At 41.0% G+C, this 72089-nt stretch overlaps 1 protein-coding gene across 1 annotated transcript; it reads right to left on the bottom strand.

Annotated features, from left to right (window-relative positions):
• Positions 1–25981: 25981 nt before the first annotated feature.
• On the bottom strand, positions 25982–65303 carry hao1 (hydroxyacid oxidase (glycolate oxidase) 1). The gene is made up of 8 exons (XM_028820691.2): positions 65066–65303; positions 51498–51649; positions 41897–42152; positions 37248–37423; positions 33979–34070; positions 32864–33022; positions 32685–32754; positions 25982–26821 (listed from the first exon to the last, which is right to left on the bottom strand). Exons 1-8 carry the CDS (start codon positions 65200–65202, stop codon positions 26751–26753), a joined length of 1113 nt encoding a protein of 370 aa, XP_028676524.2. The 5' UTR covers positions 65203–65303; the 3' UTR covers positions 25982–26750.
• Between the last annotated feature and the right edge of the window lie 6786 nt (positions 65304–72089).

The following is a 72089-nucleotide window of genomic DNA, read 5'->3' as shown; positions in this document are numbered from 1 at the left end:
TCTGGCTTTTAATCCATCCATCATTGTTGGAACATCATGGTGCTTTGGGTAGATGGTGGTGGCACAAGCCACCACCAATAGGACACCGGAAAAGGAAACAGAAGAGAGAGTAGGGGTTAGTACAGATTTTGAATGAATAGTTATTATAATGAATTAGATATACAGAGTATCAGGATTAAATTACAGTGAAGTTATGAGAAGGCCATGTTAAAGTAATGTGTTTTCAGTAGTTTTTTAAAGTGCTCCACTGTATTAGCCTGGCGAATTCCTACTGGCAGGCTATTCCAGATTTTAGGTGCATAACAGCAGAAGGCCGCCTCACCACTTCTTTTAAGTTTTGCTCTTGGAATTCTAAGGAGACACTCAGTTGAGGATCTGAGGTTGCGATTTGGAACATAAGGTGTCAGACATTCCGATATATAAGACGGGGCGAGATTATTTAAAGCTTTATAAACCATAAGCAGAATTTTAAAGTCAATTCTGAATGATATAGGTAACCAGTGTAGTGACATCAAAACTGGAGAGATGTGTTCGGATTTTCTTTTCCTGGTAAGGATTCTAGCAGCTGCATTCTGCACTAGTTGCAAATGATTGATGTCTTTTTTGGGTAGTCCTGAGAGGAGTGCGTTACAGTAATCTAGCCGACTAAAGACAAACGCATGAACTAATTTCTCTGCATCTTTCGATGATATAAGAGGTCTAACTTTTGCTATGTTCCTTAGGTGAAAAAATGCTGTCCTAGTGATCTTATTAATATGCGATTTAAAATTCAGATTACAATCAACGGTTACCCCTAAGCTTTTTACCTCCGATTTGACTTTTAATCCTAATGCATCCAGTTTATTTCTAATAGCCTCATTGTATCCATTATTGCCAATCACTAAGATTTCGGTTTTTTCTTTATTTAATTTGAGAAAGTTACTATTCATCCATTCTGAGATACAGGTTAGACATTGTGTTAGCGAATCAAGAGATTTGGGGTCATCAGGTGCTATTGATAAATACAGCTGTGTGTCATCAGCATAGCTGTGGTAGCTCACGTTATGTCCGGAGATAATCTGACCTAATGGAAGCATGTAGATTGAGAAGAGCAGCGGACCCAGGATAGAGCCTTGTGGAACACCATATAGAATATCATGTGTCTTTGAGTTATAATTACCACAACTAACAAAGAATTTTCTCCCTGCCAGGTAGGATTCAAACCAATTTAAGACACTGCCAGAGAGGCCCACCCATTGACTAAGGCGATTCTTAAGAATATTGTGATCAATGGTGTCAAATGCGGCACTCAGATCTAAGAGGATGAGAACAGATAAATGGCCTCTGTCTGCATTTATCCGCAAGTCATTTACTACTTTAACGAGTGCAGTTTCTGTGCTGTGATTTGTTCTAAAAATTTTGTTCTGTATATATATATATATATATTATATGTAAATATTTATGTGTGGAAGTGTGTGTGTCTGTCTGTCCGGCCCAAAGAGCCAACAAGGTGGCCCCAAGTTAACGAGTTGGAAGAAGAAAGAAGTGCAATGCTACAGCATGAAACTGAAAGAAAGTGACGGAGTGAAAAGTGAACGTGAAACCACCAAGGAAAGGCAAACGAGAGAGAAACTCACTTAGCCGCTGATTTGGCAAGGGTGGTGAGCATGTCCACAAAACGAAACCACTGACTCTGCATTGACGAATTTAATAGTTTCTAGGAGCCCAGGCTTTTTAGAGCACAGGCTTACATGGCTAGTTTATATATATATATATATATATATATATATATATATATATATATATATATATATATATATATATATATATATATATATATATATATATATATATATATATATATATATATACACATCCATACATATATACAGTATATAAACTAGCTGTAACCCATGGCTGTGCCCACATAGTAATAAAACAGGGCAAACTTTAAAAATCAATAGACGTTGGCACTGTATCTGATCGTGTTCAGCTCTGAAGAGTGAGCATCCCCCCATGTGTGGAGAAAAGCATGTGGCCGTGATATCTCTGGCAATCAGCAGCTACCCTCTAAAACACACGGAGCTCTGATCTCTGTCTCAAAAATGTCAAACGTTACTCCTTAACAATCTCTAGATGATAATGTCTGCCGAACAAACAGGTATCACTAGCTAAGCGGAGGCGAGGTGCACTCCAACACGTGGCGACAGGTAGACCAACTCGAACAGAGGCTGGAGAGTGAATGAGGAAGGCCCCGGCCCTCTGCTCTCGGCCCACAGCTACTCTGTTGGATTTGCATAAATACATCGGGACCGCAAGTGAACTCTGGTACTTAGCGCGATGAGAGAAGCCGCAAAATCAACTAGAAAGTTCAAGCAAATTCTAGAAAACAACCCAATCGAAATCCTTTAAGTAATTTTCTCATAAAAAGCGGACAAACATACTGACAGAACGCACTTGACCTACAAAATTTTTAAAACCGTTTCTTAGCGAGCACCTATGGGCCAAGGGTAACCTACATTGCAAATTTCAAGTCCTCATGGTTTGGGAGATTTCGTGATGAATGAGTCAGTGGTATTTGGCTGTTATATATACAGGTTTATATATATATACATATGTAATTTATATATATTATTTGTTTATTATTATTAATTATTATTACATATATATTTGTTTGTTTATTTATTTATATGTTATTTATTATTATTTATTTATATATATTTATATACAGGGGTCGGCAAAAGTAGGTTTAGAGTTGTTTGTATGGATAAAGACATGCAAGTTATGATTATTACAGTATCTTCATTAACTCATAGTTTGAAGAAGAAGAAGACATATAATACAAATAAATAATACAATCATTAATAAATAATTTAATAATGCAAGAATAAACTCTGTTTTGTGTACTCACAACTGAAAACCTACTTTTATCCACCCCTGTATATTATTATAATAGATAGATAGATAGATAGATAGATACTTTATTAATCCCCAAGGGGAAATTCACATACTCCAGCAGCAGCATACTGATAAAAACAATATTAATTAGAGTGATAAAAACGCAGATCAAGTTAAAAAGTGCAAGGTGGAGAGTGCGAGGCAGGTATACAGACAGACAATAACTTTGTATAATTTTAACGTTTACCCCCCCCGGTGGAATTGAAGAGTCGCATAGTGTGGTGGAGGAACGATCTCCTCAGTCTGTCAGTGGAGCAGGACGGTGACAGCAGTCTGTCGCTGAAGCTGCTCCTCTGTCTGGAGATGATCCTGTTCAGTGGATGCAGTGGATTCTCCATGATTGACAGGAGTCTGCTCAGCGCCCGTCGCTCTGCCACAGATGTCAAACTGTCCAGCTCCGTGCCTACAATAGAGCCTGCCTTCCTCACCAGTTTGTTCAGGCGTGAGGCGTCCCTCTTCTTTATGCTGCTTCCCCAGCACACAACCGCGTAGAAGAGGGCGCTCGCCACAACCATCTGATAGAACATCTGCAGCATCTTATTGCAGATGTTGAAGGACGCCAGCCTTCTAAGGAAGTATAACCGGCTCTGTCCTCTCTGGCACAGAGCATCAGTATTGGCAGTCCAGTCCAGTTTATCATCCAGCTGCACTCCCAGGTATTTATAGGTCGGCACCCTCTGCACACAGTCACCTCTGATGACCACAGGGTCCATGAGGGGCCTGGTCCTCCTAAAATCCACTACCAGCTCCTTGGTTTTGCTGGTGTTCAAGTGTAGGTGGTTTGAGTCACACCATTTATCAAAGTCCTTGATTAGGTTCCTATACTCCTTCTGCCCACTGCTGATACAGCCCACGATAGCAGTGTTGTCAGCAAACTTTTGCACATGGCAGTTGTATTGGAAGTCTGATGTATATAGGCTGAACAGGACCGGAGAAAGTACAGTCCCCTGCGGCGCTCCTGTGTTGCTGACCACAATGTCAGACCTGCAGTTCTCAAGACGCACATACTGAGGTCTGTCTGTAAGATAGTCCACGATCCACGCCACCAGGTATGAATCTACTCCCATCTCTGTCAGCATGTCTGTAAGGAGCAGTGGTTGGATGATTTTGAAGGCGCTAGAGAAGTCCAGAAACATATTTCTTACTGCACCACTGCCTCTGTCCAAGTGGGAGAGGGATCGGTGTAGCATATAGATGATGACATCCTCCGCTTCCACCTTCTCCTGGTATGCGAACTGCAGAGGGTCGAGGGCGTGGCGGACCTGCGGTCTCAGGTGGTGAAGCAACAGGCGCTCCATAGTCTTCATCACATGTGACGTCAGGGCGACAGGCCGGAAGTTATTCAGCTCACCAGGACGTGATACCTTTGGGACTGGGGTGATGCAAGATGTTTTCCAAAGCCTCGGGACTCTCCCCTGTTCCAGGCTCTGGTTGGAGATACGCTGTAGAGGATTCCCCAGCTCCGATGCACAGGCCTTCAGCAGTCGTGGTGATACTCCATTTGGACCTGCTGCTTTGCTGGCCTGAAGTCTCCTCAGCTCTCTGCTCACCTGCGCTGCTGTATTTGTGGGTGGAGGGAAACTCTCACCTATGCTGGTATCAGCAGAAGGATGGGTGGAGGGTGCAGCACTCCAAGTTGAGAGTGGGTTAGGGTGGTCAAACCTGTGAAAAAAGTTGTTCATCTGGTTTGCTTTCTCCATGTCTCTCTCGATGGTGGCACCCCGCTTCGAGATGCTACCAGTGATGATCTTCATCCCATCCAACACTTCCTTCCTTCAACTACTATAGTTGTAATATTGTGAAAGATATAGTATAGCTTGATTTTATTTAATAGGAAACACAAATCAGCTTACCTAATCAGCTTGTGGGTAGAATCCCCAGAATTAAAGAATAATAAGAACATAAGGGCAGGCATACATAAGCAATAAAATTGAATAACCCCCTCGGTTTCAGTTCTGTCCTTTTCCTTAAAGCAGAGTCAAACGTGTAGACTCCTCGTAGACTCGCTAACCATACAGTGAGCAGAAGAGAATGAAAAGGCCTACTTAAGTTAGAGCTGGCGTCAGCATTAGATACTTCCTTTATAGTCTTAAACAATTCTGTCACATAAACCCTTAGTCTTCATGAATTTCAGATGAAAAGGCTCCTTGGTAGTCCTACAGTCATCCTGCAGGGACCGTTAGCCGATGCTCCGACTACTCTCGATGGACGACATTCTACTGTAATTTAAAAATAATTACAATCTACCTGCTTGCTCAGTGGCACGTCGTAAAAAAGAGGCAAAGAAAATGAACCGATCTTTAAGGTTACTTTGAGGGAGCCAAAAAAACAAGAATTCCTAAGCTGCAAGTGGCCTTTAGGCCTGTAATTAAAGTGATTGCCCCGTTCTTTGTGCTTTCCAGATCAACGATTTTTCATTTTCATTAAAATGTGCAGGTGGGTGTTTATAATATATATTAATGAGTATGTGAAAGACTTTTTTTTTTTTTTTTTATACTAACGGTCTGTAAAGAAAGTCACCCCCATGAACTCTCTAATGCACAGCTGAAGGTGTCGCTCATTCAAAGGTGCCTTCTTGGCACAGATAAGATTTTAAGTACAGGAGAGCTAAAATGTATATGTTTTAGTGAATATGTATTTAAGGTAAGCATTCTCTTGCTGATTTCAAAGTGTATGAATCGGGGGTGTTGTGATCTCAAGTGTGTAGGCCCCCCCCACCTCTCCCCTACCTGTTCAATGCAAGTACGCCCATAGCTCCTGCTCGTCTAGAGGACACCCCTGAATTTTCTTGTTTAGCGGTCTGTAAATGGCCACCGACACTGTGAAAACTCCAAGGGGAACCCCCCCCCCCCCCCCCCCCCACCACACAAATGTTCTATTAGTGCATATGAGTTAATATACAAAGGAGAAACGCAAATATATTTTAAAATAACTCTGTATTCTAAAATAGTATAATGTACCCAGTTGTAATTGATGAGCTTTATAGTGTATTATTCCTATTAGATAGATAGATAGATAGATAGATAGATAGATAGATAGATAGATAGATAGATAGATAGATAGATAGATAGATAGATAGATAGATAGATAGATAGATAGATAGATAGATAGATAGATAGATACTTTAGCGTAGTAGGCAGGAACAGACAGATAATTTAATTTATAGATATAGATAGATAGATACTTTAATGTAGCGTAGTAGGTAGGATAAAACAGACAGACAGACAGAGAGTCAGACATATAGATAGATAGATAGATAGATAGATAGATAGATAGATAGATAGATAGATAGATAGATAGATAGATAGATAGATAGATAGATAGATAGATAGATAGATAGATAGATAGATAGATAGATAGATAGATAGATAGATAGATAGATAGATACTTTATTAATCCCAAGGGGACACTCATATACTCCAGCAGCAGCATACTGATAAAGAACAATCTATATATATAAAATCCCTATGTGCGTCCAGGTGTCCGTGTGTGGGTGTCTTCTGATGGAGTGCACATGCGCGGGGCACGGTGCGATGCGCGATATTACTGTCAGAGAAAGTCAGAGGCGTTTTACGGAAATACAAACCAGTATTACTGCGAGACGAAATTAAAGGTACACAATACAGTGACGCATATTACAGCCACATACAAGCCAGTATTACTGTCAGAGGAGATTAAAGGCATATTACCGACGGGACTCTGCTCTGTTGGGCCCTTGAGCAAGGCCCTTAACCTGCCATTGCTGAGCGCTTTAAGTAGTGAGAAAAGCACTATATAAATGCAAAGAATTATTATTATTATTATTATTATTATTATTATTATTATTATTATTATTACCGTCAGAGAAAATTAAAGGTATATTACGGACGTACAAGCCAGCGGACGTACAAGACGGTATCCTTCAATAAGGGCGCGCACAAAAAGGCGAGCCTCAAAAAGGCGACCTCAATTGGGCACAGCGAATAAAGGCGCGCGTAAATAAAGACCTGCACCTTTGTTGCTCTTCACATATTGCAGAGCCATTTGAACTAAATTATCTACGAACACCTTTATTCGCCGCGCTCAATTGAGGTCGCCCTTTTGAAGCTTTCCTTTTTGTGTGCACCCTTATTGAATAGAGCCGTACAAGACAGTATTACTGTCACAGAAAATTAAAGACACACAATACACGGCGGCAGCCCACGAAGAACGGTCAGCTCAGCAAGTAAACATCAACAAAAGAAAGGCTGAAAGAAAGAAAAATACGACCAACAAAAAGAATGAGGTCAAAGTCCATTTCCATTTAATATAGACTGTTCCTACTAATGTTTATGCACTACTGTTCTAGCTCCCGTTATTGTAACGGGCTTAATGACTAGTATTAAATTAAAGAGTAATAAAAATGCAGGTATAACAGACAATAACTTTGAATAATGTTAACGTTTACTCCCCCGGGTGGAATTGAATAGTCACATAGTGTGGCGGAGGAACGATCTCCTCAGTCTGTCAGTGGAGCAGGACAGTGACAGCAGTCTGTCGCTGAAGCTGCTCCTCTGTCTGGAGATGATCCTGTTCAGTGGATGCAGTGGATTCTCCATGATTGACAGGAGTCTGCTCAGCGCCCATCGCTCTGCCACGGATGTCAGACTGTCCAACTCTGTGCCTACAATAGAGCCTGCCATCCTCACCAGTTTGTCCAGGCGTGAGGTGTGCTTCTTCTTAATGCTGCCTCCCCAGCACACCACCACACAGAAGAGGGCGCTCGCCACAACCATGTGATAGAACATCTGCAGCATCTTATTGATAGATAGATAGATATTATTAAAATATATTTAAAAGTATATTTTTCTGTTTTGGAAAATATATGGTAATATACAAAAAAAGGCAATAATTTACATATTTTACGATTCAGTGTACTGCAAGATATTGCAGTAAATAATTATCCTGGAAGTATATCGTAACTTCTTCTTCTTCTTCTGCTCTTCCCATTTTTTATTTTTAAGTAGACTTCTCCATACTCTGTATTCAAGTTGGTAGCAATATATTTAAAAATATTGGTTTGAATTGTATTTCATTTTTTGTGTTTTCAATAATGCTTCAGAGTGTACAGCAACACAGCCTTTATACAGACAGAATCCCCAACAGTTAGGACACCTGCAGGAATTGACGGCTTCAACTTTCACAGCTTCATTAACTGCCATTGCTGCAGAAAACCCATCACTTGTTCCGTGAAAGAGAATTTTTGAAATAACTCAGAAAATGACATTATTTTTCAGTTTTGGTGGTCCAAACTTTTTTTTTAACCTCTGGTAGTTTACCCCTTACTGCTGTTCAGGTAAATCACTAGGCTTGAACTGCCTACATTACAATAAAATCTGGAAAAATTAGGGTATTGTAAAACATTCAACCGGTAGTGTATATATTTATCCATCCTTTATCCAACCTGCTATATCGTAACTACAGGGTCACGGGGGTCTGCTGGAGGCAATCCCAGCCAACACAGGGCGCAAGGCAGGAAACAAACCCTGGGCAGGGTGCCAGCCCACCGCAGGGCACACACACCAAGCACAATTTAGGATCGCACAATATAGGACCTAACCTACATGTCTTTGGACTGTGGGAGGAAATCCACGCAGACATGAGGAGAACATGCAAACTCCATGCAAGGAGGACCCGGGAACTGAACCCGGGTCTCCTAACTGCAAGGCAGCAGCGCTACCCACTGTGCCACTGTGCCACCGTGCCACCCGTATATATTTACACGCATATAAAATAATTGTAGCTTATGTTTGAAATATGAGACACTCTGTGAGCTGTGAAGCAGAGTCCTTTGAAGTGTCAATGTCCACAGACAAAGTGGAAACGAGACAGAACTGAAGTGCCTTTCATACACCCTTAATTCAGGGATCTGATAATCCAAGGACAAATTCTTCTTCTTCTTGTTCTGCATGGCATACCTTTTATTAACTGTATTTGATAAATGATTATTAGTTTTTTATTTATTATTATTTACAATGGATTTAAAGAGTATTCAGACCCTGTCACTTTCGGCACATTTTGTTTTGTAAATTTATTTTGAAATGGATAAATTTCTCATTTTTGCTCATCAATCTATAACACCATCATGACAAAGTGAAAATGTGTTTTTAGAAATGAAACTAAAATCATTATTATTATTATTATTATTAGTAATACTGCCAGTGCCACCCATGTAAGACAGATTGAAATCTAAGTAATAAACATTGACCTCAATGTTAATGTTTGGAATGTATTTTATAATGTATCTAGTAATAAAATGCATTGCACTTGTCATTCCAATAGACAGAGCATCAAAAATATTTGTAGAAACAAAATGTACAACGTTTTCCATTCCAACAGAAGGCACACCACAAACACTTTATGGCTCCCATAGAAGATATAAGAGAGACAAAGCAACTGGAAGGACACACAGATACACAGACACTTGTCCTTTTATTAAGGTGGATTGTTGTTATAATTTGTGAATTACAATAATTACTGTATTATTGTGAATGCATGCATGAATTATTTTAATTTGATATATTTGTAGTAGTTGTTGTAGTACTTGCTATTTCACTTACAGGTGTATTATAATAATATTTTGGCGCATGGATAGATTACTGTATTCTTCTCTTTCTTCCTTGTGAGATACTCTTTATTAAATGATAACAGATGAATTGTTATTACTATCATTGTTATTTAGATACATAGTGTATCACTATAACTACCAAGGTAGAAGTTTTATTTCTTCTTAATATTCTTTTTTAATCTATCTATCTATCTATCTATCTATCTATCTATCTATCTATCTATCTATCTATCTATCTATCTATCTATCTATCTATCTATCTATCTATCTATCTATCTATCTAATCCTGCCAACTACGCTATCTATCTATCTATCTATCTATCTATCTATCTATCTATCTATCTATCTATCTATCTATCTATCTATCTATCTATCTATCTATCTATCTATCTATCTATCTATCTATCTATCTATCTAATCCTGCCAACTATACTATTTATCTAATCCTGCCAACTATGCTATCTATCTACAGTATATATTTTACAGCGCCTTTCTTGTCTATCTATTGCAATAAAAAACAAAGGACAGTTTAAAAGTGTTGGGGCACCGTGAAGACAAACCCCATATATTTGATGGCAAAATTCAAGGAACTGACGCAAAAGGTTCAAAGGTCTTTTCAGACTGGAGTCAGATTGTTGACTGAGGGAAAGATGGCAGCGCTGCCCCTAAAGAGGGAGTCATACCAGATGGGGCAGGACCAGGAGACGCCAACCCAGAAGCGGCGTCACAGGGACTGGCGGTCGTCTGATCTGTAGGAACAAAAGGCGGAGCGGCATTAGGTAAGAGTGTCAGCCATTGGCTCAGGGTGGAATTGCAAGTGGATGAGCCCCTCGAGTGACACGATCTATCCGGATGTATTCATAGTAGTAGCCATTGTAGTAGTAAACAGTATTCCTATGGTACTGGATTAAGCAGCCATCCTAATAGATGGGTTGTTATTATAATGATTCATGAATTTCAAGTGGATCAAGCAAGTTTGATGATGAATGTTTCTATGTATTCTTATTATTTCTTTGCAGATACATTTATGTGAGGCATTTTACAAAAATCATGAAACATATTTTGGATTAAAAATATACCGGATACAATATCCGAGAATGCATGACAAGACAATCTAAAGTTAACCATCATGAAAATGAGCTCTGCTCTGCCTCTTCGCTCTCTCAGCACAGATTATAGGCACTAAGTAACTACATGTGTTTAAAAACATATGGATAGGGAGATTTGATCAGAAGGTTTTTGAATGGATGGGCAACCCATTGCAGCCTATAAATCAACATACAGTAGTAATGAAGCCGAGACGCCACAAAGATGTCTGAGCAGTGGATGGAAGTCGACTCACTGAAGTGAATTTTTGTATCACTTCGCCCTTTTCTTACATTTAAAGTTTGTGCCACCCCTGCAGGGACCCGGCCAGGCTTTCCCTCAAATCCAAATCATTTTGGCCGAGACGTACGGATTGTGAAACTGCAGCCATGGGCTGACAACTGAAAAAGTGAAAAAAGCTTTCCCGTTTGCCAGAGATTCAAAGTACACGGGCTACCTGTGATCTAGAGCCTGCCAGTTTGGCCGGCAATTGCTTTATTTTTCTTAAAGCTCTTCAAACACTTGCCTGCTTTTCCTTTGCTTACTCTAGCCTTTTATTGCACCATGGAGATTTTAATTTGGTACTGAGCAATTTGCAATGGAAAACCCCTGTGGCGGCTCTATATACTGTATGTTTGATTTCGGAAAAGGGTTTCCCTGTCAGGCCTCCGTGAAAGGACAAGGTTCAAGCAAAGTACTAGGTGCTAATGAACAGAGTCCTGACAAAGTTTGCTTTCCTGCTCCGAGTCCCTGCACATAATGAATTCATTCAGCAGCCCCTGCTCAGCCGTGGAAAGTGTTGGTAAAGAAATCCCACAGAGTTCAGGTGACCTTTCCGAACCTTCTCTTCTTTTCCTGTTTGCTTTTTGGGTCCTGCCAGGCATAATATAAAAATATTCATCAGCTGATGTTTGCAGTTGCTACCAATGCTTGACTGACGCCTCCTCCTCGACTAGAAAAACACGGCCGCCGTTAAAGGCCTACTCAGTGCGCACTCTTAAAGACCCATCAGCCTCGCCGCTCCTTCGTCTGTCCAACCCGTCACTGCTTATCCCGAAATTGACGTGATAACCGAAATTATTAGTCGGTCTAATGTGGTTATTGCTCACCTTGTGGGTTGCTACCTAAACGTGGGTCGCCCTCGATGGGTTGACGGTTCCAGATATAAAATAAATAAATAAATCAGCCATCAATTTTATGTTTTGGGGGCTACTGAGACCCTGGAGAGGTGAAGATATGCTCTAGATAGGCGGGGAATGAAGGTCAGTAGGACCACCAAGACAGAATACATGTGTGTGAATGAGAGGGAGGTCAGAAGAATGGTGAGGATGCAGGGAGTAGAGTTGGCGAAGGTGGATGAGTTTAAATACTTGGGATCAACAGTACAGAGTAATGGGGATTGTGGAAGAGAAGTGAAGAAGAGAGTGCCAGGTGGGTGGAGTGGGTGGGGAAGAGTGTCAGGAGTGATTTGTGACAGACGGGTATCAGCAAGAGTGACAGGGAAGATCTACAGGATGGTATTGAGACCAGCTATGTTATACGGGCTGGAGACGGTGGCACAGGAGACAGAGCTGGAAGTGGCAGAGTGCTAAGATTTGCATTGGGTGTGACGAGGATGGACAGGATTAAAAATGAGGACATTAGAGGGTCAGCTCAGGTTGGACGGTTGGGAGACAAAGTCAGAGAGGCGAGATTGCGTTGGTTTGGACATGTGCAGAGGAGAGATGCTGGGTATATTGGAAGAAGGGTGCTAAGGATAGAGGAGTGCCAGGAAAGAGGAGAAGAGGAAGGACTAAGAGAAGGTTTATGGATGTGATGAGAAAGGACAAGCAGGTGATGGGTGTGACAGAGCAAGATGATGAGGACAGGAAGACATGGAAGAAGATGATCCTCTGTGGTGACCGCTAACGGGAGCAGCCGAAAGAAGAAGAAGAACTGATTGCAAATTTCAATTCTTCACCCAATCATCGGGGCATTTTTTGCTCCTGCATTCTGAGAAGCTGAATGGACTGTTCATTCGCTCCAAGATCCATTACAGTTTGCAGTTTATCACTCCAACAGATACAAAGGGGATGCCGTCACCATCTCAGTAGTGGCTCACTGAGACAACAAGAGAAGGAACTATGGGCGAGTGTTATATTGAGACTACAGTTCTGCATTTAACACAATACGCCCTCTAAGCTTATCACAAAGCTGTGTCTGAACACCTCACAGTGCAGCTTGATAGGCAGACCCCAGGCGGTTTGATTGGGTGGCCGCACTTCGTCATCCCTCATACTCAAGACAGGCTGTATGCTGAGCCCTCTGCTGTGTGTCCTCCACATATATACGCTGCACGTGACTCTAACATCATTGTCGAGTTTGCTGGTGACACAGCCATGGTGGGTTTGACCTCTAACGACAATGATGAACTGGAGAGTCTGTCACACTGGTGGCGTGACAGTGGTCTACTCCCGAATTTCAGCAAGACCAAGGAGGTGATCGTGGCCATTGAGAGAAAACAGCAGCTCAGGTAGAGAGGGTGGTGATGGTAGGGGTCTGGCCCCATGCTCCCTCTTCTAGTTTTGGGAGCCTCTTGAACCCGACACCATTGATAACGTAACCGAAGGAGCTGACAGATGGGGACAAATCAACGGGCAAGCAATGGGATGGTGTAAAGAGCAAAAGTGCTTTTATTAAACAAAAATAAATAAATAAAAACAGAGTCCAAAGTGCAGTTCTCAAAGTTCATAAATAAATAATGCATAAAAACTGTGAAAAAATCCAAATGTTTCAAAGCAGGCTAAAATGAGAATAAAAACCAGCAGCAGTCATTGGGTCATACGAGCTGAGCCCAATTCTTCCAGCTCACTCATTGCTTGTTCAGCTGGAGAGACTTCAGCAGCCGCTGTCCTCTTAATCCCGACCTCCATCTTGGTTGCCTCCATCAGCTTCTTCCAGACTGCTTGGGGTCGGTTGTCCTCTTGTCATCTTTCATGCCCACGCAGTTGTCCCTCAGTTCCATACTTATACGGCTCCGTGGGCGCAGCATCTCAATCGCGCTCCACTGGAAGCCAATGAAGCAACTGAGAACGATCACACCTTCACGTGTTGGCGTGTCTCACCCCATTTACCTCATCAACTCCCCACAGTTGCGCGATCGTGCCCACAGAGACTGACACGGCCAAACGGATTATTTACAAAAAAACTGGCCATTCATTCGTAGCTGCGGACCCGCTATATCACAAGGATGGACAGTTTCAGATACCTCCGTGTCCACATCACAGAGGTCTGACCTGCTCCAAGCATATTAACACATTGGTGAAGATGGCACTACAATGTCTTTACCAACTGAGGAGCTTCAGGGATTTCAGGCTGCCATTCCAACTACTAAAAAACTTCTACACATCCATCATTGAAGGTGTCCTGACAGGATGTGTTACCATCTGGTTTGGAAACAACAACAGCAGCAGCAGGACAATAACTCTCTGCAGAGAGTGGTGGGGTCAGATGAACACAACACTAGGTGTGCCTGTCCTAATTTCTAGGACTTCTACACCAAGTGATGTTGCACCAGAGCTTAGGAAAGTATCAGTGACACCAACCATCCCAACAATGGCCTCTTCTCTGTGCTGCGGTCACATAAACCCTATGGCTGCCTGAAGTCCACTTCAGAGAAACTGAGTAGGAACTTCTGCCCACCATCCATCTTCAACTTAATCGCAGGTTCATTTTTAATTAAATTATGTGCATGAATTATATAAATCTAGGGAATGATTTAATTCAAATGTGTGCGTGAGTAACAAAGTCGAGGGAACATTTTAACTAAAACGGGTTAAAACCCAAGAAAACTTTTTTTTATAACATGCACAAGAATTACATAAATCTAGGGAAAATATTACTTAAAATATGTGCACGATTAACTAAATTGAGGGATTGTTTTAATTAAAGTGTGCGCATGCACAAATAATTAAGTTAAGAGATAAATTTAATTAAAACGTACGCTTGAATTATGCAAATCTGGGGAACATTGGAATCAAAACATGCACAACTACATAAATCAAGGGAAACAGTAAATTAAACTGTATGCACGAGTAAATAAATTGAGGGATCGTTTTAATTAAAGTGTGCACATGAACTATGTAACTCGAGGGAACATTATCATTAAAAACTTTGCACGAATAAATAAACCATGGGAATGTTTAAATTTAAATGTGCGCATGAGTAACTAAATCAAAGGTTCATTTTAATTAAATTGTGCACATGAATTATATAAATCTAGGGAATGTTTTCATTTAAATGTGCGCACGAGTAACAAAGTCGAGGGAACACTTTAATTAAAATCCGAGAAGGCTTTTTTTTATAACAGGCACAAGAATTACATAAATTTAAGGAAAATGTTAGTTAAAACATGTGCACCATTAACTAAATTGAGGGATCGTTTCAATTAAAGTGTGCGCATGCACAAATAATTAAGGTAACAGATAAATTTAATTAAAATGTACACTTGAACTATGTAAATCTGGAGAACGTTTTAATCAAAACATGCACAACAACTACATAAATCAAGGGAAACAGTAAATTAAAATGTTTGCACGAGTAAATACATTGAGGGATCGTTTCAATTAAAGTGTGCGCATGAATTACGTAAATCGAGGAAACATTTAATTAAAAAGCTTGCACGAATAACTGAACCATGGGAATGTTTTAAATAAAACGCATGCACAAAAAATTAAGTCAAGAGATAATTTCAATTAAAACGTACAATTGAATTATGTAAATCTGGAGAACGTTTTAATCAAAACGTGCACAACAACTACATAAATCAAGGGAAAACAGTAAATTAAAATGTTTGCACGAGTAAATACATTGAGGGATCGTTTCAATTAAAGTGTGCGCATGAATTACGTAAATCGAGGAAACATTTAATTAAAAAGCTTGCACGAATAACTGAACCATGGGAATGTTTTAAATAAAACGCATGCACAAAAAATTAAGTCAAGAGATAATTTCAATTAAAACGTACAATTGAATTATGTAAATCTGGAGAACGTTTTAATCAAAACGTGCACAACAACTACATAAATCAAGGGAAAACAGTAAATTAAAATGTTTGCACGAGTAAATAAATCAAGGGAACGTTTTAATTGAAATGTGCTTGTGAGTTACGTAAATCGAGAAAACATTTGAATTAAAATGTGCGCACAAATAACTAAACCAAGGAAACGTTTAATTAATTAAAATTTGTGCACGAATTGTACATTTTTGCCACATTTTGTTTTGACCAGTATCCACTCCAAGGGCTTCATACAAAACACATGTAGACAGTAACATATTCAATGATCAAAAAATTTTCGAATGGTGTGTCCCTTTAATAAGCTAAAATGTGATGAGTGACTCTTTCATGAAGAAACTAAAGCAACTGAAAATGCTCCAGCGTTGAGGTGAGCTTAACCAAGTCTCTGAATGCGCCTGAACGTTATGCCATGCGTTCATTTTCTAACTTGTTTCTACTTATTTACAGCGGCTTGTGCTGTTCTCTAAAATACAAACGGACTGATTCCTTTCATGATTTCTGGTGAACCTTAGAGAACATCCCTTTTCAATAAGAAACAAAAAATCCACCTAATTAACAAGCGCGTTCCGTACCGCCACCACAGTGTTCTCTCCATGACACAGTGTTATTAAATATGTCATACGCGGAAAACAAAGTGAACCGACCTCAATCAGTGATCCAGCTTAGTGGCTTCCACGCACTCCACTTTAGAACTCAAATTCAATATGTGCTTTGCTTTTTCATTATTTTTTTTTTTCCTTACAAACATTACATTCTCCAGACTGCCAAATGTTGAAGTCTCACAATTAGCTAAATGATCGGTTGTGTGGCTGCAGTTCTGCATGAGCCAGACTCGTGATGGGAAGCAGACTAATCGGAGCTGAATGACTGAATGAACAAAACAGATTGTAAAGGAAAAGCGAAAATCTTGATGGAATGGCTTCATGTAACATAGCAGACGTGACATGTTTTTCATCAAAATATAAAGTTTTTCTTTTTTCAAACAGGATCTCGATTATGGAAACTAAGGGGGATTGTAATTGAAATAATAATAGTAATAATAATGATCCCAAAACATTGTATTATGACAACTTCTGCTGCCGCAGACTCCCTGACAGTTGCATGTGTCATGTAAACTGTGTTGACATGCTGCTGCTGCCATTGAATGAATGTTTGACTGAGCTTTTAATTTATTTAAGAGTCAACGTGCATTGTGTAATCTTAGAGTCCGAGAAAGGCGCTTTAAGATCGTCCTGAAATAAATAACACAAGAGTACACCTTATAGCTGAGACCGACGTGCCGGTAGAATGGAAAGTTAAGTGTTCATGTAAAGGTTACCAGGTTCAGCCGTCCTTCAATTTCAATTCTTTTTCATTTTTTTTAATTTGACCAGGATATTAAAATATGTCTGCTTTTAGTCTGTCAAGTGTAAAATAATAATTTAAAAAAAAAGTTGTTATAAAATGACACGACGAAAGGAAAATTTTACATTACTGTAATGTATTTAAAAGTAATTTGTCAGCAGGTAATTATCTTACCATGCTGATGACAAGTTCAAATGTGGCACCGTTCAAGGGTGTATTTTATACACTGCATTTCTAAGATACAGCCTTTGACGTGGGGTCATTAGGTGTTTTGTGTCTTTAACCATCATACACCTACACCAGGGTGGTCAACCAAGGGTGTCCAAGAAGCTTTGTGTGCCATGGATCACCCCATCTGATCCAAAACCATCTGGAAACCTTTCCTGCCACCTCTGTGACACTCTTGGTGGTCTTCTTCATGTGCAAGCCTTTGTTGCCAAGGTAGGTGAGGGTCCGATATAAGGATTGGCCAGCAAAGCCTTTGCAGCCCACCTCAGTTGGCCAACATTGAGTGTTTCCTTCTGAGTTCACTGACCAGATCCTCATATTTTGCCATCTTTCTTTTGTTTGCCTCCTCCATTCAGTCCTCCCATGTGACAGTCAGTTCTAGCATGATCGCTGGTTTTGTCTTATAGGATCCTACAGTGGTCTTATTCTCCCCTATACCATTCTTTATTGTGTAGACTTAACCAAAATGCCTCCAATTCCATACACTTCCCACTCTGTGGTCAGATCCACCACTTCACTTCAGCACTTCCTCTCCACTCTAACCTTCTTTACCCTTTTAACCTCAGGCAATTAGACAAAGTGTAAGAACTGGCAGGAGAAAGAGTGACACTTATAACTATATATTATAGAACTCTTCCTGTTCTTCTTCTTTCGGCTGCTCCTGTTAGGGGTCACCACAGTGGATCATCTTTTTCCATATCTTTCTGTCCTCGTCATCTTGCTCCATCACCTCCCTCCCCTGCATGTCCTTTCTCTCCACATCCATAAACCTCCTCTTACTCCTTCCTCTTCTCATCTTAACTCGCAGCTCTATCCTTAGCACCCTTCTCACAATATAACCAGCATCTCTCCTCTGCACATGTCCAAACCAACGCAATCTCGCCTCTCTGACTTTGTCTCCCAACCGTCCAACCTGAGCTGACCCTCTAATGTCCTCATTTCTAATCGTGTCCATCCTCGTCACACCCAATGCAAATCTTAACCTCCAGCTCTGTCTCCTGTGCCACCGTCTCCAACCTATATAACATAGCTGGTTTCATGACCATCCTGTAGACCTTCCCTTTCACTCTTGCTGATAGCCATCTGTCACAAATCACTCCTGACAATCTTCTCCACCCACTCCACCCTGCCTGCGCTCTCTTCTTCTTCTTTCTTCCACAATCCCCATTACTCTGCACTCTTGATCTTCGTCCAGACACTGTCATGTAGTCTGCGGTGGAGAAGATGGTCCTGCTCATCGAACTAACCATCCCATTGGAGGAGGGTATGATAGCAGCCCATGAAAGGAAGCACTTGAGGTATAGCGAGCTGGCAGCAGAGTGGCAAGAGGCTGGCTGGAAAGCCAGAGTTTACCCTGTGGAGGTTGGTTGCGGGGGCTTTGTTGGCAAAGTGGCAGTCCAATCGTTACATGGTGTGGGAGTGGTGGGCTCGAGCTTGAGGAAAGCCATAAAGGCGCTGGGAGAGGAAGTGGAGAAAGGGAGTTGCAGAGGAAAGACATTGGTTGGGGGTCAAAGTCAAAGTGAACTTTATTGTCATCTCAACCATATACAAGTATACAGATAGACAAAATTGTGAAGCTCAGGGTCCACAGTGTAACAACATGACGTGCAAATAATAAATTAAAAATAGAATTAAAATTTAAATTTAAAATTATAACACAAACAAGAGAAGACATTGTGCAAAGACAAGACAAAGAAGTAGCAGCAACATTAACGTGTAGTTAGCAATATGAACATTGATGTAATGTATGGTATTTGCAATCTAGAAACAACACCTCAGTGAAGGCACAGCTGCAGGGGGTGGCAGGGAGATGTCCCCCCTGCCAGTTGGTGTACAGGTTAAGGGGGAAAAACATCCATGAACGGTGGATTAAAGCTGATGGCCCTGCAGCTGACCTAACGGCACTGGTGGAGGGGCAACAGGCTGAAGAGCTGAAGCAGGATATACCATCTTACCTGTACAATCACCTAATAAACAAATAATTGTGAATTTGACCTTGTGATTAATAAAGTATCTATCTATCTATCTATCTATCTATCTATCTATCTATCTATCTATCTATCTATCTATCTATCTATCTATCTATCTATCTATCTATCTATCTATCTATCTATCTATCTATCTATCTATCTATCTATCTATCTATCTATCTATCTATCTATCTATCTAATCCTGCCAACTACGCTATCTATCTATCTATCTATCTATCTATCTATCTATCTATCTATCTATCTATCTATCTATCTATCTATCTATCTATCTATCTATCTATCTATCTATCTATCTATCTATCTATCTATCTATCTATCTATCTATCTAATCCTGCCAACTACGCTATCTATCTATCTATCTATCTATCTATCTATCTATCTATCTATCTATCTATCTATCTATCTATCTATCTATCTATCTATCTATCTATCTATCTATCTATCTATCTATCTAAATCGAACTCACAGTAGACAAATTGGATGTGTCTGTTTTTGTTTGCGTTACCATTCCAAGTATGAGAGGACATTCACAATGTTCAGTTCTGAACTGCAGCTCTAAAACAGGAACAGACTTTAAGGGTTTATTCTAATCTGTAAAAAGGCTTGCAGATTTCTAGCTACATACAGCATTGCATTTTAAACAGAAAGCACATGACAAAAAACAAACTTTTCAGAATAGATAAATACTATCAGAAAAAAAATGTCAAATCCCGTGAACTAAAATGTTATTTTTTGCTATTTTTGCTCGATTTGTCTTCCAGTAACTTTTACCAAGAATTCAGCTGGACCTGTTTTGTTTTTTTCTTTCATAATTTATGCCATCAGAGATGTGCTGCTGCCCCGCAGTGATCATCTACATGGCTATATATAGTAAAGCCGATCCTGTGCGTCCCACCATTTGTACTTTTGATTGATATTTTGCCCTTTGCCACCAGCAAATGAGCACAGCAGTCAGTGCCCACTGAGCTTGTATCAGGCTGATCCTTCCCCTCTGAGTTTGCTCATTCACATGTCAAAGAAAATATTTCCTAATCATTTCTGGAAAGGAGGATGTAATGTAATGTGCGCCATTTGTTGATCTTACAACCCAAAGCCCGTTTTCAAACGTCGCTCAAAGATCGTATGGAATGCCAAATGGAAAAACGTTCCCACATGGATCCAAAGAAAAAGCCTCTTGACGTGAAAAATTAGGCGATGATTTTATTTATTAGGCAATCAGGTGCAAGATGTTACCCCAACACTTAAAAATCTTAAAGCATTGGGTGGAATGTCCATTCTTTGTTTTAAATCTAATATTGTACATTTATCAGCAATCTCTTGGATGAAAGTGGAACTTTATGTCTGCTGATGTCTTTCGTGATTACCTCTCACTCAGTCATTGTCTCCAGAACATTACTGCTTTTAAAAAGGCCAAAGGAGCTGACAAACTGGTGGGACAAGTTACTATTTCAGATTTTTCCTGTCTGCATAATAAATGATATTGTATGTATATTGTCACACATGTGCACCTGAGGACCACCTTCCTGGCACTGATGAGGTAAGCGATGTCACTTTGGGATGTGAGGGAGAGCACTGCTGCTAACTGTATCTTCTCTTCCCACCGCAGTTCCTAGAAGACGCCCAAATAAGGATGCCCAGCCCCGCCCACAGCCCTGTGAGATGGCTCCACCCCTTCCGTCCTGCAGGCCAAACAAATGTGCCCAGAAGGTGGTGTTCTTTTAGACCCAACCCTCAATGAGGACTGAGCTCCCGCCAAAGGGACCTTTATGTGAAGTAGTTAGGCTGCCAGGAGCCAATGATATTTACATGCCAAGGGCACCATTTCTGTTTTACTGTTTGTGCTGAGTCAATGGGGTTGCCCGGCTGGTGCACTAACATTCCTTCTGGCATCCTCTGTTCTGTTCACCCAGTCACTTGTATATATATTGTGATGGATGGCCGGGACCCATTCCTGGCCAGGATGCCCCTGCACCATATATAACAGGGGGACAAGGGTGGGAAACCCAGTATCTCCCCCTGGATGTTAGATAGATAGATAGATAGATAGATAGATAGATAGATAGATAGATAGATAGATAGATAGATAGATAGATAGATAGATAGATAGATAGATAGATACTTTATTAATATCTATCTATCTAATCCCAAGGGGAAATTCACATACTCCAGCAGCAGCATACTGATACAAAAAACAATATTAAATTAAAGATTGATAATAATGCAGGTAAAAACAGACAATAACTTTGTATAATGTTACCGTTTACCCCCCCCCCGCCCCCCCCCGGGTGGAATTGAAGAGTCGCACAGTTTGGGGGAGAAACGATCTCCTCAGTCTGTCAGTGGAGCAGGACGGTGACAGCAGTCTGTCGCTGAAGCTGCTCCTCTGTCTGGAGATGATCCTGTTTAGTGGATGCAGTGGATTCTCCATGATTGACAGGAGTCTGCTCAGCGCCCGTCGCTCTGCCACAGATGTTAAACTGTCCAGCTCCATGCCTACAATAGAGCCTGCCTTCCTCACCAGTTTGTCCAGGTGTGAGGCGTCCCTCTTCTTTATGCTGCCTTCCCAGCACACCACCGCGTAGAAGAGAACACTCGCCACAACCGTCTGATAGAACATCTGCAGCATCTTATTGCAGATGTTGAAGGATGCCAGCCTTCTAAGGAAGTATAAACTGGCTCTGTCCTTTCTTGCACAGAGCATCAGTATTGGCAGTCCAGTCCAGTTTATCATCCAGCTGCACTCCCAGGTATTTATAGGTCTGCACCATCTGCACACAGTCACCTCTGATGATCACAGGGTCCATGAGGGGTCTGGGCTTCCTAAAATCCACCACCAGCTCCTTGGTTTTGCTGGTGTTCAGGTGTAGGTGGTTTGAGTTGCACCATGGCAGCCTCCCTGGGTTGCAGCGGTGCCTCGGACTCACCCAGGGCTTCATGGGGGTTGGAGTTCTGTGCAGTCCTGTTGGGTTTTGCAGGCACCGCCAGGGGGTGCTGCAGCAGCAGCTGCTTGCCCCTTTTGGGCATTGTTCTAAGGGGACCCAATAAAAGGAGCCAGCGACCACCACTCAGCAGCCAGAATCGGGAGGAAGATGATGAGGTTGCCAGGGAGGAGTGGTTGAGGAAGAGAAAGTTTGTTGACTTGTGGTGATTTGCTTAAATACTGTGCTTGGGACTGTGTTGTGGTTGGAGGGATTATGGGGAAGACTTGCCCTCCAGCTGAAGAAAAATAAACAGTTCATTTGTTTTACACGTGCTTCTGTCAATCTGTGTCGGGTCGGGCACAATATAGTGCCTTTTCTTACTATATATATATATATATATATATATATATATATATATATATATATATATATATAGTGGTAAGGCTCTATATAGGTGCCCGACCTGACACAGACTGACAACGTAGGCACATGTACAAACCAAAGAAAAAGATTTTATTTTTCTTCTTCACCCATGGGGCACGTCTTCCCCGTATCCTACAGGCAATACACAATTCTGGTCACCACAAGCACAAGTTTCTTCCTCCACTCCACCCAGGCAGCTTCATCCTCCTCCTCCTCCTTCTCCCGACTCTGACGCCTAGAGTAATAATAATAATAATAATAATTCATTACATTTATATAGTGGCTGCTGGCTCCTCTTATAGCCCACCTGGTGATGATTGACCTAATTCAGCATGCACTTCTGAGTGTGGCTACATCACAGCCCACACGGGCTCAGGAAGGCTGTGCAGCTCCCCCTGGTGGTGGCCATTGAGCCCAACAGGACTGAGCTCCAGTGTTCCATGATTGTTGCCCCGATGCAACCCAGGGTGGCTGCCATCAAGCGTTCCGGGGGACGTAGTGTGCAGCCCATGTCTGCTCCCTCAGATTCAGTGCCAAATGGGCGTCCCGGCCAGGCATGGGTCCCGGCTGTCAGCCACAATATATAGTATTAGGTGTTGTACTGTGTTAGCCATTATGGATTTCGTGAGAAGTTAAGCAAAATGACACCTGAAGAAGGAGCCTGAGTTGCCTCAAAAGCTTGCATATTGTAATTTACATAAAGGAGGAAACATAAAGGCACCCCAGTTGGATTTAACACCTTCCCTCGCTTTGAAAGAAGAGGACAAGGAAAGACTGTCCCTGGAGAACTTTGGTATGACCCAGAAGTACTCCATTGGGCAGGAGTCCTGGCACCGTAAGTACTCTGGGGTCCACACTCCATTATCCAGGTGTGTCAAAGCTAGGAGGTAGTACAGCAACAATTGACTGGAGGTGGGCAGTGCAGTGGTGAGAAGAAAATATTGTGGAGAGAAAAAACCTGTGGTTGTGCTTCAGTGACAGTGAAGGTATTGTGGTAAATAAACCCATCCTTTATTTGAACCCAGGACTCTTCACGTCTTCATGTTCAGGGTCTGGGGCTCGATGATGGCCCGATTCTTTCACAGTATATATAAAATGTGACCATGGCACCATCAAACACCAAACCCCAGACACAACTCAACCAAACACAGTTACAGGTTCAAATAAAATCTTCTTTGTTATTTGCAATATCTTGAACAAATGGACAGTAGCCTGTGTAGCACAACCAATGATTCTTCAGCTTCCTTTCCTTTTTTCTTTCCGCTTGCTCAAGTGAGTTTTGTCCTCTGCTCACCTGGGTAAAGCATAGTGCCATTTTTTATACAAGACCTGATGCCAGGCCGTAGCCTGTAGGAAGCACTTTTGAGTCCAGCAGAAGCTCCCCAAATTTGGGACAACTTTTCTCAGCAGTGTTCTCTGGTGTCACCCAAGGCCCCCAACAGGGGTTGCCCTTCCAGACTACAGGCCCCATGATAACCTGCAAATGTCCAAACTGAGACCATACCAGAGAAGTGGTGCCACCTCCCATGTTAGGGAATAAACTCTCCAGGTCCATTGTTTATGGCTCAAATGCCATGACTGGAATAAGAAGCACCGGCCATTCTAGCCAAGTTGCTTCTGCCATCACACTGTCCATTTGTGATGGCCTCCCAGACTGGTAAATCACCACTTTCTGTCCCAGTCAGGATTCCATTCCTTCCAGTCTGTCAAATATAATATATACTAACCGACGCCTGCCGTAGCATACGGCGGTGTAAGAATAGCAATGGAAAGCGGTGAGAAAGGAATTCAGAAATTAGGAAGAAATAAATAATTCTTGAAAGACGCAGTGTGCATGTAGAATTTCTGGCCAAGCAGGATTACACGTGAAAGTGATAAATAAATCAGGCTTTCCAAATTTACGTACTATGGCCATGGCATCCTGATAGTTTTGTTGCATGTATCTTGGACTTCCTGGAAATGTGGACGGTAATCTGATCATTTTGCCTACACGTACGCAGTGCTTGCAGTGCGTCTGATAGTTCGACGTGCAGATCTTGTTGATGTAATCTGAGATAGTTGAGACGGACGCCCTCTGTTTTAACATACGCATCTACGACGTACGGTTGGAATAGTTTGAAATACTAAATGTATTCATCATTGCTAATCTGTACGCGTAAAAGTGGCATTGAGTAAGCCTTATTCGCTTGGCGGTTCTTTTATTGGGAACATGTTGTAAATCTTTGTGCCAGCCAATGTCTCCATAAGGGAATAAAAGTGCGTAAACCCTAGGATCGTAATTCATATTCAGCGTGGAAATCTGTTTATAGGAGTTGCCTATGGGACAGACGCAAATGTTCCTTTCGACAGGCGGTTCGCCACCTTCTGAGACGAAAATCGCTGCAACATCGGTGTGACATGTCGGGGCATTGTATCGTCATAAATCCTGCCTAAGGGTTTCCTTGAAAACCATTCATACAGATGCTGTTGGATTGGACTGAGCGATTTCATGCATGTGTTTGTATGATTTAGCGAAGGGGTTGATGGTTCTGAGCATGGAATCTAGCTGGAGAAGTAAATTTTCGCTGCATGCAGAGTTTGCTTTATTTTGTAAGCGTACTTCAGTAGCTTGCGCTGTGTCAAAAACATACAACTGTCCATATCCTGGAGAGGTAGAAGTGTTAGCGTATAGTGGAGAGATTTGGTGATAAATTTGCCCGTGTACTTTAAAACAGTATGGTCCGTGGCCAGGAGGTTGAGTTATCTGTGCACCCATGGAAGCAAACGCTAGAGAAGAGTTGTATTCTCAAATGTGTTCACGATAATTTTTAGCTTCTGATGTTTGCTGCGTAAGAAGCTGTTGTAAAGACATAGGTGGCTCCCACAAAGGTGGTAAAGCTATTTAACCGTTGTGGCAGCACCTCAAGTACTTGTTGGATGGATTACGCTCAGCAGGCCAGTGTAGTGCATGACATGGAAGATAGGAATCGAGAAATGCCGTGTCGGCTGCGTGTGGGCGGGACTGGTTTTGAAGTGGAAGCAGGACGAACAAGAAGAGAAATATATATATATATAAGAGATGATGGATATTTGTCAAGTCTACTGTCACCCATTGAGAGTCACAGGGGGCAAAGACCTGCGATGTACAGTATGAATATTATATTATGTTGTCTATGCCACCTGTTGATCTGAAAAATGAGAATGCATTTTATTCTACATCCGACAAATAAGTTTTGAGAAAGACCCCTTTGAATGAGCATGTCAGGTGTGACCTTGTAGGTATTGAGGACCTCAGTTCCATACTGTTGAATCAGTTTCAAGGAGATGATGTTTCACCACTTAGAGTTAAGTTTCAGACCAATTGGGCAAGCTCTATCTACACACACACACACACACACACGATTGTCAAAAAATGGCAGAAATCTTTGAATAAATTAGAATTAAAAACTTTATTAGTTCATTTTTCCCATTTATTTTTTTATTTATTGTCTGTGCTTCTCCAATAGCATATCATTAGAAATGAGCTGATCCTGGCATTGCCAGACAGGGACAGATCTCACACTGGTCTGACTAAGAGTCACCAGTCGCCTTTATCTGCGCATCTTTGTAATATGGGAGCAAATTGCAAGGGAGGGTCGGGTCCCAGGCAAGAATTTGAACCGAGATCTCAGGATTTGTGAGTTGGTATTGCTTATGCTACCTAAAAGGATGCAGGTACCCCAGAAATATTCTGTAACAAATTGTATGTTTATTAGAACATAACATTCTCAAAGGTAAAACAAAAGCAAGTTTTGTTAGTGTTCTTAGTTTTGTCTGCTCTCTTACAGACCTACCATCTTCAGCTTGAATCCTATGCATGGTCCTTGCCTTTTGGGGGATCTGCATGTCCTCCTTGTGTCTGTCTGCGTTTGCTATCTGGCACTGTGAGTTTGTCTTCTGTATTCCTAAACTCGTGCTGGTTAAGTCAGTGGATATCATAATTGAGATGGACTGATGTCCCGTCCCACCCTGTGCCCAGCGCTGCTCCCCATGACCCTGAACTGGACTATATGGGTTTCAGAAGGTTATGTTAGATAAATGTCGTCACTCATGGTCGCCTTTATATTATAAGACGTCAGACTGCAATTCAATAAACACCTTATAACCCAAAATAGCTGAGATCTGCAAGCAAACTACTCTTCAGGACTTCTCCTCTCCTTTTAAATCCTTGAGGCAGATGATGCGCTCTTCCTTACAATCGATTTGTCTATTTCATTCACTGAACGACACCCTGGGAAAACAGAATGAAAAAAAAGAAGAGAAAAACAAAATAAATAGGCCACAGTGCAAAATTTCAAACCGAGACATTTCGTGATGTGATTTCCCCCTGCAATTTAGATAGATAGATAGATAGATAGATACTTGGCGACGAGGATGGAATTTGCCCTGTGGACGGGGTGGAGTGGAGTGAAGTGGTTGAGGTGGTGTAGAAAAGGTGAGGGCTGACAGAGAGAGAGAAAGAGCAGAGCAGGCATCACCGAGAAGTAACCCCGCTCGCAGCGTTCGGAAATGGTCTCTGTGTGGCCAGGGAGATGTGGAGTACTCCTTTTAGGTGCAAGGAGACCACTTACTGGTGCGAGTCCCACTGATTTAAACACACACTAACACTTTAACAATTACATAAAGACATAATGTCTTTATTACTTTTTACTCTGAGTTCTCCCTTTCATGGCTGATGATAAATTCCTTGTAATTCGTAAACTTTGGCCCCCTGGATTTTCAGTTTGGGGTCTACCTGTGAGTACTGCTATAGTCTAAACCAGTGATTCTTAACCTTTTTGGAGTCATGGACCCCTTTAAGAATCTGATGAAAGCTATGGACACCTTTTCCCCAGAAATATTCACATAAACACAACTTGGCATGCAAGGAATATAATGTACTTTATCGAGATTTGATTGTCTCACATACAGTTAGGTCCATAAACATTTGGACAGAGACAACTTTTTTCTAATTTTGGTTCTGTTCATTACCACAATGAATTTGAAATGAAACAACTCAGATACAGTTGAAGTGCAGACTTTCAGCTTTAATTCAGTGGAGTGAACAAAACGATTGCATAAAAATGTGAGGCAACTAAAGCATTTTATGAACACAATCCCTTCATTTCAGGGGCTCAAAAGCAATTGGACAATTGACTCAAAGGCTACTTCATGGGCAGGTGTGGTCAAGTCCGTCATTATGTCCTTATCAATTAAGCAGATAAAAGGCCTGGAGTTGATTTGAGGTGTGGTACTTGCATGTGGAAGATTTTGCTGTGAACAGACAACATGCGATCAAAGGAGCTCTCCATGCAGGTGAAAGAAGCCATCCTTAAGCTGCGAAAACAGAAAAAACCCATTCGAGAAATTGCTCCAATATTACGAGTGGCAAAATCTACAGTTTGATACATCCTGAGAAAGAAAGCAAGCACTGGTGAACTCAGCAACGCAAAAAGACCTGGACGTCCACGGAAGACAACAGTGGTGGATGATCTCAGAATCATTTCCATGGTGAAGAGAAACCCCTTCACAACAGCCAACCAAGTGAACAACACTCTCCAGGGGGTAGGCGGCCGTATCGATATCCAAGTCTACCATAAAGAGAAGACTGCATGAAAGTAAATACAGAGGGTGCACTGCAAGGTACAAGCCACTCATAAGCCTCAAGAATAGAAAGGCTAGATTGGACTTTGCTAAAGAACATCTAAAAAAGCCAGCACAGTTCTGGACAAACATTCTTTGGACAGATGAAACCAAGATCAACCTCTACCAGAATGATGGCAAGAAAAAGGTATGGAGAAGGCGTGGAACAGCTCATTATCCAAAGCATAGCACATCATCTGTAAAACACGGTGGAGGGAGGCAGTGTGATGACTTGGGCGTGCATGACTGCCAGTGGCACTGGGACACTAGTGTTTATTGATGATGTGACACAGGACAGAAATTCCGAGGTGTTCAGAGACATACTGTCTGCTCAAATCCAGCTAAATACAGCAGTCAAATTGATTCATGATACAGATGGACAATGACCCAAAACATACAGCCAAAGCAACCCAGGAGTTTATTAAAGCAAAGAAGTGGAAAATTCTTGAATGGCCAAGTCAGCCACCTGATCTTAACCCAACTGAGCAGGCATTTCACTTGTTGAAGATTAAACTTCAGACAGAAAGGCCCACAAACAAACAGCAACTGAAAGCCGCTGCAGTAAAGGCCTGGCAGAGCATTAAAAAGGAGGAAACCCAACATCTGGTGATGTCCAGGAGTTCAAGACTTCAGGCTGTCATTGTCAGCAAAGGGTTTTCAACCAAATATTAGAAATGAACATTTGATTTCCAGTTATTTCATTTGTCCAATTACTTTTGAGCCCCTGAAATGAAGGGATTGTGTTCAAAAAATGCTTTAGTTGACTCACTTTTTTATGCAATCGTTTTGTTCACCCCACTGAAGTAAAACTGAAAGTCTGCACTTCAACTGCATCGGAGTTGTTTCATTTCAAATTCATTGTGGTAATGTACAGAACCAAAATTATAAAAATGTTATCTCTGTCCAAATATTTATGGACCTAACTAATAGTAATCAGTCTAAAAAACACTCCTTTTTTATGCAAAAAGTATTGGCCATTCATTATAATTATGAAATACAATCCTATTGTGCCAATTAAAACAGATCTACTACTACTAAGTCTACTCTCTCATTATCTACCAGAACGCCCCTTCTGCATATAATTCAGGGGAACAGACATGGGCTGCACAATACCTCTCCCAGGCCACTATATGGCAGCCCCCCTGGGTGGCAGTGGTGCCTCAGATTCCTGCAGGGCTCCATGGGAGATAGCCCTGTTGGGACCTAGGGTGGCCACCAGGGGGTGCTGCAAGGGTTCCTGAGCCCGTCTGGCCGGTTCATCAGCCACATCCGGAAGTGCAACCGGAAACGGGTGATCAAGCACCTGGAGCACTTCCAGGTGGACTATAAAAGGAGCCAGGAGGAGTGGAGGACACGAATAAGAGTTTATTTGTGTTCTGCTTTTGTGCTTGTGGGACTGTGTTAGGGCTGAGGGAAACAGGGAAGACGTGGCCCCCAGCTAAAGAAAAATAAATCTTTCCTTTATTTTTACGTGTGTCTCCGTTGTCAGTCTGTGTCGAGTCGGTGTTGATATAGCGCCTTATCACACTACTCTATTTCAGTGAGAAGGTTGTTCTTGTTTGTCTTTAGCATATGAAACTGTGCATTGGTCTTCAACAAGGTGACAAGCATTGCATCTGTTTCGACTTTTTGTTTCGATAGAAACAAAGTGCTGAAAGCCCTGATTCACAAAGGCATGTGGTAGCGAAGGGAATCAGAGCACTCGCAGCTCGCTTTACCAGACGAGGGTAGGCTTGTGTCAGTACACACCAGAATTGTCCAAGACTCGATCATTTTTCTCGCCATTACTTTTCTTGCGCGTTATTTTTCTCACGGGTATGTAACTCACGCATTAGGCTTAGGTGAGATAAATACTTGCAAGAAGAATAACGGCGAGAGACGTAACGTGTGAGTAAAATCACGTGGGAAAGTTCACACGAGACAAAATCCACAGTGCCAGGCTGCATAGTGAATGTAAATGTTCATTTTTATCTGACCCCCACGGATCCCCTGCAGCCCACCCATGGACCCCCTAGTGGTCTACGGACCTCTAAATGGTCTAAACATTTAGATCATTCTGTGTCCCCTATTTCGTGCATTTTCTCATTCATTCATTCATTGGTTATCTGTACTCCCTTTCAGGGTTACAAAGCAAGAACACGTTGACTCAAATAGTCAGCCAGAAGATTTGCTAACAATTTCATTTAACTCTTTTAGGGCGGATTTTTTTTCCCTTTTCTCCCAGTGCTGAATATTTTTCCAAAAAACTAAATTTTCTGAAAAGTATACAAAGCAATAGTTTTCACATATACAGAGCATCCGGAAAGTATTCACAGCACATCACTTTTTCCACATTTTGTGATTTTACAGCCTTATTCCAAAATGGATTAAATTCATTTTTTTCCTCAGAACTCTGCATACAACACCCCATAATGACAACGTGAAAAAAGTTTACTTGAGGTTTTTGCAAATTTATTAAAAATAAAAAAACTGAGAAATCCCATGTCCATAAGTATTCACAGCCTTTGCTCAATACTTTGTCGATGCCCCTTTGGCAGCAATTCCAGCCTCAAGTCTTGTTGAATATGATGCCACAAGCTTGGCACACCTCTCCTTGGCCAGTTTCGCCCATTCCTCTTTGCAGCACCTCTCAAGCTCCATCAGGTTGGATGGGAAGCGTCGGTGCACAGCCATTTTAAGATCTCTCCAGGGATGTTCAATCGGATTCAAGTCTGGGCTCTGGCTGGGCCACTCAAGGACATTCACAGAGTTGTCCTGAAGCCACTCCTTTGATATCTTGGCTGTGTGCTTAGGGTCGTTGTTCTGCTGAAAGATGAACCGTCGCCCCAGTCTGAGGTCAAGAGCGCTCTGGAGCAGGTTTTCATCCAGGATGTCTCTGTACATTGCTGCAGTCATCTTTCCCTTTATCCTGACTAGTTTCCCAGTCCCTGCGGATGAAAAACATCCCCACAGCATGATGCTGCCACCACCATGCTTCGCTGTAGGGATGGTATTGGCCTGGTGATGAGCGGTGCCTGGTTTCCTCCAAACGTGATGCCTGGCATTCACACCAAAGAGTTCAATCTTTGTCTCATCAGACCAGAGAATTTTCTTTCTCATGGTCTGAGTGTCCTTCAGGTGCCTTTTGGCAAACTCCAGGCGGGCTGCCATGTGCCTTTTACTAAGGAGTGGCTTCCGTCTGGCCACTCTACCATACAGGTCTGATTGGTGGATTGCTACAGAGATGGTTGTCCTTCTGGAAGGTTCTCCTCTCTCCACAGAGGACCTCTGGAGCTCTGACAGAGTGACCATCGGGTTCTTGGTCACCTCCCTCACTAAGGCCCTTCTCCCCCGATCGCTCAGTTTAGATGGCCGGCCAGCTCTAGGAAGAGTCCTGGTGGTTTTGAACTTCTTCCACTTATGGATGATGGAGGCCACTGTGCTCATTGGGACCTTCAAAGCAGTAGACATTTTTCTGTAACCTTCCCCAGATTTGTGCCTCCACACAATCCCGTCTCGGTGGTCTACAGACAATTCCTTTGACTTCATGCTTGGTTTGTGCTCTGACATGAACTGTCAACTGTGGGACCTTCTATAGACAGGTGTGTGCCTTTCCAAATCAGGTCCATTCAACTGAATTTACCACAGGTGGACTTCAATGAAGCTGCAGAAACATCTCAAGGATGATCAGGGGAAACAGGATGCACCTGAGCTCAATTTGGAGCTTCATGGCAAAGGCTGTGAATACTTATGGACATGTGCTTTCTCAGTGTTTTTATTTTTAATAAATTTGCAAAAATCTCAAGTAAACTTTTTTCACGTTGTCATTATGGGGTGTTGTGTGTAGAATTCTGAGGAAAAAATGAATTTAATCCATTTTGGAATAAGGCTGTAACATAACAAAATGTGGAACAAGTGATGCGCTGGGAATACTTTCCGGATGTACTGTATCAAAGCAAAACATCTGTTACTGTATGCAGTGTCCTATTTCAGCATGTTAGCCATCTCTTGGTGCCATGACAGTGTCAGTAGCTGCATGGGGTTGTTGTTGGCAGATCAGCGGGGGGCCGATCAGCACAGCTGATGCCTGTACCTCACTTTCATTTTAGATCTTAATCTCCAGATCACCTGCACCAAGACTGGAGTTCCGACAAGTCAGAGTCCAATTCAAAATAATAAAAAATACGTAAAACATCATGCATCGAGTATTTTGCTTTGTGCATTCTCTTTGCTCTCTTGCCAGATGTTGATGCCATTCTAGGCAAAGTTTGCCCCACTCACGCACATGCAGGGATTCAACGTTCCTCCTAGCAAGGATGACCTACCTATAAAGTCATGGTGAGTTTTATCAGTGTTTACAGCTGATTATCACCCTCTACCCATGGATGTCGACTTCAGTCATCATCTGCCCTCAACCCTGTGGTCGACAAAAAGTCGACATCCACCCTAAAAGAGTTAAAGAAAAGCAGGGAGTGCAAATATACTGTACATACCACAGAGTGCCATGGCCAGGGTAAATTCTTCTCTGAGTAACTCCAGAACTTCACTTACTCCTTGTTCCCCCTTCAACATGAAAGACAGCCGTTAGGAAAACAAACTTTAAATCTCTTTATCCTTAAGGCCTTATCCTTTATCCTTATCCTGTACAACACAGCCCCGGCAGATTTCATACCTCATAAGCGAGCCCCCAAAGGATAGGACGTCCCAGAAATACTGCTTTAGCACCCAAAGCCAAAGCCTTCAAGATATCAGTGCCCTTGCGCACACCTCCATCCAGGTAGACTTCTACTCTCCCACCAACAGCTTCCACGATCTCGGGGAGGACGTCAATCTAATTAATATACAGAATTGCAGAAGAGATGTAAAGAAAGATCTGCTCAAAGATTTATAGATGGAGTGTTCAGTAGGTTCAGGCCACTTCACGTTTTTCACATTTTTCTATGTTCCAGCCTTTAAATTCATTTTATCCCTTCATCAAAGCAGCACTCAAAACCCCACAATGACAATGTGAAAACAGAATTTTGGAACCCATTGCAAATTTATGTAAAATAACAAAGTGAAATTTCACACCGACATAAGTATTCACAGCCTTTGCTTTATCTCAGGTAAGACACACATCATTGCTGAGATGTTTGGAGTCCACCTGTGGTCAATTTTATTGATTGGACTGATTAGGAAAGTCACACACTTGTATATAGAAGGTCCCGCAGTTGAGCAAAACACAAGCCATGAGGTCGAAGAAATCGCCTTGAGAGCTTAGAGACAGGATTGTGTTCAGGAACAGATCTGGGGAAGGCTGCAAAAGGAATGGTTTCCATTTGAACGGTGGCCTCTGTTATTCTTAAATGGAAGAAGTTTGGATTTACCGTGACTCTCCATAGAGTTGGCCACCCTGCCAAACTGAGCAGTCCTGAAGAACGGTCGTGATAAGAGAGATGACCAGGAAATGGATGGTCACTATGACAGAGCTTCAAAGAAGCTGTGTGAAGATGGGAGAAACTTCCAAAAGGACAACCTTCAAAACGCAACAGTCCACGTATCTGCACATGAAAGCCCAACACTTTTCCACAATCGATCCCCTTTTAACACTTTAGCTAATTTTTGTGACCCCATGACAGCGATAAGTTATCTGTTACAGGTGAAGGGAAAAGTTAGCAGAGAAGAACTTAAAGAACAAGCGTGTCAGAAATCTTATCAAATAATACACTTTAGTGCTCTGAAGGAATAAAAATAGTCCATAAACCTAAATACTGATTAAAAGGCATTAGATCTCCCAGTGATACTTACCGTTGATGACACACAATCCAGCTGTCGAGCTCCATGGTTGGACACTAGAATTCCATCAACTCCATATGTGACAGCTTCTATGGCATCATCAGCTAGAATGATAGAGACAAATATTCAAAAAAAACAATTGGAATCTTTCTTTCTTCTGATGATTTCTGGCGGAGCTCAAGAAAGACCTGTCAGTTTTTGATGCAAGGAAAAAAAAAACTAAACTTACAGAGATGCCAGCAAATCAGCGGGTACATTCACATACACACCTAAACTGAGCAAATTTAGAGCCACCAAGGACCCTAACATGACAGTTAGATAGAAAGATAGATAGATAGATAGATAGATAGATAGATAGATAGATAGATAGATAGATAGATAGATAGATAGATAGATAGATAGATAGATAGATAGATAGATAGATAGATAGATAGATAGATACATACATACATACATACATACATACATACATACATACATACATACATACATACATACATACATAATTTAATTTAGCATAGTAAGCAGGATAAAGCAGATAGATAGATACTTTAATGTAGCGTAGTAGGTAGGATAAAACAGACAGACAGACAGACAGACAGTCAGACATACAGATAGATAGATAGATAGATAGATAGATAGATAGATAGATAGATAGATAGATAGATAGATAGATAGATAGATAGATAGATAGATAGATAGATAGATAGATAGATAGATAGATAGATAGATAGATAGATAGATAGATACTTTAGCATAGTAGGCAGGAACAGACAAATAATTTAATTTAGCATAGTAAGCAGGATAAAGCAGATAGATAGATACTTTAATGTAGCGTAGTAGGTAGGATAAAACAGACAGACAGACAGACAGACAGACAGACAGATAGATAGATAGATAGATAGATAGATAGATAGATAGATAGATAGATAGATAGATAGATAGATAGATAGATAGATAGATAGATAGATAGATAGATAGATAGATAGATACTTTAATTTAACGTAGTAGGTAGGATAAAACAGACAGACAGTCAGACATACAGATAGATAGATAGATAGATAGATAGATAGATAGATAGATAGATAGATAGATAGATAGATAGATAGATAGATAGATACATACATACATACATACATACATACATACATACATACATACATACATACATACATACATAATTTAATTTAGCATAGTAAGCAGGATAAAGCAGATAGATAGATACTTTAATGTAGCGTAGTAGGTAGGATAAAACAGACAGACAGACATACATACATACATACATACATACATACATACATACATACATACATACATACATACATACATACATACATACATACATACATACATACATACATACATACATACATACAGATAGATAGATAGATAGATAGATAGATAGATAGATAGATAGATAGATAGATAGATAGATAGATAGATAGATAGATAGATAGATAGATAGATAGATAGATAGATAGATAGATAGATACATGCATATATAGATACTTTAGCATAGTAGGCAGGAACAGACAGATAATTTAATTTAGCATAGTAAGCAGGATAAAGCAGATAGATAGATACTTTAATGTAGCTTAGTAGGTAGGATAAAACAGACAGACAGACAGACAGACAGTCAGACATACAGATAGATAGATAGATAGATAGATAGATAGATAGATAGATAGATAGATAGATAGATAGATAGATAGATAGATAGATAGATAGATAGATAGATAGATAGATAGATAGATAGATAGATACTTTAATTTAGCGTAGTAGGTAGGATAAAACAGACAGACAGTCAGACATACAGATAGATAGATAGATAGATAGATAGATAGATAGATAGATAGATAGATAGATAGATAGATAGATAGATAGATAGATAGATAGATAGATAGATAGATAGATAGATAGATAGATAGATACTTTAGCATAGTAGGCAGGAACAAACAGATAATTTAATTTAGCATAGTAAGCAGGATAAAGCAGATAGATAGATACTTTAATGTAGCGTAGTAGGTAGGATAAAACAGACAGACAGACAGACAGACAGTCAGACATACAGATAGATAGATAGATAGATAGATAGATAGATAGATAGATAGATAGATAGATAGATAGATAGATAGATAGATAGATAGATAGATAGATAGATAGATAGATAGATAGATAGATACTTTAATTTAGCGTAGTAGGCAGGATAAAACAGCTGAATTGAGATAGGTCCACACATGTGTCTGTGGATGACTCTCTGGGTTTATCAGAGTACTACCGCTTCAGGTCAAAAGGGGGCGCTGACACTAGTATTCTCCTGTCTTGTTCCCACTGCAGCACAGAGATGACGCCCAGTGAGAGCAACTAACTCCGCCCGTTCTCGTCTCTGAGCTCTAAAACCTGCTGCTGAGAGGAGCAGGTGTTCAGTCTTGCACCGGACCTGAGTTCCTTCCTGACAACCTTGCAGCTACCTAGCCTGGTGACAATTTGCTTTTGAAACCCTTCTTTTGTAATTCATAATGGCTCTAATTTTTGTTTGACTTAAACTGAATATTTTTGTTGGAATTAAACAGGGACGCCCAAACAGTTTCCAGTGGCAGTTCACTCAACCACAACGGACAGATAGATTTGAAAGGCACTGTATAATAGATACTGTAGATAGATGCTTGTACTGAGAACAGCTCAACTTAGCCTGTCAGTTCCTGTTAGTTTTATTTTCCCAAAAATAAAATCAAGTGAAGAACTGAAGGTCCAAATGACTGCTGTGTGTCTTCCTCTCTGTTTTCCATCCATCAATGGTTCTTTGATGGAAGAAATACTTTTTCTAACATTATTGCAAATTTCAAGTAACTCAAATCCTGTCTGTGACTCCATTGTTCTCAATGACAAACTCATTTTGTATTAACATCCCAGACAGACAGGCAGACAGACAGACAGACAGACAGACAGACAGGCGCCTCAAATAAAGATATCAGCAAACACAGAATGTTCCTTTCAGGTTTAAGCGTACAATTTTTTGACCTCCCCTTGCTTGTTACTTTCACAGTGCCTCTCTACTATACTATACTGTATACTGGACCCTATAGATCATGTACAGAATGGTATACAGACATGGCGTATGGGTATGTGTGATTACCTATACCTATAACATTTTTACAATTGTAAATCGAAGTTACTATAAGCATAATTGAATTAGAACACCAGGAACTTTTGATCTGCTGCTCTCTAGACGACTGATTCATTCAGAAGGAAGCCGCTTCCCGTCATGTCATGTCCCGTACCTCTTAGAATGCCTTTAACTACGACGGGGAGCCTGGTCAGCGATTTCACCCACGCGATATCCTCCCATCTGAGAGAAGGGTCGATGAGCTTCGCCACGTACACGGCCAGGCCGCTATCTTCCCCGTAACTTTCCTTTGAAGAAAACGCCAAATCAGGCATCTCAAAGTTTGCCATTCTGAAAAAGCAAGATAAGTAAATAAACAACAAAGAAATTACATAGCGTGTTTGCAAAATTAAATTAGTCCGATTTTGTTATTGCTGTTCTTGGAAGAAATTCTAAGACGACCTTTTTCAGCTTTTCCAAACATGCACGCTGCTCTTCTCAATACCACCTTGTTGCGATTTTTAGACTTTTGTAATGGGAAGCCAAAATAAAGATAAGCACAGAGCTGGATGAGTCAGTCTGAAAACTTGAGTGGTCTCGGAAAAAAATCTTAAGCTTTTGCTAGGAGATACACAGCAAATATCCAAATCCGCACCTGCGTCCAAACAGCTGCATTAGTCAAATAATTAAAGTAAGCAGAGATGCTGCTTAAGGGTGGCACGGTGGCGCAGTGGGTAGCGCTGCTGCCTCGCAGTTAGGAGACCTGGGTTCGCTTTTCGTGGAGTTTGCATGTTCTCCCCGTGTCTGCGTGGTGTTCCTCCCACAGTCCAAAGACATGCAGGTTAGGTGCATTGGCGATCCTAAATTGTCCCTAGTGTGTACTTGGGGTGTGGATGTGTGCCCTGTGGTGGGCTGGCGCCCTGCCCGGGGTTTGTTTCCTGCCTTGCGCCCTGTGTTGGCTGGGATTGGCTCCAGCAGACCCCCGTGACCTTGTAGTTAGGTGATAGATGGATGGAAGGAGATGCTGCTTATGCACTAAAAGAATCCCCTTTAATGTATCGTGTGTTTTTTTGTTAGATAAGAATAAACTGTGTAAAGATCTTCGAACTGGCCAGGTCCCTGAACTGGAATAAACTGGTATATTTTGTGACGTATTAATATTTCTAATATTTGTTCAGATCTGATTCCTACCTTGAGCCCATTGCTGCTGGGATTGGCTGCTGCCCCCATGTCCCAAAACTGGATTATGCAGGTTTGAGAATGCACTTGCGTATAACGGAGTGTATTAACGTCATTCCTGACACACATTCGATTCACTCGTGTTTTTTAAATTACTAAGGATGTATTCACGTTTTTATGCTTGCCTGCTTAGTCGAAGATAAATTTCCTGAGGCTAATGCACGGACCATCATATTATCCCTTCTCCTGGCTGAAATAATCCGTCTCAATATTTCAAAAATCGATAAATTTATCTCGATGAACTGAACGTACAGGGCTAAGCACAATCTCACAATCAGTAACACGTGGAAAGTAGCGTGCGTTACGTCGTCTGATTGCTTTTAAAAGTAACGAGGAACCTAACGCAAATATTTGCATATTCATTCATTTGCATAAAGCACACTCTCAGAACAGCGCAGAGAGCAGGTGCGTTTGCATAATATTACAAATTATCAACCAATAAAAAATGTATCGACGAATTAGAAAAACATGTCTTGGCTAATTTTCTTTTTTTCCATAACGTCACCAAATTCCGATCAAGCCTGTCAAGGCTTTGTTGAGGTTTTGGGGTATTTAGTGTGGGTTTATTTTTGTTCCCCTTAAATATCGATATATCAAAATGTCCTGGCATAGAAGATACCTACGGCCCTATTTTAACCATCCTGCCAAATTTCTGCTTTTTTAACAGCGTGAATGTGTTGTGCACCGGGAGTCCCGAGCACAAAAGATAGTGGCAGAGTGGTGGCTCTGAGGCTAAGGATCTGCGCTGGTATCCAGAAGGTTGCCGGTTCGAATCCCCGTCACTGCCAAAAAGAGATCCTACTCTGCTGGGCCCTTAAGCAAGACCCTTAACCTGTAATTGCTCCAGGGGTGCTGTACAATGGCCGACCCTGCGTTCTGACCCCAAGGGGTATGCGAAAACGAACAAATTGTATAATGCGAAATAAAGAACAAAAAAAAAAGTTCCAAAGCCTGCAGACCCAAAACACTTCCAAAAACACCTACCAGAGGGTGAAATCACCATCAAACCCCAGCTAGTAAACACAGGTTCTAAAATGTGTTTTAGATAAATGTGATAATATTTCATTGACTATTGATAATTCTCTAATCTCTTCTACCTCCCAGGTTAAGAGCTTAGGTGTTATTCTCGCTAGTACCTTAAAATTCAAAGCCCACATTAATAATGTCACTCGGCCTGCATATTTCCATCGACGTAATATCAGCCGTTTACGTCCATCTATCTATCTATCTATCTATCTATCTATCTATCTATCTATCTATCTATCTATCTATCTATCTATCTATCTATCTATCTATCTATCTATCTATCTATCTATCTATCTATCTATCTATCTATCTATCTATCTATCTATCTATCTATCTATCTATCTATCTCTTTCAGCTCCCAGCACCGCTCTTCTTGTTGATGCTCTGCTTACATCTCGTATTGATGATTGTAGTTCTATCCTTTCTGGTCTTCCTCACAAACTCCTTTACAAACTTCAGCCGCTCGTATGATTAGCAGAACTCCTTCCAAAGAACACATCACTCCTGTCCTTCAGCAGCTTCACTGGCTCCCTATTAGATATCGCATTGATGTGAAGATTCTGCTTATTACTTACAAGACCCTCCATAATCGGGCACCTCCTTATCTTTCTGATCTTCTTCACATCTCCATTCCTTTTCGTATACTTAGATCTTCTTCCTCTATCAATCTTATTAGAGCTCCTGCTCGCTTGACCACCATGGGGTTTAGAGCTTTCAGTTGATCGGCCCCTCGCCTCTCCCACAAGACATTCGTACCATCGACTGTCTTCCTTCCTTTAAATCTCATCTCAATACACATCCTTTTATGCTGGCTTGTTCTGTCTGATAAATTTAAATTTAATTTTATTATTGTATTTTTTCTGGTTTTATTGTACTGTAAGATTTGATTAATTTTATGTTGTGACAGTTGTTATGAATGTGCTATGTAAGGTGTCCTTGTGTGCCTTGAAAGGCGCCTATAAATAAAATAAATGATCATTATTAGCAATAAATGCAGTCATTATAAACTGAAAAAAGTTTAGTTTATAAAAATCTCCGTAAATATTTGAAGCTCCGTAGAGCACACAAGGCAAAAAAGGAGTCGCCAAGAAGGACAAACAAATCCCAATGCGGAACCCAAAACAGAGCAAAATGGTCAAAAAAAACCAAATAAAGTCACGAAAGCGCAGAACTAAATGAAGGAACAGCCGCCAAACTTTCAAACCTATTCAAAGTGTGGGAGACCCTCTGGATATCTTTGGCAGTTCCAGGTGGTGATTGGCAGGTGGCCCCGCCTCTTGCGGAACCACCCAGAAAACACATACAGTGGAACCTCGGTTTGCAAGTAACTTGGTTTACGAGTGTTTTGCAAGACGAGCAAAAATTTTTAAGAAATTTTGACTTGATAAACGAGCGAGGTCTTGCAGTATGAGTAGTATGTATACGCTTTGTCTGCTGAGCGACATGTCATCACAACTGAGCTGATGGTTCTTCTCTGTCTCTCGCTGTGGGATTCTGGGTAATCTTCTCCTATTCGTCGGCGTGCCTCACTCATATAGTCAACATCTATACAAGCGTATACTGTTAGGATTGTGACTGTGTGTGCGCGCGTGTGTGTATATGTGTGTGTGCGCGCGCACACGTGTGTTCTGTGACGTGCGAGTCCCCGTCTTGCACCCTAAAACACGAAGCTGAGTCTCAGTACTTTAGCAACACCAGCTTTATTCAGCTTGAAACAGCAACAGCACGGTTATTTATTGTAGCGGAATCTGCCGCTCTCCTGTACACAGACACAGCGTGCGCGCGCGTGTGTGTGTATGTGTTTGCACGCGCGCGCATGTGTGCTGTGACGTGCGAGTCCCCGTCTTGCACCCTAAAACACGAAGCTGAGTCTCAGTACTTTAGCAACACCAACTTTATTCAGCTTGAAACAGCAACAGCGCAGTTATTTTTTGTAGCGGGGTCTGCCGCTCTCCTGTACATAGACACAGCAGTCAGGCAGGGCCGTTGCCAAGTAGTACTGTGCCCTGCGCATTTATAACGTTCCTTGTTCCTTGTATCACTCATCGACGGCAGGCGCTTATAGCATGTCCGCGATCTTTTCGGATTCGGTTTTACGGCGAACTGCTACAATGCTTGGAGACTGCGATTGCTTTGGGACGCTCTTCCGCGTGTCGTCCCGTTGGGTGCAATCCCACAAGAGCTTAGAAACTCACTCACACCAGCCATGATTCTTTTCAAAGGTAAAGTGCAGGTTAATTTGTTTTATGTATTTTAACTTTATATTTTGTATTAATCATTTTTATATGAATAGTTTTGGGTTGTGGAACGAATCATCTGAGTTTCCATTATTTCTTAGGGGGAAATTCACTTTGATATACGAGTGCTTTGGACTACGAGCACATTTATGGAACGAATTATGCTCGCAAACCGAGGTTCCACTGTATTTTAATGGTAATTATTGAAAACAAGGAATGATATAAATAATTCATAAAACTCAAAATGAACATCAAGGACTTGAATATTTTAGTTAAAACAATGTCTCGTTTAAATGACATGTGATCAGCGTACACCTCTTACCTCAGGTGGGATGGAAGTTTAAATCGGTTGCGTATGTCGTTCCTCCTTTTCCCCAAGTAAGGTGTGTCGACAGTGATGAAGATCCCTTTGTATCCTTCTCTTTCAGCTTTTAGAACGAGAGACTTGGTGAGCTCTCTGTCTTTGTAGATGTAGAGTTGTAGCCAGCGGACAGCCTCGGGCGCCGCTTTGGCCACCTCATCAATGGAGGTCGTGGCCCAGGAGCTAAGCATCATTCCTATACCAGCGGACTGGCAGGCTGAAAAACAGACAAATGCGTTACGCACTTTACACTTTCTTCTTTCCACTGCAGATCTTTATTTACAAGAGTGAATCAAAAAGTTAAGGAGATTTGAAAATGACGCAGTAAAAGAAGCTAACATAATACAACCCATTTGCAAAGGCTTATGGGTAATTCGACCACACGGCAAGCACAGTGCTCTGCTGTTAGTCCAGCTGAAGCCAATGTCAACTGAAGATGTGGGATCGCACCGTTGTGAGATTTCTGAGGGAGCGAAACCTGCTGGAATTCACCAAACGATTTGGTACAGTGGCTTGTGAGTGGCAGATTGTTTAAGCAGACATTTTACCGGATGTTTCTCCTGGATGTACTATCAGATGTGGTAAGCAGACTGCAGACTGGCAGTCGGCAATAACAGTGTAACACACCAAATCTCACAGCCACAGCACTCAACCTTCTAAAGCGCCCTTGGCTTGTATGTATTCCTTGAGCTGCACCGACCTCGCTCCTTTCTCTTCATACCTCACTTTCCACCCCACACGTGGTGCTGTTTCTTTACTGCTGTCCAGGACAACCCTACATCTTCACTCATCCGTCCATGAATGAGTGCTACCGTTCTCGGGAATCCATTCCCAGGAATTCGGGAATCCCGCATGTCATTCCTGGGAATCCTGGGCTCCCGGGAATGACACAGTGCACGGACATCTCACATGTGAATGGTTTTAGAGCGAGCGACACTTATTTTTAATAAAACTTCTGCAATATGTTGACAACAATAAAAGACTAACCTTAACTACAAGCAGTTCATGCTGTCATATACTGTAAGTACATGTATCTTTAGTTGTGGTAATAAGAGAGTAGAAAGCACAACGTGTCCAGCGTGCGGTCGTCCAGGCGAGAGCACACCTTCGTGCAGAGTACGCCAGCCGCTGAGAAAGCACACTCTGCCTCCACTGAAGTAGGCGGCACAGTCATCAGATACCGATACACTTGTTCTAAACAACGCCCACGCTTGCCGCTGCTCTGAAACACCGCCGTTTCAGCTTTTACTGATGCATCCAGTTTCTTGTCGTCATTCTGTGATGGCAAATTTCTTGGCACAGATAATGCGGAAGCAACAGACTGACGCATTGCTGTTCAAGTTGCTGTTCAAAGCTGTTGTCTGATGAAGTGCAAGCTGCAGCAATTGTGCCTCCTTAATTATTTCCAACTATAACTCTGTTATTTCTTGATCGATTTTTACACTTTTACATGCTATATATGCGAGCTTGGCCGTTCCCATTCAGCTGGGAATTCCAGCAGTTTCATTCCCGGGAATGCGGGAATGGGAAACGTCCGGGATTCCCTATACCGTTCATATGGCCAGTCGATGCTTTGTCTCGCACACTTCATTTGTATAAACTCCCGTCCCAGTCAATGAATGTTAGAATAGCTACAGTTTTTAAGTTCTTTAAGTTCAAATTTTATTGTCCTGTGCGCAGTAAGGAGACACGTTTCCCTGTACAATGAAATTCTTTCTTTGCTGTACACACCAAATGACAAAACCAACGTATAAAGATAAACCTAAATAATAAGTAGCTGATAGATAATAAGTAACAGAGGCAGCATAAAGTATAAAGCCAGAATAGAAGTATAAAGTGTATTGTGCAGGTAGGTGGGTGATGGACACGTCAAATACAGTTGTGTGAGGTCGATAGAATGATGTGCACCAAGGTTATAAACTCCAGTCAGTTATTTAGGAGTCTAATGGCCTTGGGACAATTGGACTTCTTTAGCTTGGAAGTCCTGCATTTCACACTCTATACCTCCTGCCTGAGGGTAGAAGTGTGAACAGTTCGTGTTGGGGGTGAGTCGAGGAAGTTCTCCTGCGGACTCCGCAGTTGTAGATGCTCTGCAGAGAGGGCAGTGGGGTCCTCGTGATCTTCTTCGTTTGCAGTCCATAGTAGTGGTGTTGCCGTACCACACGGTGATGCAGCTGGTCAAGATGCTCTCAACAATGCAGCTGTAAAAGTTGCTGAGGATCTCAGTCGACATATCAAACTTCCTCAGCCTCCTCAGAAAGTCCAGCCACTGTTGAGCCCTCTTGACCAGCTGTTTGGTGTTAAGTGTCCAAGTGAGGTCCTCACGGATGTAGACGCACAGGTATTTAATGCTGCTCACCCTCTCCACTTCAAGCCCTCGGATGAACAGTGGCCGGTGAGGTCCCCTCTCCTTCCTCAGGTCCACTATCATCTCCTTCGTCTTGTCTGTGTTGAGGGTGAGGTTGTTGTCCTCACACCATGACGCCAGACTGTCCACCTCCCTCCTGTAGGCCGCCTTATCCCCACCAGTGATGCGTCCTATCACTGCGGTGTTGTCTGTGAACCTTAGGATGATGTTATCTTTGTGGGAGGCGACACAGTCGTGAGTGAACAGGGTGTAGAGGATGGGGCTGAGGACACATCCCTGTGGGGCACCTGTGGTTGTGATGATGGTGGCTGAAATCTTATTACCAATGAGCCTGCCAGTCAGAAAGTCTAGGAGCCAGTCACACAGGGTGGGCTGCAGGCCAAGTGCAGACAGTTTATGGGGGATAACCGTGTTAAAGGAGGAGCTGTAGTCAACAAAGAGAATCCTGATGTAGGAGTCTTTGTTCTCCAGATGGGAGAGGGAATGATGTAGTGCGGCCACGATGGCATCTGAGGTGGACCTGTTGGGCTGGTAGACATACTGCAGGGGGTCCAAAGTGTCTGGTATGCTGCTCTGAATGTTGGCCAACACCGCTCTCTCAAAACACTTCATGATGATTGGAGTGAGTGCTACCAGCCTGTAATCATTCAGGCAGGTGGGTGGGCTTTTTTTTTAGCAAGGGGGACGATGATTGTAGTCATAAAGCAGGACGGAACGATGAGAGAAAGGTTGAAGATGTATTTAAAAAATCGGGGCCAAAATTTGGGTCGGGACATCGTCTACAGCCAGCTCAGTGCAGCCAATGAATGCTCGCATAGTTTTTTTTTTAAACATTTTATTAATTTTATTAACATCAAACAAGATTCCATACAAGCATCTCAAGTTTAACAAAACTAGGTTTGAAACAGACCAACCCCCAGCATAGCTAAAGTTTTTACCCCAAAATATTAAAAAATCAGGTCCAAAATTTGGGTCAGGACATCGTCTACAGCCAGCTCAGTGCAGTCGATGAATGTTATTATGGCTATAGGTTTTATCCTAAAACATTAAAATATTAGCCTTAAAATTTGGGTTGGTACACCGTCTACGACCAGAGGTGGGCAGTTCATGAACGTTAGCATAGCTACAGTTTTTACCCTGAAGTAATAAAATAGCAGACTCAAAATTTATGTCAGGACATCGTCTATGTGCAACGCTGTGCAGTCAAAGAACATTGGCGTAGCTACAAACTTTACCCTGAAATTTTAAAATATTGAGTCCAAAATTTGGGTCGGGGCATCGTCTACAGCCAGCTCAGCACAGTCAATGAATGCTAACATAGCTAAAGTTCTTTTTTTTAAGCATTTTATTAATTTTATTAAAATCAAACAACATTCCATACAAGCATCTTAAGTTTAACAAAACTAGGTTTGAAACAGACCAACCCCCAGCATAGCTAAAGTTTTTACCCCAAAATATTAAAAAATCGGGTCCAAAATTTGGGTCAGGACATTGTCTACAGCCAGCTCAGTGCAGTCGATGAGTGTTAGTATGGCTGTAGGCTTAATCCTAAAATATTAAAGTATTAGCCTTGAAATTTGGGTTGGTACGCCGTCTACGATCAGAGGTGGGCAGTTCATGAACGTTAGCATAGCTACAGTTTTTACACTGAAATAATAGACTATTGGGACCGAAAATTTGCATCAGAACATCATCTACAGCCAGCGCAGACTATGAACGTTGCCATAGTTACAGTTTTTCCCCAAAATATTAAAATAAAATGGGGCCAAAATTTGGGTCAGGACATATCGACTGCACTGAGCTGGCTGTAGGTTGAATGTTAGCATGGCTATAATTTGTACCCCAGAATGTTAAAATATCAGACTTAAAATGTGGATTGGGACAAAGTCAACAGCCAGCACAGTCAATGAATGTTATGTAGTTACAGTTTTTACCCTAAAATATAAAAATATCGGGCCCGAAATTTGCATCAGAACATCGTTTACAGTCAGCACAGACAATGAACATTGCTATAGTTACAGTTTTTCTCCAAAATATTTTACAAAATGGGGCCAAAATTTGGGTCAGGACAGAACCTACAGCCAGCTACAGTGCAGTTGATGAATGTTAGCATAGTTAGAATTTCTATCCTGAAATATTAAAATATCGGGCCCAAAATTTGCATCAGGACATCGTCTACGACCAATGCCGTGCAGTCAATGAACATTGGCATGGCTGCAATTTTTACCCTAAAATATTAAAATGGGGGGCGGCACGGTGGCGCAGTGGGTAGCGCTGCTGCCTTGCAGTTGGGAGATCTGGGGACCTGGGTTCGCTTCCCGGGTCCTCCCTGCGTGGAGTTCTCCCCGTGTCTGCGTGGGTTTCCTCCGGGCACTCCGGTTATCTCCCACAGTCCAAAGACATGCTGGTTAGGTGGATTGGCGATTCTACATTGGCCCTAGTGTGTGCTTGGTGTGTGGGTGTGTTTGTGTGCGTCCTGCGGTGGGTTGGCATCCTGCCCAGGATTGGTTCCTGCCTTGTGCCCTGTGTTGGCTGGGATTGGCTCCAGCAGACCCCCGTGACCCTGTGTTCGGATTCAGCGGGTTGGAAAATGGATGGATGGATGGAATATTAAAATGCTAGGCCCAAAATTTGGATCAGGACATCATCTACAGCCAGCACAGTCAATGAACATTAGTGCAGCTACGGTTTTTACCCTGAAAGACTAAAATATCAGGTCGAAAATTTGGGTTTGGTCATAGTCAATGCCCAGCGCAACACAGTCAATGAACGTTATTATGGCTATAGCTTTTATTCTGAAATATTAAAATATTGGGTCCAACATTTGGGTTAGGAGAAAGTCTACAGCCAGGGTAGCGCATGCTAATGAAAGTTAGCATGAAGTACAGTTTTTAACTCCGAAATATTAAAATATCAAGCCCAACATTTGGGTCGGGACGTCATCTACGGCCAGAGAAGAGCAGACAATGAATGTTAGCATGAACTACGCTTTTTACCCCAGAATACTAAAATATTGGGTAACCAAAGGTAGATAGATAGATAGATAGATAGATAGATAGATAGATAGATAGATAGATAGATAGATAGATAGATAGATAGATAGATAGATAGATAGTGTAGTTGGCAGGATTAGATAGATAGATAGATAGATAGATAGATAGATAGATAGATAGATAGATAGATAGATAGATAGATAGATAGATAGATAGATAGATAGATAGATAGATAGATAGATAATGTAGTTGGCAGGATTAGATAGATAGATAGATAGATAGATAGATAGATAGATAGATAGATAGATAGATAGATAGATAGATAGATAGATAGATAGATAGATAGATAGATAGATAGATAGATAGATAGTGTAGTTGGCAGGATTAAATAGATAGATAGATAGATAGATAGATAGATAGATAGATAGATAGATAGATAGATAGATAGATAGATAGATAGATAGATAGATAGATAGATAGATAGATAGATAGATAGATAGATAGATAGATAGATAGATAGTGTAGTTGGCAGGATTAGATAGATAGATAGATAGATAGATAGATAGATAGATAGATAGATAGATAGATAGATAGATAGATAGATAGATAGATAGATAGATAGATAGATAGATAGATAGATACTTTATTAATCCCAAGGGGAAATTCACAAGTTTCACAAATTCACAGGTTTGGGTCAGGAGAAAGTCTACGGTCAGGGACGAGCAGTCAATGAACATTGGCAAAGCCACAATTGTTACCCCAAAATATTGATATATCAAGTCCCAAATCTGGGCCTGTGGTCTTCCCCTGATCAAATTTTGTCAGAGACATTTACTTATTTGGCTGACAAGGCGACTTACGTGATACAATTGGTTTCGTTTCTTATGGTTTTCCAGTTGGGGGACAGGCAGGTCAGGTGACTTGCTCAGGGTCACACAGTTGGTGTCCAGTAGTGGGATTTTTAATCCACAACCTCCAAACCAGCATGCCACCAACGGTGTGGATTTGTACACCAGACACGGACCAGGAGTTTTATTCGTATGTCAGGCGTGGTAGCACATCGGTTATCTGGACTCTGCTCTGTGTTACGACGTAGAGCTTTCTTGCTACTCTCCCTCCGTGACCATCTGGGCTTTCCTGAAATCTTTCATCTTCTCCCCCCCCCCCCCCCCCCATCTCAGACGCACACACAGAGAGACACATCCTTGGTCCACGATGGACCGCCACTCTAATCCAGGGTTGGTTCCCACCTTCAGGGAAGCTTTTCCAGTAGAAGTTGTTCATCTCTCGCCGGTTTATACCGCTGACCTTACCTTCAACTCTCATTACTGCGTTTTACGTGGCTTTGGTCTCCAAACAGATCTTGTTCTGTTGTAAGCAGACGCTCGTTGAATGGCGGAGTTTATTTCTGGGCTCTATAAATTTGAGTCCCTCTTTGCTGGGTGACACTTCATCTTAAATCTGTCTTTCTCTCCCCGGTCTTAAGTTATGACTCCACCAGTAGCTCTGAGAAAAAACCACTGAGAAACGTGTGTTTTTTTAGCCTCTTTCCGCGCTCTATGAATGCATTTCCTTCCTACTTATATTTAACTATGTCATTAGTTCTGATGTGAACCACAACAACTGGAGCTCAGCCAGGTCTGGCCCCGAGCCCACACATTCGCACGATGACGCCAGGAAGGCAACAACCAAAAGGAGATATTAGGCCAAGACCGGCCATCTTATCGGACCCCTCATCTCCACAGTCCCCCCATTTATGATTCACGTGGATGGCTACACCAAACCGCTTGCCTCCCATCTGGTACAACTTTGGTTTTAATGTCGTAAAGCTCACCAGACAAATGAAACGTGAGCAAAGCAGACTGGACAGATTGATTAACGTTATCGAGCCTTGGGACGGCGTGTTCTGCCAAAACTGCAATTTCGATGGTCTACGTTTTTTTTTTTTTTTTTCCTTTTTAGAAGCCTGATAAAGTGTTTTCCGTTTATCTTGGCCATTTTGTGTCAGCGATGAGTGATGTCGGGTACTGGGATTACAAATAAAAAAGAAAGGAAGAAAGATCTGCTTAATGCAACTGAGAAATCACCGCGGAAGGGCGGGCGATAAAAATCTCGAACCAGGGAAACGGTCAACGCAGGGATAGTAAGACAAGACCGATTTATTATTTTGTCAAGCGTGTGCGCTTTGGGGTGGGATCCTCAGGGCTCCAGCCAGGTAAGCAATTCCTCCCCAAGTGGAGAGGGGGCGCTGTTGCTAACACAATCTCCTTTTTTGCATCCGCAGTTCAGAGGGACGGCAGTTGGAATATGTGACCTCACTTCGTCTCCGACCGTCAAACCCTCACCAGCACCTGGAAGTAGGCATTCACTTTAGGACCCTCAGCTAAGGAAGATGGCGCGCCAACTCAGAAACTCGACTCTCTTTTGCTTTAATCACGACAGATGCTGTAATTTGGCACCCTCTTGTGTTACTTCTTTTTCAGTCTTTTCAAGACAGGGTTCCCAGGCTGATACCCCAACTCTTTGGCCTGACTCAATTGCCTTTATTTTACTATTTATATGGCCCACCTCACTGAGCAGTAAGCTCAATGCATTACACCAAGAAAGGCCAAAAACAAAACCTAGGAATTAGAAAAGTGAGCGGAAAAGGAACAGACAGAAAGAAAAATGCCTGGAGAAAAATTAAGCACCTGGCGATCTGCACTTGAAGCAGGAAGGAAAACTCGATCTAACGTCAGCCATCTGACGTACAAGTGACGCCTCACCCATGAAACTCCACACTTTGTGTGCTCTGTCCACATCTACACAGTTAACGTCCGTAGGAAAAACGGCGAGTTGGGAAGTACGGGGTAAATGAGTGTCATACACACACGTCAGTAGGGGGCATCTTCAGGGCATCAGTGTTGGTGATTCCACCCCGGGTGGGTACTGTCATTTACTCCTCATCCTCAGAACTGAAGATCAGAGACTGGTTGTACCTTTATAAGCTAATAGATAATTTGTGCCACCATATATAAGGCTTTAATGTGGGAAAGTCCAAAGAATCTTCTACAAAGAGTTGAGGAGACCGTGAGGACTCTACACAGAAGCTGTGCAAGGTGGGAAACAAACGTGAACACTGAGGCACAGCTGGACCACCCCACACAGGGCATGGCATTTATTGAATTGTTAGCTGAGATCCTTGGGAAAACCCACAAAAATAAAATAAATTTGTAGATATGAAAGGCACTATATAGATAGATAGATAGATAGATAGATAGATAGATAGATAGATAGATAGATAGATAGATAGATAGATAGATAGATAGATAGATAGATAGATAGATAGATAGATAGATAGATAGATAGATAGAAAGGGACTATATAACTGATAGATAGATAGATAGATAGATAGATAGATAGATAGATAGATAGATAGATAGATAGATAGATAGATAGATAGATAGATAGAAAGGGACTATATAACTGATAGATAGATAGATAGATAGATAGATAGATAGATAGATAGATAGATAGATAGATAGATAGATAGATAGATAGATAGATAGATAGATAGATAGATAGATAGATAGATAGATAGATAGATAGATAGATAGATAGAAAGGGACTATATAAGTGATAGATAGATAGATAGATAGATAGATAGATAGATAGATAGATAGATAGATAGATAGATAGATAGATAGATAGATAGATAGATAGATAGATAGATAGATAGATAGAAAGGGACTATATAAGTGATAGATAGATAGATAGATAGATAGATAGATAGATAGATAGATAGATAGATAGATAGATAGATAGATAGATAGATAGATAGATAGATAGCGTAGTTGGCAGGATTAGATAGATAGATAGATAGATAGATAGATAGATAGATAGATAGATAGATAGATAGATAGATAGATAGATAGATAGATAGATAGATAGATAGATAGATAGATAGATAGCGTAGTTGGCAGGATTAGATAGATAGATAGATAGATAGATAGATTTGAAAGGCACCACCATATTGTTTTACTTTTCTAGTGTACTAAGTGCAGGCTGTAGATATATATGAAAGGCGCTATAAAACAGAGACAAAAGAAAGAAAAGCTGCTCTTCAACAGACACGGAGATCCTTGGTGAAATTCCCAGTGTCTTTTTTAACTCCAGCTTCCATGCAATTCAAGACTTTACTGAACATCAAATGTCTCTTTACCTTTGACGGTTGCGATTTCTCCATCCGGATGTGCCATCCGTTGCATGGCTGTGGCTGCCACACACACCGGCATGCTGACCTTCTGCCCCAGAACCGTCGTAGAAATATCAACATGTGACACTTCTCTAAGGACTCGTGGATAGAGCCGCCATCTGCGAGAAGAAGAGCAAAGGGATATAGAAATGATTTGCACGCTGGATATTGCGTATTCTGGGACACGTTAAACAGAAGCGGTGCCAGTTAAGAATAACAGTGGGCGCCATCGTAAGGTTTGCATCCAAAACAGGGAGAGATGTCCACCACAAAGAGATATTCACTGTCCTGTGCCGTCTCAGCCTCTTTGGACTGCTCTGCCCACTCAAAGGCTGTGCACTGCCATGTTGCGCTTACCACGGCCAGTTTAGTGTCACCAGTCCACCTAAGCTGCAATGTCTTTGGAGCACTTTGAGGAAACCCACACTGGCACGGGGAGAACATACAACCTCCATTCAGGGAGGACCCAAGAGATGAACACTTGGTCTTTTTAGTGTGAGGCAGCAGTGTTACAACTGTGCCACCCCTGTGCCAATGAGCCACACCGCATTACAGTTAATGAAAGAGTGAAGTATCAGAGGATCTCGTCATCTCCATCTTTGCTACACAGAAGAGGATTCAGCTCGATGCATGAAGATATAACAAGGAAGCCTTTCCAGATGTTACCCGTATTTGTTTAGGTTGGAAACAAGAACTCGTCAGTCATGGAGGTCAGAAAGTAAGCCTGGGAACCTGGACACGGTGCATGGTGGTAGTTTCTTGGCCAGGGATTTAAAATGGCCTTTCTGACCATACGTCATGTGAGCTGACAGACGAGATGGTAATAAAATGAAGATGAGAACTCAAAGAAATGAAGAAGTCATGTGGCCTCCACATTGCAGGGTGTCTGCCCCAACATGGCAAAGCCCACTTGGACTGGCAGCTGATCGAAAGCACACAGCGTTTACTATTGGAATGAGGACAACAACAGAAGCAAGTCACACAGCCACAGCCATCATCGTTCTGCAGTTGATAAACTTTATAATTGCCTTTAGCTGAACTTATCACAAGCCCAAGTCCGCAGACGGTGAAAGGCGCTATATAAAGCTGAATTGAAAGCTGTAAACTCATCTGTCTCTGTCTTCTAAAGCCCCCCGGGCCACCAGACAATCCCAACACCCCGTCACATTCACGGCACAATCCCACTACTGACTGTCGGCATTTCCATTTAATTATCACATTCATTTCAGGAAATGCCCGCGTGTGTGCAGAGCGGCATGGGATTCAAAATTCTGCCCAAAGCCCATCAGCCGGCACCTTATCAGCCAAAGTCATTCCTGACGCTAAAACTTACACATTTACACCCTTGATTATGGAAAGGCCCTGCAGAACATCAGCCACATTTGGAAGGAACCTCGTCCTCGACTCTTTGCTGCCCTTATGGCACAATTACGGCGGATGAGAGGCGAGCTTCCTAAAAATGGGAATGGGAATCGCATCTCAGCAGAGGTGAAAGAGATTCTTGGAAAACAAAGTCGTCAGTAGCAGAGGAAAGATCCAAGTCCCCCTCCCAAATATTATCTTTGGCACTTTCTCCGTTTCTAAGAAACACAAATGTTTAATTTAAACTGAAAACAGTTCTCCTTCACTTAACGATTAACTGGAGGGCCATTCTGAAAACAGAATAGGAAATCAAAATAAAATAACGACACATACACGTTTATTATACACGCTGTGAGGGATGGCGCACTTCCCGGGCCGGGGCAGGCCAAGGTTGTGGAGGCCAGCCTTGTAAAGGCACAAAAAATGGGGCAAAGGTCCAAACCAAGAGACAAGCAGAAGATGCCAGTGTGCCAAGCGGGTACACTGGCATCCTGTTCAGGAACATTACTGGGGTGGAAGGACAGGGGCAGACAACATGGCAGGATTACATGCTCCCCTAACATGCCTCCCCGGGTGACACTTCCTGTATAGACCCCTGCAAGGCATGCTGGGAATTGTAGTCCCATAGGGCAGCCTTGACAGGTTCGGGGGATGCCACCAAGGGGCTGGGGCAGGGATTCATCATCCCTATTTTACGGGACTTTTGACTGACCTGGAAGTTCTTCAATCTGGTTGTGCCCTAGCACCGGGTTCAGCATGAAAGGACCACTCAGCCTCATCCAGGTGAGCTGAAGAAGGAGTGAAAGGAGATAGAAAAGGGAAAAGCCGAGGAATTGTGTTGTATTTGGTAGTTTCTAAGACTTCTTGTGAGATATTTGTACAAATGAACCTTTTTATTGTGCTGGGACTTGTGTCTGGGATTTGGGGTGCTGCACCGACCCCCAGTGGTCACAACTGGGAACTGCACTGTGTAAACTATAACAGAAAGACAGAATAAACTTAAACGCCACACACTGCAAGAGACACCACTTGTTAGAATTGTTTTTAACACATTGTATTACATTTTTCCTGGATTCTCCTTTTGTACTTTGTGGTTTTGAATAATGTATACTCTGTTTCTGATTATTAATTACAAAAAAGGCCCAATTTGGTTATTTTTTGTTTGTATTTATGTTTGCTGCATCTGCCCCATTGAGTGCTTGGACTTTTACTTTTATTTCTGTTTGAAGTAAACAGGAAACGACTTTGGTGAGATTCATTGGTTTGGTTTGATGTTAATGATAAACAGAGGTGAACCAAACACAGATTTTAACAAGTAAAACAATCCTTTACAATAATGCCGATTATAATATGCTTCTGACATTTTAACAAAATATACTTACTAAATAAGCAAAATCATTGAAATGAAAAAAAGAAATCTACATTTGTTTTATAAAGATTGAAAATTTTCAAGTACAAGCTTAGGAAAATGTATAGTATTACAGCACCATCTTGTGGACAAAAGTTGAAATGCAACGTAGTATATTAAAAGCTCCCCATGTCGGTTTACTGTACCTAATTACCAGTTAATTCGACTTCTATTTTATTCAGAGGATTGTTTTAGATTTATTTGACGTTTATGCTTAATTAATGTAATACTTAAGTCTCTTTAAGTGAGTATTTTAGCATTAGCAATGAATATTAGAACATTAGGACAACTGAAATTAGAACAGCCCAACAAGCTCTGCCATCCCATTTATCCTACAGAGATATTATAGGGAGAGTAATGAAAGGCAGGAGATGGGGACAGACAGACAGACAGACAGACAGACAGACAGACAGACAGACAGATAGATAGATAGATAGATAGATAGATAGATAGATAGATAGATAGATAGATAGATAGATAGATAGCGTAGTTGGCAGGATTAGATAGATAGATAGATAGATAGATAGATAGATAGATAGATAGATAGATAGATAGATAGATAGATAGATAGATAGATAGATAGATAGATAGATAGATAGATAGATAGCGTAGTTGGCAGGATTAGATAGATAGATAGATAGATAGATAGATAGATAGATAGATAGATAGATAGATAGATAGATAGATAGATAGATAGATAGCGTAGTTGGCAGGATTAGATAGATAGATAGATAGATAGATAGATAGATAGATAGATAGATAGATAGATAGATAGATAGATAGATAGATAGATAGATAGATAGATAGATAGATAGATAGATAGATAGATAGATAGGAAAGGAACTGTGTAATATGAAGAGATAGAGAGAGAGAGAGAGAGAGAGAGAGAGAGAGAGAGAGAGAGAGAGAGAGAGAGAGATGTAAGGCACTAAATAACAGAAGTCTACATAGCAAGGAAAGTAACACATAATACACAGATATGAACAACACCTCATTAAAATATAGATACATTAGGCACTATGATAAATTTATAGCAAAAATAATAGACAGATAGATATAAATGGCACCTTATCAAAAGAAAGACCTGTATGATGCTCCATGAAATAAATGTAAACAATTCCCCTTAATAAAATGATAAGTGTCAACCTACCTGTGTGTTTATCTTGGGCTATGTCTCTGCTATATGCTGGATTTATAAAAGCAGTGATAAGGTCTGTGATGCGCCAACTGTTGAAATGTAGGATGCATTGCATTTTATTATTAGAAATGTTTGTGTTGCACCATCTGTTGAAATGAAGGATGCAATGATTTTTTTTGCTACAAATGTTTGTAATATGCCATCTGTTGGAATGAAGTGAAGACTACAATGCATTTTATTGCTAAAATCATTTCTGATGTGCCATCTGTTAGAAGAAAGAATGCAATGCAAAGCTGCAAATGTTTGTAATGTGTTATCTGCTTGAATGAAGAATGCAATGCATTTTATTGCTACAAATGTTTCTGAAGTGCCATCTTTGGAAATGAAGAATGCAATGCAATACTACAAATGTCTGTGATGTACCATCTGTTGGAATAAAGAATGTGATGCATTTTATTACTATAAATGTTTGTAATGTGCCATCTGATGAAAAGAAGAATACAGTGTATTTTATGTGTATGTGCATTACAAAATACATTCTAATAGATGGTACACTGTGAACTCTGTTATCTACTAGATTCATAAAGGCAGTGGTAATGTTTGTAATGTGCCATCTGTTAGAATGAAGAACACAATGAATTTCATTACTACAAATGTTTGTGGTGCGCCATCTGATGGAATGAAGAATGTAATACATTTTATGTGTATGTGCATTACAAAATACGTTCTGATAAATGGTACATTGTGAACTCTATAATCTGCTGGGTTCATAAAAGCAGTGGCACTGTTTGTAATGCACCATCTGTTGGAATGAAGAATGCGATGCATTTTATTACTACAAATGTTCGTGATGTGCCATCTGTGGGAATGAAAAATGCAATGCATTTTAATTATACATGCATAGCTAGTGCAAGTGGTGAATGTGCTGAGGTCAACATTGATTATTTAGATTGCAACCCAACTTAGACGAGTAGCAAACCTAGTTTTAGCATAAGGCTGCAACCATGTGAAAATGTGAAGGGGTCTGAACACTTGCTGAATGCAATGTATATAAAGCTTTGCGGATAGTTTCTCACCTCATATGTACTTTTGTACATGAATTGGATGGATGTCCTTCCCTGACGTTGATGCTCAAAGGGAAACCCCTGAGCCATCGTTCAAGTGTCATAGAAAAGGGTTTGAATTCTTCTGTCAAATATTTTAGTTGTTGTTGTTATTAATTTATTAATTATATATTATAATTATTATTATTATTATTATTATTATTGATAATAATAATAATAATAATAATAATAATAATAATAATAATAATAATAATAATAATAATAATAAAGTGTTCACAAAATTCCTAAAGTCCTGTTTCAGTTTGTCATTCTGGGCTATTGAGTGTTGCTTGATGAGACAAAACATGAATTGAAAAGATTTGAGCACAAGGCTGCAAGATAACAAAATGTGAAGAATGTGAAGAGAGGGGTCTGAAGACTTTGTGAAGACGCCGTAGCAGTTTGACATTCGATAGACAGATTGCCTGCCAAAGACACCGCTGTTACTTTCCAAGATGAGCGAACGTAAGGAGTTGAACGCCTTAACCATGAATTACTCACTCGGAATTAAAACCTAATTGAAAGTATTGGGCTGGAAAATGCTATTATACTCAATGTCGCCACATTGTGTCTGCCCACAGATCCTTTCAAGCCTTAAGAATGGATGTCATTTGGGAGAGTTTCATCGTGTTAAGTTGCCGAGCGCGTCGATCAATCAATCGCTTTAACTACCGGGAGCGCGGACGGGCGGCGGGCACGCGCCATAGACAGAGAGACGGAGCGAGAGAATAATTAAATTGCATTTCCCCTGGCGTCCAGGTTATTCTGGGAGGCTAGCCAGTAAATGTGAAAGAGATAAATCAAAAGGAGCATGTCATTATCTCCTAAATGGGGTTGGTTTACCCTGAAACACCGATGAAGACGCGAGGCTTTTTGCTCTCGATTTCCACCCGTCTGCCATCTTAGATTACTGTCCCGGGAACGCAACCTGGAATGAGCGCTGAGCAGATGGGGCTGTGGAGGTGTGCCGTCTCAGAATATTACACATGAAAGGCTAATTTTATTACAGAGATAACCCCTTTTTTTCCTTGAGAAAAAAATAATAATAAAATACTAAAAACTATGTTGGAAAAAAAAGCAATCATGCGTAACTGAAAAAAAAGCCAGCATGACCGCGGAGCCGTGCACTTTAAGAGCTAATGAAGCCTTAGACAAATATGGAAAAATTAGTTGGCAGGAACCAATCCCAGGGGCATCAGGTGCAAGGACACCAATCCAGAATAAAGTGCCAGTGCACTGCAGGGCACACTCACTCATGTCAATGAAGCACCACATGCGATGAAAACTAGGTTGGCACAAGAAGAACAAGAACTTGGCATCTCCTCATAGCATCCTGGAGCTGAGAGGCAGCAGCCCCGCGAAGTGCGCCACTCCAAAAATGCGTTTTATAAAAAAACATGTAAGTCATCAACATTTCATTTTTGTGTTTTTAAAATCCATCCACCCGTCTTTTAAACCCTCTCAAACCAACTATGGGGCATCTCTGCTCGTGTACTTGTGCCCATTACTGACAGTTTCTCACAACAAAGCAGGCAACGTCGCTAAGGCATCGGACTTTGAAATGTCAAAGTTGGCAATTCGGTGCCCAAGGTCAGCGCCACATTATATGACATCTACTCGAAGGGGGCGTCAGACTTTACGACTACAGCTGATGATCTGATCGTCCGAGGATGTCAGATTGCATGACTGGCAACCACAGGACGTGGTTTTCGGGCACAGTTTTACATTTCCAAAATATATTGCAACCTCGTTTATTTTTCACAATAGCGCGCTGGAAGACCACGCCCGTGCTGCACTATTATTTTTGCAATCCCGACCTTTTTTGCGTTCCTTAAGAATTACGTCTGAACGATTTGAACCCGGGTTCTCTCTCTCTCTCTCTGGGTGTCTCGAGCGCGCGCCCCTTGAGTTACGAAAACGGCGCCCCTGGGTGCCCACAGTAGGGTAGGGTTTCGGGAGCGCGCCTCTTAACTTTACTCTAAGCGACCGCATACGTCGCCTGACGGATTGGATTGCCCGGCTCTGATGCACACGATCCCGACATGAATTGTGTTAGATACATGCTCTGAAAAATAATTTAACGGCTGAATGAGACATAGCCGTCAAAAACACAGTCGGGAGCATAAACAAATGGTACGGTTCGGCACAATAACATAAATGAAGTTAAGAAGAAACATTCTATCATCTTTAATATTGAATTGAATTTTCATTCCGTTACGTTTTCACGTTCCCGTATTAGTTTAACAGCACCACTTTGAGACACTTCATTCGAATCTTGCATCGGTTTAATGAAGCACGTGACTGATGACATCCGACGCCTCACACGTCACTGGAGCACCGCGAGCGCTCTGACTGCTGGCCCACATTCCACGAAAGTTCTCGTCGCTTCTACACGGGAAGATATTGAATTAAATGTGGCGTCCAGAATTGCGCAACCTGTTATCCGACAATAAAGTAAATCCCGTGCTATGCTATTTTTCTGTACTGGTACCACTGCCGGTCGAAGCCCATGCATTCTTAAAAATAAACTGGTTCCTTACTGGCACTTCACTAGTTCCTTCTATAAACCGTGACAAAGAATTCTTTTTTATTCTGGGATGGGTTCTTTGCATATGAAATTGGTTCTTCACTCTTTGAAAATGTTTCAAAACTAAAATCTTTAATGGATGGCACGATATACTGTATCAGGATACCAACAGATGGAGTACATTTGAATTTAGCCCGTGTTATTCAATGTAGCAACAGTCATTTCAAAACCAGAAACACAATTTTGTTCCACAAATGTTTCAAAAATCTTGTTTCGCGTATGGAGCCTTACGTATAAATAAATAAACGAAGGTTCTTTCTGGAACCCTCGCATGGAAAGCAAAAATGGTTCCCCTGTGGCATCACTCTGGCACCTTTATTTTGAAGCGTGCATATGCAGCGTAGGCGTTGTGGAGGGTTAAGGACCAAAACGGAGCCCCCTCGCTGTTCATAGCGCGGACGCAACGGAAAGCTCGCAGTTTGAGGTACATAAACGGAGCCCCTCTTTATCCGAAATGCGCACCCCTTAACCTGCAGAAACGGGTGTCAGCGCCCCACACGGCCGCCTGTGTCGCGTAATGGATTGACTGGCTTATAATTTGTCACTCATACTATAGCCTACGGTAGGCACATTCATTAAATTATTATTCAATTATTCCAAACATTGACGGAAAAATATTAATCTTTCAAACTGTCTCACTATTATCTACACTGTAAAAAGCAATTCAAGGGACCTCTAACCACCACTTAATCAAATGCATTCTATTAGGTTAAAAATTCAACTTCAATGATTTTATTAAACATTTTAATTTGAAAACATTATTTAATGTGTTGACGTGAAAGAATTATATTAGTACATATTTTAGCTTAGACTTGTAAGTAATCTAAACTCAAATTCCTTTTTTCATTTACTGAAAAACAAAATTCAAGTTCGTCTAACCTAATCTAACGTTATGGCTACTTAATTTCTCTGTTTCATTAGTGAGCACGAAACTCCTCCCACTTAACATGCTGTGAGAAGATCGTAACGCCATATTGCAAGTGAAACAAACAACTACGGTGAGTGATAGAGCAGCTATTTTAATTGCTGTCAAAGGTGAATAGTACTTCATTTCTCCTTCTATGTAATAATCCTGCATTTTTATTTGCGCAATGCTGATAGGACTAGTAAAGTTACTTTACGTCTGTAGAGGTTAAGCTACGGATTCAGGCAGGCTAACGTGATGGCTGTCTAACATTAGGCAGATGAACAGGTAAAAGCTAAGTGATAGAGGAGCAATTTCAAGATAATTATTTACATTGCTCTAACATATAATTTACTTATTTTGCATAACCGGTTGAATAACTCTAGTGAAATTTAGTGCCATCCATCTTACCATTTTTTTCTCAACACTACTTTTTTTTGTCCGAGCCTCTAATTTCTCACGTGCGTTTCTATGTTGGTTAAGGATTTTAGATGCAATACTGCCTTACTGCATGTAAGCCTGATGCCATTTTGAGAAGATACTTCATTAATTGTAATAATCTTTCTTTGACTTTACTTATTTTCCAGTTGTTAAGTTTAGAGTACTGTGGTGGGTTGGCACCCTGCCCGGGATTGGTTCCTGCCTTGTGCCCTGTGTTGGCTGGGATTGGCTCCAGCAGACCCCCGTGACCCTGTGTTCGGATTCAGCGGGTTGGAAAATAGATGGATGGATGGAAGTTTAGAGTATACTCCGAAGCTATACAGCCATTTTTCTTAAAATTGCTGTTTGTTATTTTCATTTTTGTGCCTTTTTTTGCAATTATTCAAAGTAGCCATTTTAATCAGGATGTATGTTAAACTCACCACCATCATCATATGTGTGTGCTTTGCCTCAAGTGGATTGTAAAGTGTTCCTTTGCTTATAAAATCTGCAGGGGGGATGGAATCAGTGCAATATTATAAATTTTGTCTAAGTTTGTCTTGGTCTTAAAGGTTGAATTGCATAGAGCTCTTTCTGTTTGACCATTTGACCATTGACTGTTTTGACCAAATTAATGGATGTTGCCTCATCAAGGGGAGGACAATCAGGATTGAGGATAAGGCACATTAAGAATCAGCTTCTAGAGGTATGAGAACTAATCAGACTCGTCTTTGAAATTAAGCTTGCTGACTTGTCACCCTTTTGGATTAGTCATATTGGAATTTAATTTTATTCTTTTTTCTCTTTTTACTCAATTAGAACAATACAGTTGAAGTATGGAGAGAGGTGGCCATTCGTAGCCTGGTTGTCTACCTTGGAGAAAAGAAACAGGACCTCTTCAAGGAGTTTATTGTAAGTAATTTATCACCGTGGAATCTACACTTTAATATTCCAGGCAAAAACCTGCTATAGGCGCCCGTAATTGTTACTGAAAACCTGTTTCACTTATAAAGTGGTTATTTTTAAAATTTTTGTTGTTTTGATACCTTTCACTGTGATACGCCTAAGACATGACATTTTAAAAAAGGAAATTTTTCTCTGTAGACCTCAACCAAAGAATTGAAACTTGAAAGTAAGTTCTACTGTGGCACAATTTGACATCACAAATAGTTGAAACATTCTCACTTTCCTAAAGAATGACACATTATAATGCTAGAGGATAACACAATATATGCAAGAAGGCTTCTTTAAATAATAGAAATAACCACAACAGCATTTTGCTAAATCCTGGCAATGGATCTGACCATTGTCCCATTTGTAAATGAGAAAAAAAAAATATGAGTGTATTGACTTAATGCTTAGCCCAAACATATTCAGGTTTCTGATTAGGCTGCCAAACACCATCTTTTCTTTTTGGTGGATTAATACCTAACAAACTTTGCCACTATGAAGATTCTAGTAAGCTTTCGTGCTCTTGTAATACTTCATATTGGCACTTTTGACCCCAACAAACATGTAAGTAGCTGTGTATGGTTGTGTGTTGGAATGGTTAAAATAATGTCAGCAGTAATAACACAATTCTGTTTTACTAAACCTCTTAATATACTTTTGCATTTGTTCTGCCAGAATATTGAAGAGTTTGAAGCAAACCTTGACAGGCAAGTATTGAACATTGCCATCATCAAAGACCAGAATCCAAACACTGGAACCATCATGATCGAGGAAGCCAAAATCCTGGATGGTATTGATGTCCCAAGGTGCTGTGCTTTACTCATGGGTTTAATAAACACTCTGAATCTGAGCTATCCCAAGGGTCTAAAATGTACATATGAAGTATTTCAGAAACTGTTCCTTGAACTTGATGGACTAAAAACCAGTGGGAAAGTAATGAATCTCAAGTACAGCATTTTCTAAGAACACTTTTCTTTCAAACCACTGCCATTTTTTTTTAAACCCATGTTATTATTTAATCCATAAACAGCTGTTTCAATTGTAAACATTCTCAAGTTTTGTTTTAAATTTTTGTTGATTATGTGCTGTTGAAAACATGTTCATTATGGTTTTGTAATCTTGTGTTCAAAGAATGTTGCTCTTTTGTCCAAGAATGTTCTTAGATCAGAGTAGGTGCTGTTGTGTGTTCGTACCTCATGATCTTTGTAAGCACTTGGTATTTTCATAGTGAGGTTGCTATATTTTTCAAAATGTTTTTGCATCCTGCAATAGAAGTCAGGTTTGACAAATTTGGCCGTTGAATATTACATTGAGGCCTATATTTTTGCTGCTGTAGTATGGCTATTTGTTGAAAAATATAAAATGCAACATTATATTTCCAATAAAGTAAATTTTGCAACATTTTCATTCTTTAAGTGGCTGTAGTTTTAATAATTTAATAAATAATTAAACTTGATAAAGGTGAAAATTATAGGCTGAAAACACTAATTACACCAACTTCACTTTTTACACCATCACAACTTTAAAATATATTAATAATTAAGTACGTAGAACTTAAAACAGTCTTTAAAAATGTAACATAAATTAGTTGGGACAACTTAATTTTTCTGTGCAGTGAATTTATAAAGTTCTGTGTATCCTATAATTTTTTTAAGCTGATGGTGCTTAAAAGCAATTTAAGATCTGAAGGAAAAACCTTTTCCAGTTACTCAATGTTATGGGTTGGTTCTACGTAATTTTAACCAGAAGTTATAGTAACTTAAAAAGCTTGATGCAGAGCGTTGCGTTAATTTTTTTTGTTGGCCCAAAACAGTAGTTTTTAGAGTGTAGTGCCTTTCATATTTATTTTATAGTGCCTTTTATAGCTATTTTTTCATATACTGTATTGCCTTTGATATCTATCCATCCATCCATTATCCAACCCGCTATAACTACAGGGTCACGGGGGTCCGCTGGAGCCAATCCCGGCCAACACAGGGCGCAAGGCAGATAACAAGCCCACCACAGGGCGCGCACACACACACACACACACACACACACAAACACCAAGCACACACTAGGGACAATTTAGAATCGCCAATGCATTTAACCTGCATGTCTGTGGAGCAAAACCACGCAAACACGGGGAGAACATGCAAACTCCACGCAGGGAGGCGCTACCCACTGCGCCACCGTGCCGCCCTTTGATATCTATATAGATAATGTATAGTGCTTTTCTAATCTATTATTACGTAGAGCCTTTCTATCTATCATGTAAATCATTTTTTTTGTTTGTTATATGATGGCTTTCATATCTGTTTGTCATAGGGTGCCTTTCAGATCTGTATCATATAGTGTATTTCATACCTAGCCATCCATCTATTTATTATAAAGTGCCTTTTTATCTATCTGTTAAAATAGTCCCATTTATTTCTATTAACCTATACTTTTTCATCTCTCTATTAATTATACAGTCTATCTATCTACCTGATTTACTGATTTTGCCCAGGATCTCAGCTAACAATTCAATAAATGTCAAGCCCTGGGGTGGTCCAGTCGTGCCTCAGTGTTCACGTTTGTTTCTCATCTTCCACAGCTTCTGTGTGGAGTCCTCATGTTCTCCCCAAGTCTGTGTAGATTTTCTTTGGGCTTGCCCGTACACATTAAAGCCTAATGTATGGTGGTACAACTTATCTATTAGCTTATAAAGGTACAACAAGCCCCTGATCTTCAGTTCCGAGGATGAGGAGTAAATGACACCCCCGTGGCTCGGGGTGGAGTCACAAACAATGCAGCCCTGAAGATGCCCCCTATACTCAGGCGTGTGTATGACACCTCATTTACTCCGTACTTCAGCTCCTGGGGACAAATCAAGTTCTATGTATCAAATATCATAAATGGTTTTAATAAAACGTTGCAATACTTATACATTACACGTTAAAAACCTTAGCATTAACCGTTATCGATGAATATTTCAGTTTGTTTCTCTACTTATTGTAATCGGAGGAGAAGAAGTACTTTGTCTGCGGTGGGTTGGCACCCTGCCTGGGGTTTGTTTCCTGCCTTGTGCCCTGTGTTGGCTGGGATTGGCTCCATCAGACCCCCGTGACCCTGTGTTTGGATTCAGCGGGTTGGAAAATGGATGGATGGATAAGTACTTTGTCTCTTTTAATAAGATAATGAACGCATGGTGTAACACTCGCTATGCGTTCGTTTGAAAGTTGAAGCGTTTCTAGTTATTTCCTTTTGGTAGGTCACCCCCTAGACATTAAGGAGCTTTTGTCCACATTAAAGACCCAATATGCCAAGAACTCTTGGTTCTTGTTCAAGCAATGGTTCTACCACACAGCCGAGTAAAGTGCCATTTTAAAACCGTTATTTTTAAGTGTGTATAGTTCAACTATTTCTAATTTCCATTGTCAAACCTGCCTTATAAATTCAGGGAAGATTATTGTGGCGTAAATGGGCACCGCTATATCCTAACTACAGGGTCATGGGGGTTTGCTGGAGCCAATCCCAGCCAACATAGGGGGCAAGGCAGGAAACAAACCCCGGGCAGGGTCTAACGCCTTATCTGTAAAGGGAATTTACACAAAGAAGACGCAATTTCCTTCGCATCCATGGCTTCTCTTTCAAAACTTTCCTATCCCTTTTTTTTTTTTTTAAATCAAAGTTCACTTTACCTGGAGAAAGCCGCCTGGTTGTCTGCCAGGGTAATCTGATCGTCCGCGCCCGACCGGTAATAATCATAGACGGACTTGGGAAGGACCCTCCTCGCGTGCTCCTCAAAGTCCTTGACGCACACCGGCTTCTGGGACATTTTGCTTGCTGATCCTTTGCTACCTTTTCCTCTGAAGCGCTGATCCTCTCGAAGTCTCTTTGCTTTTGAACCCTGTGGCCAATCATTAACTGTCAAGATTAGTTTTTTTGGACTTTTATCAAATGATGTTTATTTGACCTCCCCTTTTTGCCTGCCCCCTTTTGGTAAAACTACCACCCATGTCAAAAATGAGTAACTCATCGTTAGAGTAAAGGTCTCGGGCTGCTCTTTTCAGACTCGGATTAGCAGGTAAGGAAGGCCAGCGGCAGCAGCGGCAGCGCAGGCCATCGCGAAGCCACGCCCACGTCCCCCACGGCGGGTAATCCACTCAGCGATTGATTGGCAGACAGTGAAGAAGTGCCGCGCCGAAGACGACTCTGAATTCAAAGTCCCTCTTGATTAACAACTTAAAAGGAATGCTGTTTCCCATCTTCTGATGTTAGAGAAGATATCTTGCGATGGAATGGAGTTCTACTTGTTTTAATAACAAAAAAAATGTTTTTTTCTTTCATCTTAAAGAACCGTGCCCCGTTTTCCTGGCCTCAAACTAAAGAAGTCCCCGTTTAATTAGCTGGGAACTTCATATCGCAAAGCGACCGCGCGACACTGTCGGTTTAGTGCCTAGCGAGCGGATGCCAGTGTAGACTCAGCTTGTGATTCAAAAATGGATTATTATATGAGTTTAAAAACGCGATAATATTCAAGGGCACCTAAAGTCCTAGTATTATCACAGATTGGTCACGTTTGATTTTTGGACTTCTTTCTTTCTAATAAAGTTCAACTCAAAACTTCTTTCTTTCTTTCTTTCTTTCTTTCTTTCTTTCTTTCTTTCTTTCTTTCAAGGGCACCTAAAGTCCTAGTATTATCACAGATTAGTCACGTTTGATAAACTGAAAGCCATATTTTAGTAATTAATTATTAATTGATTTTTAGACTTCTTTCTTTCTAATAAAGTTCAACTCAAAACTTCTTTCTTTCTTTCTTTCTTTCTTTCTTTCTTTCTTTCTCACAGATTGGTCACGTTTGCTAAACTGAAAGCCACATTTTAGTAATTGATTATTAATTGATTTTTGGACTTCTTTCTAATAAAGTTATTCAAAAACTTCTTTCTTTCTTTCTTTCTTTCTTTCTTTCTTTCTTTCTTTCTCACAGATTGGTCACGTTTGATAAACTGAAAGCTATATTTTAGTAATTAACTATTAATTGATTTTTAGACTTCTTTCTTTCTAATAAAGTTCAACTCAAAAACTTCTTTCTTTCTTTCTTTCTTTCTTTCTTTCTTTCTTTCTTTCTTTCAGATTGGTCACGTTTGCTAAACTGAAAGCCACATTTTAGTAATTGATTATTAATTGATTTTTGGACTTCTTTCTTTCTAATAAAGTTCAATTCAAATACATCTTTCTGTCTTTCTTTCTTTCTTTCTTTCTTTCTTTCTTTCTTTCTTTCTTTCTTTCTTTCTTTCTTTCTTTCTCTGTGCTCCACGCCTAAGACGGATTGAAACCTAAACAATCCATGTAGACCTCAGTATTAAACGTTTGCAGGGCACCACCTGTTGGAAAATTTTGTTGTATAGTTCCAGAACAAGGCCAGTACATTGTGATGAATGCACTGTGCTGTTCTTGAATCATTCCAGAAGTTTCTTTCATTAGGCTACTAATGAAAGTCTGTACGTTGGGATGAATTCGTTATGTGGTTTCTGACACATTCTAGAACATGAATTCCATTTTAGCACAAAGAATCACTGAAGAAGCCCAGCACACTATGTTAGATTCATTATCCTTTTCTTCATATATTCTGGAATGTTCCTAGCCAAGTTCCACAAGAAGGCTGGTACATCAGGATGAATTCATTGTCTAGTTCCTAAACCATTCTAGAACATTCCTAGCCTTGTTGTACTGAGAGTTGAGTTCCACAAGAAGGTCAGTAGATTGTGATGTCTTCACTGTAAGGTTTCTCAAATATTCCATAACTTTCTTTCATCTCTAGTACATAGCATCAGGCTAATATGAATGTCACCACATATTCAGGAATTCATTGTTCTGTTCCTTTAACATTCTAGAACATTATTTCCATTTTTACAGAAATAATTCTCGTAGTGAAGAAGCCCAGTACATACTTTGTGCTGAATTCACTGTCCTTTTCCTTGAATAGTCCAGAACTCTCCTTGCCTTGCTACATATTACAGTATTCATACATATTACATCCCACATACTACTTACACACTACATATGACAGTCCAAAAGAAGGCCAACACGTTAAGGAGATTCTAGAACTTTCCTGAGGGAGCATTACGTTTCAGAAGAAGACCAGAACATTACATTGAATTTATGTCCAATGAGAATGTGTAACTTTTTGTTTTTCTTGAACTCACAGAAGATGAAGACAAGATTAAAAAGCACAAGTGTATCTAATCAGTTTAGAAAGAGCCAAACAATTATAAAGGTCTGTGATAATGGCAGCCCACCCAGACCCCCCGGGGCCATCCAGTAAAGGGTGACTGTGTGAGGGTGGGGCGTGACTCCATGTGTCAGGACTCTGAGCAGTAAAGCCGCCCCTCACAGCGAGTGCTCACCGCCATTGGCATTTCTTAGTGGTAGAACGTCATCTGTTCAATTGCTGGGAGTGTTTTGAAGTGTCAGCTAACCAAACTGGACGGGCAGGCTGTTGTTGCTGTTTTCTTTTCTCTCTTACTGATTGTGTTCTTGTTTCTTTTTCTTTAGTGCTTTATTTTATAATTTAAAAAAATCTATTCAGTTTCAACAACCTTAAGACTTGCCTGAAGAAGGGGCCTGAGTTGCCTCGAAAGCTTAATATTGTAATCTTTTTAGTTAGCCAATAAAAGGGGTCATTTGCTTGGCTTTTCTCAACAACCTTAAGAGAGCATCAGCAGAGAAGACCCTCAGCGCCTGGTGACGTGTATGAATGGCAGACGTCAAGCAGTCATTACATGTGAGGGACACAGAACTAAATATGACAGACCTGCCAATGCTGTGGGACAGCCGTTAGAGAAACGGGGGGACCCTGGAGAGCACTTTAATCACGACGTCTGAAATGTTTAATTTGGAATTGTAAACTGTGGAGCAGTGGGGGGGGGCATCAAGAAAAAAATGGGTCTTTGTCATTATGGTGGGCACTACATATTTAATTTATATAAATATACTTATGTACGCATCCAGTGCATCTGGAAAGTATTCCCAGCGCTTCATCACTTTTTCCACATTCTGTTATGTTACAGCCTTATTCCAAAATGGATTAAATTCATTTTTTTCCTCAGAATTCTACACACAACACCCCATAATGACAATGTGAAAAAAGTTTACTTGAGGTTTTTGCAAATTTATTAAAAATAAAAAACTGAGAAATCCCATGTACATAAGTATTCACAGCCTTTGCTCAATACTTTGTCGACGCAACTTTGGCAGCAATTCCAGCCTCAAGTCTTGTTGAATATGATGCCACAAGCTTGGCACACCTGTCCTTGGCCAGTTTCGCCCATTCCTCTTTGCAGCACCTCTCAAGCTCCATCAGGTTGGATGGGAAGCGTCGGTGCACAGCCATTTTAAGATCTCTCCAGAGATGTTCAATCAGATTCAAGTCTGGGCTCTGGCTGGGCCACTCAAGGACATTCACAGAGTTGTCCTGAAGCCACTCCTTTGATATCTTGGCTGTGTGCTTAGGGTCGTTGTCCTGCTGAAAGATGAACCGTCGCCCCAGTCTGAGGTCAAGAGCGCTCTGGAGCAGGTTTTCATCCAGAATGTCTCTGTACATTGCTGCAGTCATCTTTCCCTTTATCCTGACTAGTCTCCCAGTTCCCCACGGCATGATGCTGCCACCACCATGCTTCATTGTAGGGATGGTATTGGCCTGGTGAAGAGCGGTGCCTGGTTTCCTCCAAAAGTGACTCCTGGCATTCACACCAAAGAGTTAAATCTTTGTCTCCTCAGACCACAGAATTTTCTTTCTCATGGTCTGAGAGTCCTTCAGGTGCCTTTTGGCAAACTCCAGGCGGGCTGCCATGTGCCTTTTACTAAGGAGTGGCTTCCGTCTGGCCACTCTACCATACAGGCCTGATTGGTGGATTGCTGCAGAGATGGTTGTCCTTCTGGAAGGTTCTCCTCTCTCCACAGAGGACCTCTGGAGCTCTGACAGAGTGACCATCAGGTTCTCGGTCACCTCCCTGACTAAGGCCCTTCTCCCTCGATCGCTCAGTTTAGATGGCCGGCCAGCTCTAGGAAGAGTCCTGGTGGTTTTGAACTTCTTCTTTTCTGTAACCTTCCCCAGATTTGTGCCTCGAGACAATCCTGTCTCGGAGGTCTACAGACAATTCCTTTGACTTCATGCTTGGTTTGTGCTCTGACATGAACTGTCAACTGTAGGACCTTCTATAGACAGGTGTGTGCCTTTCCAAATCATGTCCAGTCAACTGAATTTACCACAGGTGGACTCCAATGAAGCTGCAGAAACATCTCAAGGATGATCAGGGGAAACAGGAGGCACCTGAGCTCAATTTTGAGCTTCATGGCAAAGGCTGTGAATACTTATGGACATGTGCTTTCTCAATTTTATTATTTTTAATAAATTTGCAAAAACCTCAAGTAAACTTTTTTCATGTTGTCATTATGGGGTGTTGTGTGCAGAATTCTGAGGAAAAAAATGAATTTAATCCATTTTGGAATAAGGCTGTAACATAACAAAATGTGGAAAAAGTCATGTGCTGTGAATACTTTCCGGATGCACTGTAGTTCCCTCACTCGCTAGCTAAGCGGATGCAAGATACGCCCCACCCACCTCCCCTCGGCCCGCTGAGTCTCTCTCTTGGATTCGCACAAATATATCGGTGAACTCTGATACTTAACGAAATAAGAGAGAAGTCGCAAAATGAACTGGAATGTTCAAGCAAATTATAGAAAAAAACCCGACCCACATCCGTTAAGTACTGAGCTCTTGTGAAAAGTGGACAGACAAATATTGGACTTTATATATACAGTATATACAAGGTACGCTCCAACACGTGGCTCTACTATGTGGGCGGAGCCACGGGGACAGCTAGTATATATATATATATATATATATATATATATATATATATATGTAAATTAAACCAAATAACAGAAAGAGTAAGCAGCACGTGTTTCGCCCTTATTGGGACTTGTCAGGTGTGCACACTTTAGCATCCACTTACGGGAATCGAACCTCTGATGCTGCGCCACGGCGGCTGGTTTGCTAACTTGGCAGGTTGAGTATTACGTTCTTTTTAAAGTTTGAATCACAGTCTGATTATCAGGTGGTTACTTACCAGGTAACACTTGGGGTTTGTCATAGACTTAAAAAAAGAAAATACACACACAGACACAGAAATGAACACACACAGACACAAACACACACATGCACAGAGAGAAATGAACACACACACACTCATACACGCACACACACACACACACACACACATTCATATACACACACGCACACACTCACACGCACAGAGAGAAATGAACACACACACACACGCATACACGCACACACTCATACACGCACACACACATTCATATACACACACGCACACACTCACATGCACAGAGAGAAATGAACACACACACACACACGCATACACGCACACACACATTCATATACACACACGCACACACTCGTACACACAGACACTCAGACACACACTCACACTCATACACACGCACACTCATACACACACATGTTCACATACACACGCTCACTCACTCACACACACACACACACACTCATACACACATGTTCACACCCACACACACAGAAATCAACAAACAGACACAAACACACAGACACTCACCCATACACTCACTCACACACATGCATACACACACACTCATATACACACACACATGCACATGCATACACACAGACACACACTCACACTCATACACACACACGCACTCACACTCATACACACGCACGTTCACACATACACACACACACTGTATCTACACAGTACATAAACAGTTGTATATTATGCCGAGTTAGTATTATGACTTTTTATAAAGGTGTTGTAGAAATGTAAAGTAATAACCCCATAACAATAGTAATTATGACATAAGACACTCACAGTAATTACCACCATTATTATTATTATTATTATTATTATATATTATTTCATGGGAGCCAACAGAGGTTATTGGAGGCCCCTCATGGATTCCTCACAGCGGCTCTTCTTCAAGGTATAAGGAATCCACGTGGGGCCTGCCATGAAATGATATTTAATGATAATAATGGCGGTATTACTATTACTAGACAAAGTTCACGCTGACTATCCATTGTGACCGCTCAAGCACTCGGACAGTGAAATGACGGTAGCCTAAATTTTATTATGGAAAAAAAAGAAAAGACAACTGGAAGGAATTTGGGGACAGACATAGACAGCTGGAATAGACTACAGGGTGGTCTTCATTAGGAACTCCTTCAAAATATAAATGAATAACATGTAAACAATAACAATCTCATAAAACACTGAATGTTACACACATGTTTCATAAAAAGTTTTGTATACTTAACAAGTTGCCAATACTCCTAATATACTGTAGGTTAATCACAGAAGGAGAAATGTATTACGTTTCTTATTATCCCGAATTTAAAATGGTTTATAACGAGGACAGATGGCAGTAACAAATCACAAATATAAAACTATTTTCTTTGTTAAAAACAAGCTCGGCAGAAGAACAGTTAATGTTTGTACTAATTTCCACCACTAGAGGGAGACTCTAATACAAAAAATGGACAAGCCCAGCAGTTCTTGTGTGACGTTTGTCTGCTTTCAGAATATTTACAAACTCATTTACAGACATATCTGTGGCAGGTCTACAGTCCACTATTCTTATTTGGTTGAATAAAAGTGAATGCTA

The sequence above is a fragment of the Erpetoichthys calabaricus genome, chromosome 15 (assembly GCF_900747795.2).
Source record: "Erpetoichthys calabaricus chromosome 15, fErpCal1.3, whole genome shotgun sequence".
Taxonomy (NCBI): Eukaryota; Metazoa; Chordata; class Cladistia; order Polypteriformes; family Polypteridae; genus Erpetoichthys; species Erpetoichthys calabaricus.
The sequence above is the reverse complement of the archived record's forward strand: the minus strand, read 5'-3'. Positions and strand labels throughout refer to the sequence as shown.

Excerpts from the sequence above, each read along its gene's own strand:
- hao1 (XM_028820691.2), bottom strand. The coding sequence starts at position 65,202 with ATGTCCCAGAAGCCGGTGTGCGTCAAGGACTTTGAGGAGCACGCGAGG. Across the intron at positions 42,153-51,497 it reads AGAAATCGCAACCGTCAAAG|CCTGCCAGTCCGCTGGTATA; the intron begins GTAAAGAGACAT and ends TCTGTTTTTCAG. Across the intron at positions 26,822-32,684 it reads CCTGGCCATGGCACTCTGTG|GGTGTCGTTCAGTGAATGAA; the intron begins GTATGTACAGTA and ends CTGTTTTCCCAG.